Source organism: Macrotis lagotis, chromosome 3 (genome assembly GCF_037893015.1).
Source record: "Macrotis lagotis isolate mMagLag1 chromosome 3, bilby.v1.9.chrom.fasta, whole genome shotgun sequence".
Taxonomy (NCBI): domain Eukaryota; kingdom Metazoa; phylum Chordata; class Mammalia; order Peramelemorphia; family Peramelidae; genus Macrotis; species Macrotis lagotis.
The window spans coordinates 293,977,933-294,048,411 of record NC_133660.1 but is presented as its reverse complement, the minus strand read 5'-3'; the positions used below and the strand labels follow the sequence as shown (position 1 = coordinate 294,048,411).

Sequence of the window (70,479 nt, the reverse complement as noted above, 5' to 3'; positions counted from 1 at the left end):
CCTCCCCCCCCCCCCAATAATCAAGTGAGGTTTGGGCTGGGGCTTATTATTGGCCAATCAGTGAAAACCAGAGTGATTTGGGTTTAAAGGCTTAGTGAAGTAGTTCCATTTGAACCACACTGCTCTTGATCAGTCTGGTTTTCCATAGCTATATTTCAAGAAATCATAGTTAGAAAACTTTATGATAAAAAATTTAATTGTTCCATTTAAAAAAAAATCAATGAAATAAATAAATAGGGAAGAAACAAATATCTCCCTCCCAAATCCCATATCCTTGGGATATATAAATGTTCAAGATTTTTATTCCTTTGGAAAGAGCACCCATGTGTAGGAGTATGAATACACTTATAGACAGGAAGAGCAGAAAGAGGAGAGGAAGAGGGCAAGGTGGAGGAGGATGGTGACTCTGATGACTACTCTGATGACAATATAGTTCAGATTTATGTGATACTTTAAAGATTATAAAATGCTTTACAAATATTTGTTCATCTGAGCTTCATTATAACATTATGATACAGATGCTCTTATTCTTTACAATGGGGCATCACTCATTTTTTAGGGGTATGTGAATTTGTAGATCTGTGTAGTAGTAGAAAAAGAGTTGAATTTAGAGACTCATAATCTGAAATCAAATCCTGATTCTGTCATTTATATGGTGATAAAGTCACATCTTGCTGGGACTCAATTTCCTCATCTATAAAATAAGAGAGTTTAATTGGATGACATTTCAGATCTTTTTCTAGCCTTAAACAGAATTTCCAGTTTATTTTTCAGTCATATCTGATTCTTTGTGACTCCATTTGTGTGTTTTTTTTGAAAAGATACTGGTATATCTCCAGCTCATTCGATAGATGAGGAAACTGAGCTCAGCAAGGTGAAGTGACAATCCCAAGGCGACATAGCTCGTAAATATCTGAGACCAGATTTTAACTCAGGATGGTGACTATTTCTAACTCTAGACACAGCATTCTATCTCTCCACAGTTTCACCAAGAAGGTTTTTAATGAATGTTTGTGAATTTGACTATGAAAATAGTTCAAAGTCCCCATCCTCTGGAGACATCCTCTCCTTTGAAACATCTGGATTTTTAAGGTGCACTAATTACATGACCTTGGCACAATGGAGTTAAGTCCTCAGAGAAGCAGTTACAGAAACTGAAAAGATCCATATGATATTTTTCTCTCAGCATATATTTGTCAAGCAAATTAATAGTATTAATAACAATGAGTCATAGAGTAAATAGTAGATGGAACTCTGGACTTGGTGTCAGGGAGACCTGGGCTTGTATTCTAACTTCAGATGTATAATTCTAGGAAAAATCATTTGGCCTCAGTGCTGCACAAGTTTCTCACCTATGTAATGAAAGGAATGACTTCTGGGTCCCCTTCCAGTTCCATTTCTAAAAACCTTTGACCTATCATGTTGCTATACTTCTGTTTTTCTTCTAAACTCTGGAAGATCCAGCTTATTGTGGACTTGGGAGTTCTAATTTATTTATGGTTTGAGTATTCTTTGGAATTGTTAAAAAATGAAGGAACAAAACATAGTAGTTACCTACATTTCCTTTATGACTGATTATCAGCTGCAGGTAGAGCTTATAGTATTTCTCATAGAACAGAAGAATGCAATATAAGATTTCACCCAAACTAGAGGTAAACTAGGTAAACTACTTCTCTAAATCTTAGAAATCTGGTTCCTGGTAGGAACCTTTGACTTTGACTGGCCCAAGTCAGCCCTTCCTGTTGAAAGGAGAATGAAATTTGTAGCCAGATGGATGCAATATCATCACTAATACATATCCTGGAATCCCTTTCATTTCTATCTTGACCTTTACTTCTTGCAAACACTGTATCACATCACTGCCCCATCAACCCTCAATACATCTCTTCAAAGAGATGTGTGTGTGTGTGTGTGTGTGTGTGTGTGTGTGTGTGTGTGTGTATGTGAGTTTGTGTTGCAGAGTAAAGGGATATTACTCATAATATTTGGAGTTAAAGAGATCTGAGATTGAATGAAGACTTTGTTGTTTACTCTTTCTATGACCTTGGACAAGTCAGTTAATATCTTTGGGTCACTGGTTGCCTTATCAGTAAAATGAAGTGATAGAATGAGATTCAAATTAAATTTAAAAAATTATCATGTGATATTTGCAAGGTGCTCAGTGATGTGAGAGAGTTGATGGAATAGATGATCAGTCAGTAAAAGATGATCAATCAATTAATCAACCAATAAACATTTTTTAAGTACCTACTGTGAACTACATTAATCAATGGGAATTCATCAGTGCTGAGTAGTTGAGATGCACCATAGGTCTTTGACCCATAAATAGCATTCAGGGAACCATTAAGGCATTTTTGTTTGTTACTATGTTGACCTGAATTTCATCTACCTTCTTATTGAGCCAAGAGTCCCGCATCTCTCTCTAAGTTATGCTTATACTTTACTTTTGATGGAATTAAATACTGACTTCTTAGAAATGGATGGGATCTCCTAAACCCTGTGGAGTTCTTGTTTTTCCTTTAGCAGTTTCTGTATTTTCCCATCATTTTCATCAAACCAGTCTTCATGTTTGTGAATGGTCTGACCCAGATGACCAACCACTATGTTGTATTCTAGATTTATGAAAGCTGCCCACTCTTTTTCTACTCCACTATGGCCAATTGTGTCTTGACTCAGTTTTTTCTCTAAGTTAGCAACAAACTGTTCCCACTCAGAGAGACACTCTAATCTCTTGAAATTAATGCTTCTAGAAGTCATTTTGCATTAGGGCCGCTGCTTTGGTTGAATGTTAATATTCAGCTTAGAGAGGATGAGTGTGTAATCAGTCCAGAACTCTCTGAGTTGACCATTTTGACTAGACTGAAGAGAGTTTGAAGGGGACTAAGGTGTGATGAGTTTGAAAAGAGAAGTTAGAAGATGATTATGAAGGAATTTAAAGAGAATAATTTATATTTGATTCTGGAAACTATGGGGTGACAGGGGAGTTTCTTGAACTGGAGAGTGACATAGTCTTATTTGTACTTACATAATATCATTTTGGCAGTTGTGCAGAGAATAGAATGAAAATGGGAGGGACTGAAAGTTGAGAGAATTATTAGGAGACTATTGCAATAGTCCAGGTAAGTGCTGATGAGGTCCTGCCCTAAAAGGGTGACTGTATGAGTAGACATAAGGGGACAGTTTTAAAGAGAACTAATAAAACATGAACACTAATTTGATGTCCGCTTGGGAGGGTTTGGAGGGCAACTGCAGACTCAAGGGTGAAACAGAAATTACAAAACCATGTGTATATATCTATAAACACAATATATATATATATATATATATTTATAAAACTGACTATCATCTATCTATCTATCTATCTATCTATCTATCTATCTATCTATCTATCTATCTATTCAGTCATTTTCAGTTGTGCATGACTAATCAGTTGGAATTTTCTTGACAGAGTCACTAGAATGATTTGTTATTTCCTTCTCCAGTTCATTTTTCAGATGAGGAAACTGGGGCAAGAAGCATTAAGTGGCTTGCCCAGGGTCATACAGTTTTTAAGTGGCTGAGGACAGAATCTAACTCAGGAAGATGTATATTTCTGACTCTCAGAACAGCACTGTGTCATCTGTCTTCCAGGAGTTCACAATGGTGGCTTGGGAAAGGAGATATTAAATTCTGTACTGCATTTGTTGAATTTCAGATGCCTTCAAAGGCCAGCTAGGTGGAGATGTCAAGCAGTTTTTGACATGGGTTTGGATCTTAGATGATCACTTTTATATCCTATGATCTACTGGTTTAATGAAGTGTCTTCTTTTTAGTTTTTGCAGGGCAAATGGGGTTAAATGGCTTGCCCAAGGCCACACAACTAGGTAATTATTATTAAGTGTCTGAGGCTGGATTCAAACCCAGGTACTTCTGACTCCAAGGCTGGTGCTCTGTCCACTGCGCTCCATGAAGTGTCTTTCTAAAGAATTGAAGTAATCTAGCAAAGTGGGAAGTCAAGCAGGGGCTAGTTGTCACAAAACCCCAGGATCAGCTTAGATCATTAATTCCTTGAGAACTGGGAGGGGGGATCTTTTACCTCTTTTTGTGTCTTCAATGCTTAGTTGACTTGTGGTTGTTGACCTGACTTCTTAAGACAGAACTTAGTCTTCACAGAGCAATGAAAAGAGTCTTGGATGCAAACTGAAGACTAATATCAAATTTACCTCTTGGTGGTGCAAACGATAGCATATTGGACCTGGCATTAGGAAGACTTGGGTTCTTATCCAGTCTCACATATTTTCTAGTTCTCTAACCTTGGGAAAATCTCTTAACCTTCTGCTTGCTTTAGTTTCCTCACCTGTAATGGGGAGAAAATAATACTTTTCTTCCAAGGTTTTTTGGGAGGATTAAATAAGATAATGCTTATAAAGTATCATTGAAATTGGTAGTTAATAATTGTTATTATGAAGAATAATTGAACCTATCTGGGTCTAGCTTTCCTCCTTTGTAATATTAAGGAGTTAGGCTGGTTTTACTGAAGGTCAAGAAGTGTTTATTAGGAATTCACTTTGCGAAAATTCTAAATCCATGAGCATACCAAGTTCCCTCATCACTTGAATCTACCTTTACTCCAGCCTATACTACCCCACTCCCCTCCTCTGTTGATTAATCATAGTACACTTTGAACTTGACCTGAATCTTCTCTTTTCCTCAGCAACACTCTCTAACTTATGGCTACTGGAAATAGGACCATTGTGATGCAGTTTATCTTGCTTGGCTTCACCAACCACCCTGAACTAAAGTCTCTTCTGCTGGTCGTGTTTCTGGCTTTCTACCTCATGATACTGCTGGGTAACCTGAGTATGATCACCCTGGTGTGGACTAATTCGAGGCTCCACATACCCATGTATTTCTTGCTCCAACATCTGGCTTTCCTAGATTTCTGCTTCTCTTCATCAGTGATGCCTCAGCTTCTGGTGACCTTAACTGCTGGAAGAGCTGTGCTCTCTTATGAGCAGTGTGCCACCCAGTTTTTCATGTTCACTTTCTTTGGCACTTGTGATTGCTACCTGTTGGCTATAATGGCCTATGACCGTTATGTGGCTGTGTGTCAGCCTCTGCTTTATGTCACCATCATGACTCCCAAAACCAGACTGAAATTTGTGACTGGGGCCTATCTTGGGGGTTTGACTATTGCTACAATAAGGACCTGCTGCATGTTTTCCCTCTCCTTCTGTGGTGACAATCAGATAGATTTTATTTTCTGTGACCTCTCACCCTTGTTGAAGCTGTCCTGTGGGGACACTTTCCCACAAATACTCGTGATTGTCCTGTTTGCTCGCTTTGTGATCCTGTCCAGCCTGGCAATGATCTTGGTATCCTATTTGTTCATCATCAGAGCAATAATACAGATCCACTCTGCTGGAAGGAGGGCCAAGACCTTTTCCACTTGTGCCTCCCACTTGACTGCTGTTGGGCTCTTCTTTGGGACCCTTGCCTTCATGTATGTACGCAGCAAATCTGGAGAATCCCTAGATGAGGGCAAGGTGGTATCTGTGTTCTACACTGTAGTGATACCTATGCTGAACCCTCTCATCTACAGCCTAAGGAACAAGGAGGTGAAGGAGGCCCTGAAAACAACTCTTAGTAGGCTTAACTTGTCTTAAGCTTTCCTTAGTCACAGAATGTACCAATTGAAATTCATATCCTCTTTGGCATCATCATTCTAGGCCATGAATATCACATGTCCCAAAAATCTATGAAGAGTTAGGTTCTGTGCTTTGTAAATATAATTATAGGAGATCTGACCACAAGGTACTTTAAATTAGTCAGTGCCAGGAAAGTACAATGATAAAGTGGCAGGCTGAAAAAGGAATTACCATTTGTTGGAGGAAAGGTTAGGAAAGCCAGTCTGAGGATTAATCACAGGATACTAGGAATGGGAGAGAATTATTTTGTTGACACTTGGAAAATGATGGAGCCATAGAAAGTTGACCTGGGAGAATCAGTGACCAGAAGACAGTAACCAAGGCTCATATTCTGTCAAGATATTGGCATGGAGAGGTGGAAAAGATTAATGTAACTCATTCATTCATTTGTAACACTTTGGAGGGCATTCTGTAAAGGAGGTCTTCCCAGGCCCCATCTACTCCTCTCTGGACAGGGCAGAGGTGAGTTTTTTCTTGTCTCTCCTCATCTCTGTCCATCTTAACCCCTTTTCTCTAGAGATTCAATTAGTTTCATCTTGTTTTTAAGAAATCTTTCTTTCAACCTAGAGGAAATGTAAGGTCCTTAAGTCCAGATTGTGTCTTTCTCTGCTTTTCTCCGCTGTTTATTCCAGATTGAAAATTATTACTACAATAATAATTGCAGACGGTCTAGGAGATGACATAGAACTAGGAAAATTCCTAATATTTGGCTAGAAATTAGGCTCTTTGTCCTAATATCAATTTTGTATATTTCCTGATAATTTTCTCCCTTCCAGATTTCTTGCTAATGAACTAAGCATATAATACATGCCTTCATGACTAACATTGGATTTTATATAAAGAAACACACACACACACACACACACACACACACATATATATACTCAAATATATATACCTATACACATACATATATTTTTACACATTCATTGCTCTCTCTCTCTTCATATATTTATATGTAAATACAAAATTATGGTATGGTAAAGGAAATAATTGGCAAAGTAGAAGAAGAATGTATATCCTTCCCTGTTACTTGAAAGATAGTGTAGTTTTGGAAAGAGTAGATTTATTCTGACCCTTATCTTAGTTCCTGAAATGACACTTATATGCAATAGCTCAGTCTCATGTGTTTGTTCTCTGATGGCTGTGGGACCCTGACAGATCACATAGACCTCATTTTTCTCGCATACTCCAGCTATCCTTTATCTTTAATCTATATCTCTATGTTGCAACTCCTCTTCAGTTTAGCTGAGTGAGTCCTTGTTGGAGTGAGAACACCAAATTCCCCCTTGCTACTGTTTCTAGATCCCTGTAGTCTCCACTCCTTTCTCTTGCAGATTGAGCATCTATTCTAAATCTCTGTGCCTCAGCTCCACCTTCTGGATGGTTTCCTGGAGTTGGAAATAATTTCTCATAGCTGAGAGGCAATACTTACTTATTCCTCTGAACTACAAATCCCAGAAGGTCAGCCAATCTCAAAAACAAGAAGTACTTGCTTTACATAAGACACTGTGTAAGGATAGCTGGAGTACAAGAGTAAAGGGAGAGGTCTATGTGATCTGTCAGGGTCCCATAGCCATCATGGAACAGACATGTGGGACTTTGCCATCAGGAGTTTATAATCCATTTTTGGGACAAATTACCTATACAGAAAGGAAAGACAGAATATCTATCATCTATCTATCTATCTATCTATCTATCTATCTATCTATCTATCTATCTATCATCTATCTATCTTTTATCTATCTATTGTCTATCTCTCTATTCATCTATCAATCTATCATCTCTCTATGTATCTTTTATCTATCTATTGTCTATCTTTCTATTCATCTATCATCTATCTATCTATCTATCTATCTATCTATCTATCTATCTATCTATCTATCTATCATCCATCTCTCTATCATCCATCTAGCTATTATCTATCTATCTATCTATCTATCTATCTATCTATCTATCTATCTATCTATCTATCTATCTATCATCCATTTATCTCTCTATCATCTATCTAGGTATTATCTATCTATCATTTATCTATTTATCTCCTATCTCTCTATCCATCTATCTATCATGTATCAATCTATTATCTATCTATCTATCTTTGGTCTATACACAAAATAATTTTGCAGATGGAGTGTCAGAGAAATCTCCATCCTTGGTGATGATCCTTGATGATAGGGGAATCAAAGAAGACCTTGTGTAGAAGGTGATAACTGGTGGGAGGAGAGCGAATGATCTGTTTTTGGGAAAAAGTAACAAGAAAGTGTCTGGTGGCTTAGAGTGACTGACCCCAATGAATGAGTGACATGTAACTTAAACCAATAATATTTTCTTAAATAATGTGTCACAAAATTAAACTTTTAGCATAACCTGTACTTTGCCTACCTCTTAGATGTGTTCTTGTTTGCTTTTAAGTAATTATGCTATTGAAAATGCAATTATAAAAATACACAAGAATTATCTTGGGAAGTCAATTTTATACTTTTGGTTTACAATGTTTTCCCTAAAAACGACTGAGATTTATAAGTGAATGAGACCTTAAAGTACTTCTAGCCCACCTTCTAGCCCATTTACAAATGAAGGGAGTGAGACCCAGGAAAATTAAATGACATGCCAAAGACAGTGACAGAATCAAGAATTTGTTCAGCTCTTTGTTGTTGTGTGGCTATTTTCAGTCACGTCTCATGTCTTGTGACCCCATTTGGGCTTTTCTTGACCAAGATACAGGAGTGATTTGCCATTTCCTCCTTCAGGTCATTTTACTATGAAGAAATGGAGGCAAACACAGTGAAGTGAGAGGCTCAGATAGCCAAAAAGGATCTGAGGCTAGATTTGAACTCAGGAAGATAAGTCTTCCTGACTCATCAATTGTAGCACTATCCACTGTACCACCCAGCTGCCCTATTCATCTAAGTCCCATCCAAATGTAAGATAGTTTTGGTTTTGGTCCTTATGACCAGAGTATTGTATTCAGTTCAGGGAGTCATATATTTGTCAGGTTGTAAAAGTGAAGCTGGTTCAATAGTTAGCTTGCTAGATGCTGAGAGGATTTTGAATCAAACTTCCTGATTTAATCCAATTTGATAAACATTTTAAAGTGCCGAACATTAGAGATTAAAAATTAAAAAAGAGAAAGAAAATTACTGACCTCAAAGATATAAAGGGGGAAAGAGCATTCAAAAGGAGGAAGAGGAGAGGGGGAGGACACACTAGGAAAACATGGGACAGGGCATCTTGATCCTTGGATTTGAAAACAGGTAGACAACAGAAGCAAAGTGGAGTTACTGAGAGTGCAGTTTCTGCTCTTTCTAAAGGAAGTCATTGGGAGGGGTTTGGTACTTCTCTCTCCAGCCCCCAATAAGAGGGGAAAGGTTAAGAGAGTGCCAGTCAAGGCCCGAGTTAGCAGCAAGAGGTTGGTTTTACAATTGATGAACTTAACCTTGGAGGACCATCTTGTTCTTGGCAATGAAACCAGGCTCCTTAGGATCACTTCAAAGGACCATAAAAACAGAAGAAGGGATTGATGGAGGAAAGCCATGATTTTTATCTATCAGAAATTGAAGGATATTCATGTAGGGCTTAGACTTTTTTAACCTGGATTCACAGGAATATAATAAACTTATTAGCAAATGCTAAAAAACTGCAAAAAAGGTAGAATTCATACTAATGAAAGGAAGATCTGACCAAGACTTCAAGACACCCAAAGTGACTAGTTTTGGAATTCTGAGGTTCCCTAACCATGGAGAAAATGAATGTCCTGTGAGCAGAGTCATTCAGTCATTCCTCTTTAGATATGTGTTATAGTAGATGGTCCTTGGATTATCTTCCAACTTTGATATTATGGGAAGGAAGACTGGCTAGTAAATGGTTCTATAGTAATGGGAAATGCTTGCTCAGCACCCTTAGCCAGTTACATATAGCTGGACAACAGAGATCAGGGAAAAGGAATTAGAATGAACAAATTTCTCTTTGGAGTGGTTGATTTTCTGACTACAAAGTTCATAATCCTTTGTGCACATTAGAAGAGTATTTTAAAGTTGTCAAAATGTTTTAAACACCTTTTTATAGTATAATGGACAAAAGGCTGCATTTGGAGTCAGGAAATAATGGGCAACCAGTTGACACAATAGATTGAGTACTGATCCTGATGTCAGGAATACTCTCTGAGTTCAAATCCTGTCTTAGACTCTTACTGGGAAAATCACTTAAGAGAAACCACAGTAACACTTTTGCCAAGAAAACCCCAAACTGTATCATGACGATTTGGACACAACTGAACAAGGACAGTCTTGGATTAAAAGGTCATTTCTGACATGAACTGTCTTAACATCTCTGAGCTTCAGTTTTCTTTCATCTTTAGGTCTTTGACCCTGTGATTTCAGTTGATCTTTACAGTACCCTTGGGAAGTGGGTGCTGTTATTATCCACATTTTATAGATAAGGAAACTGAGAATCCTAAAATTCACAGATGGGATTTGCCCATGTTCACACAGCTAACAAGTGTCTAAGGAAAAATTTGAACCTAGCTGTTCCTAACACTAGAGATCTGTATGGTAGTTAGGGAGAATTGATGGAGAGTGGTAGATTTATGGGAACATTAGCTGCACAGAATAATGTGATTTTCTCTTTATATTTTTGTTTATATGTATATAACTATTGTAATATATATATTAATTACATAGCATGCTACATGTAATATATAAGATTTATGTTACTCTATGTATTACATAAAATGTAATCTATAAATAAATATGTAAAACCTATAACATAAATGTGTATGTATAAACACACACATAGACAAACACACATTTATTTTCTACAATCCTGATGAGAAAGTTTAGTAAAAGGGAATGGCAAGAAAATTGAATCATTTTGCTTTATTAAGTTATTGCATGCAATTATAGATTTGTCATGCTAGAGAGAGAGGAAACTTCCTAAAAGGGATATAGACAACAAGTTATCTGTAAGTCATCAAGAGAAGAAATCTTGAAGATCTTTTGACACAAATAAAGGTATCAGGTTGAATGATAAAATTATTTTTTATTTAAACTTGGAGGGGGAACCAGGGTTAAATTATGCCAAGTTTGTGAGAAAGGTTTGTAATTGTCTTCTTAAATCTTGTTCTATATTTTATCCTCTTTTCAAATATAATTATTAATGTGTTTCTATTTTTAAAAAAGGATTCCAAACCGAAGAGTAAGACTTTTATTTTCTTGTGTTCTTAGCTATACTATGCCAATTGGAAGGGTATATTTGACACTTGAACTCATGGCGTAGAAATCACTTCCATCCTTCCTTTGTGTCTTATTTCTCACCACTGCTCTCTTTAGATTGGACTCCTTCATGGCCCTAGAGAATCTCATCAACAGGAAATTCATCATCTTGTGAAACTGCATCAACTTTGTTACTCACATCATATCAATACACCAAGTACCACCCCACTTATTGGAAAACTCCTCCAGACTTCCATTTAAAGAAGCCTCCTGGATCAGCCTCTTTCATTTCCCATCAGCTGAATTATTTTAGATTGAGTTCCATTATTACCCTAGTCCTAGGTATCTCTTCTTCTCCCCCTTCTATATTTGGCTACCATTTATATTTTGTCTTTCTCCATCATATTGTAAGCTCCTTTGGGGCATGGACTGTCTTTTTTTGTTTGTTGTTTTTTGTATATGTACCTCCAGTACTTAGTACAGAGAAAGTTAGTGTGGAATAATTTCTTCTTTTTTTTTAAGATTTTATTTATTTTGAGCTTTACAGTTCCCCCCTCCCTAATCTTACTCCCTTCCTCCACCCCCAACAGAGGACAATTTGCCAGTCTTTACATTGTTTCCATGGTATACCTTAATCCAAATAATAATTTCTTCTTGATGAAGCCATGTGAGATCCTTTTGAGCATGTAAGAATACTTATATGACAAAAGAATTTTTAAGTTTGCAGTGACCATTCTTGAAGGACTACATTCTAGAATTTGACCAGAAATAGAAGTCAGGTTTAGTGACTTCTTTCATTTTGGAGAAAACCAGCACATTTGTCCTTCTTCAATCTTCTGTTACCTCTTCCTTTCTCTCCAAACTCTGAAAGATCACTTACAATGGTTAAGAATTTCTATTCTAATAATTTCCATGTCTTTTGATCTGGGAAACTTCCTTCATCTAAGAAGTCATGTGTCTAAAAGCCACGAAGCAGTATGACCAAGTTAAAGAGAGACAATGTAAAGAGAAAGAAGAGGATGATGATGAGCTGTGCTGAACCTCTAGGCTTCTCCTCATTAGGGAACTGGAGGATTGAGCATCAATTGATCGTATAGAAGGCAAATGGAACTAAGACTTCATACTGTGTTAGAACATATTTTAAAGCAGAGAATGATAGAATTCAGTTAGCTAGCATGATGGAACTGGATTGGAGAGCTGATTGGGAAGCAATACCAGTGATAACTGAGACACTAGGAGTATAATCTATCTAGACCTTAGCATGCTCCATTAGAATCTATTCTGGAGAGGTTTCCTTTGTCTGTTCGACCACTTTATTTCTCACGCTTCTCCAACTAGTATAAGTGTGAAGGAAATTCAAAGGTAAAGTAGTGGCCATCGTATCATAGCCATTGAAGTTGTTTTCATTAAATCCTGCTTTATTCAGTTCCCTAGAATCCAAGCGAGGGACTGGTTGTCTTTGGTCTTTTTCTGGGTAGATGTAAAAGAAGTACTTGGAACAAAAAAAAAATCTGTCTTCTTCATCTGCATCCCTAAAGAACTATTGAATTATAACCCCACCCAACTTGAGACCTTATATTGTAGAATGTTAGCTCAGAGTACATCTTAAATACTGGTATAGGTAGTAACTCCAAAGAACTCATAATATTCATTTCCATGATTCACTCACCTTGTTTATCTACATACATGTAATGCAGATAATTGAGGAAGCATTCATTCATTTTTAACTGCCCAAGGATATATTTTCTTTCTTTGGATTGCTCTCATTCTCCAAGATGTAATGTGGGATACTCCTATGAGTCTGTTGGGAATCCCTGAACCTACAGTTCAGATGACCACAGATTTGGGGAAAGCTCAGTTTTCACTCTAGGAGGAATCATTCCAACAGTCCCTCAAGTCTGGATATTAAGACTTGGGTGACTTGGTATTTCCAAATGGCCTTGGTGCTTAGGACAGTGTGCTAAGTTTAATCATTTCCTTGTTACCCTTATTATGGTTGACTCAATGTAGTTTTACTGGTACCCCTTAGTCTTCTCATGAATCCCATGTTTAAAGAGATATATATTTTAAATTCCTTATAGGAATTGGTTTAATGATTCTCCACCACTTGAATTGGGAAGTGGATCCAGTGTCCCCTCTTTCCATCCATGAATGTCTATTTGCTTAGGTAACCATATTTGTTGGGGAAACAGCTGGTCCAAGTTTCTGCTCAAGTTAGACTGGTTGGTTTTTGTTCCTATAGTAATGAATCATTCCACTAAATATGGATCTATCCTGAAAAATGAATTTAATCATTCCTGGTGGAGGCTAGTCATAGAGTATGGGAAGACATGATTAGACAGCATAAATTCAATCTCTATCCAAGTCATTTCTTTTGGAAATTTCATCTTCTTACAGTTCATTCTATGAAAACTAGGCACAAAGTGAAGTCATTTTCATGAGATCATTTTTATATGACATGCCATTTTAGTCACCTAGAATGGTTGAAGGACAGTTCCCATCTGGATATTCTAATTGATTCAACTGACTTTGCAAAAATAATTATTTTGTGAGATTACCAAGCTGATGGAACAGCTCATATGAAAGGAGACCCATCCTGGCTCCCTTGAATCATAGCTCAACATTATTCCAGTGATCCATCTGGTAATTATTTCTTCTTCCTCTAAAAGTCTTTGTGGTTGAAAGCCATCCTGCTCTTTATTTCTATCTCATCATAAGAAGGAACCTTCGGGAGGAAGATATGTTGTAAAACTTGAAATTCATAAGCTGTTAGAAAACATGGCAAGAGACTCCTTTTGCTTGCAACATAATTGTTCCTCTTGGGAAGAATGAAAACCCAAAGGTAAGCACTGTTTGGAATGTGGCACCATTCTGGTATGTCTTTAAAGATGATAATTCTACAGGACTCCAAGCAAGCTGATGGCATAAGGTAAGGGTGCTTCTATGAACAGGCACTAAACTCTCTTAATCCCTGGGTTAAGTCATCATTGTACAAAAGAGAGAATGCTGAATTTTGAGTCAGATTACTTGGGTCCAAATATGAAATCTTTCACTTCTTTGCTGTCCTAGTCATTTGTTCTCTTTGACCATAATTTTTTACTCAAAATAGTAGAGAGTATTAAATGACCTCTGAGTTTCCTTCCAGACATAAGTCTTTTGATCTTGTGGTTTTATACTGGATGAAACATGAAGTCTTCTAACCTTGGAATATATTTATATTTACATCATCTATACAATCTATATCTAATCTAATCTAATCTATATCTATATCTATATCTATATCATCTATATCTATATCCATCTCCATCTCCATCATTTCCATCATCTTCATCTCCATCTCTCTCTCTCTCTCTCTCTCTCTCTCTCTCTCTCTCTCTCTCTATATATATATATATATATATATATATATATATCTCCATAGACAGATATAGATGAGAGGGACGAATTGCATTTCAGGCATGGATTGTTTTTTCTTTTTAAAAACTAGCTTGGTTGATTATGTCAATAGAGTAACTGATTTAGAAATTTATATGTTTTCTTAGGGATCTATTTAATCAAATAAATAAGCTTTTAAAGAAATATTAGATGGTGGGAGAGAATTGCTGGAAGAAGAAGACCTCAATGACAGAAGTAAAATTCTAGGGAAATAAATGACTCGACTCTAGAAATCCTAATTATGTTGTCATGAATGACATGGATGAAGTATAAAAAGCCCTGGCTTGAGATCAAAGTCTCCCTTTGTCACTTACAGCCCATCTTAGGCAAAACACTTTACCTCTTTAGTTTGATCATCTGGAAATCCTGAGATTTGGAGTCAAGGGCTTTTTAAGCTCTACTCTGGCAAGAAATCTATTGCCCTGTGATCTAAAGAGCTCCACTTTTTTTCAAAATCTAAAACCAATATTAAGGAATTTCATTTTCTGGTGAAATTGAATGAGAAAAATCATAGAAGAATGGAGATTCTTAAGATTCACCATTCCAACTTTAAATCTTTCACTGCAGTTGGATTATGAAGAGACCTTCTTTTGCAGGATATATGAATGTGTCAGCACAGTTTCTTCATATGCTGATTCTGAGGCTAAGTTTGAAGATTATAGTTGACTAAGAAACTAATTAAGGCAAAAGAATCAGAGAAGTCTGTCTCGAAAAACTTAAACTTTTTTGAGAGTATTTATAATCTGACACCCTCACTAGGATATTTTAAGAAGAAACATATAGTGAAATACTAACTCTGATATTGAGAAGGAAAGTCCCTTAATGGACTCTTTCTATGGTTGCTTTTTTTTCAGGCCTTACTTAACTGTAGGTAATTCTTTCAACCTTCCTTGGATTGAAGTTCAGTAGTTGTGGGAGATGAAGAATTTTTTACATGCAGAGGAAGAGAATATCATACACTGGTATCTGTCATTTCATTTCTATAGAAAATATTACCACTGGAGAGGTGCACATTTTCTACAAACTGTCATCTTAGAGAGGTATCTGAGGCTCTGAGAGGTTGCCACTTTCTTCAGGTCACTCAGTAAGTATTTGTGAGAGGGAGTTCAAGAACCCAGGTCTACCTGTTACCAAGACAAGCCCTTTATCCACTATACTTTGCTGTCTTCTCTTGATAATAATGACCAGTCTATACTTGGAACTACTGGATGGGGGAAATATTTTTTCATTTTTAGTGACTCAGCCCTGAAATATTCATTAGAAGTCATTTTGGATCAGATTCCTCTTTTCCAGAGGAGGAGGTTAGAGAAATCTTGTAACATAGTGGATAGAGTATTGGACTTGTACTTAGGAGGACTTGAGTTTGAATCATCTCTAGGATACTTATTGGCTGTGCCAGCATAGACAAGTCCCTTAACCTCTCAGTCTTAATTTCCTCATATGCAAAAAAAAGATAATTTCAACGATATTGGTGATCAGGAGTAAAAAGAGGTAAGAAGAATAAAGGTCTTTCTAAACCTTAAAGAATTATTCAAATGCCAACTAGATGGAAGCTGAGGTCCAAGAGATGAAGTAATTAGCTGTAAAATTAGAATTTGAACCTTATTCTTCTGACTCCAAATCTAGAACAGTTTCCACTAGAAAAAGCTTTTGCTTCCATCATCTGTTGACTTGAATAGGTCTGAAAATGCCCCTGGATGAGACTTGAGGCTTCTTGAAGAAGAGATCGAGAGATAAGTCAAAACCCCCAATCACTTTCTATCTGAGGCACTAATATAAGGGAACAATCACTCCCACTTTAGGAAACCTTGAACTTCAGGGACCTTGTGTTTTGGGAGAATTCTAAAATCTTCCTTTCTTAGAGTTCAGCTTTATCTTTGTTTGGCTTCTGTATGGTTTTGTCTTTATAGCTTCAGCAACTAGCATAAAGTTTTGTAAAATAAAGGCTTGTTAATTGAAATAAAAGAATATCTGCTAACGGGATTATGGATTCAAACATGTCAATTCAGTTTGGTTGTAATGTAGACTGTATCAAGGAAATTTATGTAAAATAATTCTGAGAAGGTTAATTGAAACCAGACTGTTCCAAATGGACGTCTGGGGTTATTTTAAAAATAGAGGATTTAAGGAACTTGATTTAGTATTCTTGAATGTTGAGTAATGTAGTCACTGCTAACTCCATGTCAGAACCAGTGATACTAAATTGTGATTTGGGTGGGTTGGGGAGAATAGAACAAGTTTTGGTAAATGTGCCAAGTTTAGGGTAAGCAATTTTCAAATATTATCTTGTTTGAGATAATATTTTTTACTTTAGCTTTAATGATATAATAGCTACTACTTCCTTAGGTGTGTTATGACTATATGCTTAAAACAATTCAATTTTATTTTCATTTCCAAATTTTCCCCTCTTCCCATTCAGAAGGCAAAAAAGAGAACTCATTACATATATATATATATATATATATATATATATATATATATAAATGCTAAACAAATTCCTTCATTATTAAAATTCAAAACAGGCAAAGCAAGAAGAAAAAAATCCAATAATTGCATGTTTGGAATACAGCTAAAAAACATCAGGAAGAGACAAATCTTGGAGAGTAACTTGTCCAATCTTTTCTTGTCACAGAACAAGCAGTCCTTTATAAGAGAAGGGACCCTGTTTTTCATACAACAGATGGGCAATCAGAATCTAGGCCTTCTGTCTACCTATCTTGGGTATTTGCTATTATAATAACTTTGCACCAGTAAGCATACCAAATTCTCATCAAAGCCCTCCTGGTCCATATCAAAGGGAGGTTAAATGAAAAACAGGATGCTTCTCATATTTAGAATTATGAGGGAGCTGAATATTGGTCAGTTCAGCACTCTGGTCAGCTAAGTTCCTATTTGAAGGGACTAAACAATTCAGCAGAATGTTGGTAGAACATGACTGATGAGAATTGTAAGCATAGTTGACAGACAGACTGGTGATGGTCTGGAGGCAGTGACATTTTAAAAATCTTGACTTTTAAAAATTAATGTCTTTTCCATTTTCTGTTTGATTGAAGTAAAAACACTCAGTAGTTAAACTGAGTAGTTATAAGTAACAATTGAGGCAAAAGGTATTTTAGTTTTGCTAAATAAATCTGAGAGAAGAAGACCCTCAGAATTGTTTCTCAGAACAGGAAAATTTGTTATTTATTTATTTGTTTGTTTATTTATTTATTTTAGGTTTTTTGCAAGGCAGATGGGGTTAAGTGGCTTAGTGTCTGAGACCAGATTTGAACCCGGGGCTGGTGCTTTATCCACTGTGCCATCTAGCCACCCTGAAAATTTGTTATTTAAACTGAATCTATGCCACCAAAACCCCCTCAATGATCCACTGAAGTTTGGTCTGGGACTGACTTATTGGCCAATCAGTGAAAACCAGAGTGATTTGGATTTAAAGGCATAGTGAAATAACTCCATTTGAATCACACTGGGCTTTGTCAAAGTCCAGTTTCCCATAGCTATATTTTAAGAAATCATAAATGGAAAACTTTATGATAAAAATGTTAATTATCCCAATTTTTTTTTAAAAATGAAATGAATAAATAGCAAAGAATCATATATCTAGCTCCCAAATCCCAAGATACATTGGGATGTATAAGTGATCAAAATTTATATTACCTTGGATTGGACACCCAAATTGTAAGGACAAGACTGATTGCAGATAGAGGAAGAGCAGAAAGAGGAGAGGAAGAAGGGCCAGGTGGAGGAAGATGGCAAGTCTGATGATTGCTCTGATGACAATATAATGCAGATTTATATGGTACTTTAAAGTTTATAAAGTGCCTTGATAAGATTTGTTCCTCTGATCTCCACTATAACATTATAATACAGATGCTCTTATTATCTACAATGGGGCATCACTCATTTCTTAGGGATATGAGAATTTGTATATCTTGTGTAGTAGAAAAAGAGTTGAATTTAGAGTTTCAAAATCTGAGATTGAATTCTGATTCTCTCATTTACTACCAATGTGCTGCTCGTAAAGTCATATCTTCTTGCTGGGACTCAATTTCCTCATCTATAAAATAAGAGAGTTGAATTAGATGACATTTCAGGTCTTTTCTAGCTTTAATCGAATTTCAGGTATATTTCACAGTCATATCTGATTCTTTATGACCTCAATTTTGGTTTTCTTGGAAAATATACTAGTGTATGTCCAGTTCATTCTATAGATGAGGAAACTGAGCCCAGTAAGGTTATGAGAAAAATCCTAGGGTCACACACCTAATAAACATCTGAGACCAGATTTTCATACAGGATGATGTGTTTTTCTGACCCTAGATTTAGCATTCTATTCATTGTATGACCTTGCTTAATGAATGCTTGTGAATTTGATTATAAAAATAGTTCTAGGTCCCATCCTCTGAAACATCTGGATTTTAATGTGTGCTAATCATATGACCTTGGCACCATGGAGTCAAGGTCTCAGAGAAGCAGACACACAAACTTTAAAGTTCATGGGGAGTTTTGTTGTCAGCATATATTTGATAAGCAGACAATTAGTATCACTAACAATGAGGCATAGGGTAGTAGATAGAATTCTGGATTTGGTATCAGGAAGACCTGGGATTGAATTTGTGTTCAGATGTGTCATTCTAGGAAAGTCATCAAATCTCAGTGCAGCACAATTTTCTTACCTGTGATATGGGGGAATGACCTCTGGGTCCCTTTCCAGCTCCATGTCTATAAATCTTTGACATACCATGTCTAGAGGACTCAAAGGCATAAACTTATTGTGGACTTGGGAATTCTATGGTTTGATTTATGGTTTGAGCATTCTCTGGCATGGTTGAAAGACAAAGGAACAGAACATGATAGTTACCACATCGTCTTTGACCTGTACTTCCCTTAGGACTGATGATCAACTGCAGGTAGAGCTTAACAAAAAGAGTCACATTTCTCACAGCATCAAAGAATGCATGATAAGATTTCAACTAAACTGAAACACTTGAAGATTTTATATATATATATCTTTGTTCATTTATTTTCAATTGTGTATGATTATTCAATTGGAGTTTTCTTGACAGAGACACTAGAAGGATTTGCCATTTTCTTCTCCAGTTCATTTTACAGCTGAGGAAATTGGGGCACAAACCATTAATTGTCTTGGCCAGGCCCATTCTTTTATTAAATGTCTGAGGTCAGAATTGAGCTCAGGAAGATGAATCTTTCTGACTCTTGGATCAACACTGTGTCATTTATCTGTCCAGTTCCCAAGGGTGGGTGATGAAGGAGATATTGAGTTCTGTATTGCGTATATTGAGTTTGAGATGCCTTCAAAGGCCATCTAGTTGGAGATGTCTTACAGTTTTTGATGTTGGTTTGTATGTTAGATGATCGCCTTTAAATCTTATGCTCTATTGTTCAAATGAAGTATCTTTCTAAAGAATTTAGGTAATACAAGAAAGTGAGAAACCAGGCAAGGGCTGGTGGAAGCAAAATCCCAGGATCTGGTTTAGATTATAAACTCCTTGAGACCTGGGGGTATCTTTTACCTTTTTGCATGTCTTCAATACTTAGTTGACTTGTGCCTATTTACTTTTTTTTTAGGTTTTTGCAAGGCAAATGGGGTTAAGTGGCTTGCCCAAGGCCACACAGCTAGGTAATTATTAAGTGTCTGAGACCGGATTTGAACTCAGGTACTCCTGACTCCAGGGCCGGTGCTTTATCCACTGCACCACCTAGCTGCCCTGCCTGTTTACTTCTTAAGACAGCACTCAGTCTTCAATAGAGTAATGACAAGAGTCTTGGATGCAAACTGAAGACCAGAATTCAGATTTACCTCTTGGTGTTGCAAGAGATAGTGTGTTGGAACTGGACTTATGAAGACCTGAACTCATATTCAGTCCCAGATATTTTCTAGTTCTGTGACTTTGGCACAAATCTCTCCACCCTCTGTCTACTTTATTTTCATCACTTGTAAAATGGAGATGATAATAACACTTTTCTTCCTGGGTTGTTGGGAGGGTAAAATAAGATAATACTCATAAAGTACCATGCAATTTTTTGTTTCTAAGATTTGCTATTATTATTATTATTATAATTATGCCTAATTTGACCTTTCTGGGTCCAGTGTTCTCTGCAATATTAGGAAGTTAGATAGGTTTCACTGTAGATCAACAAATATTTATTAGGAGCTTATTTGAAGCAAGGTTTCAAATCCATGACTACATCAAGTTCTTGGATAGTAGGAATCATCACTTGACCTAACCTTTCCTCCATCCAACTCTGCCCTACTCCCCTACTCCACTAATTCATCATAGTGCACTTTGATTTTGACATGAACCTTTTCTTTCCTCAGCACCAGTCCCTAGCTTCATGGCTACTGTAAATAAGACCATTGTAAAGGAGTTTATCCTGCTTGGCTTCACCAACCACCCTGAGCTGAAACCTCTTCTTCTCATAGTGTTTCTGGCCTTCTACCGCATAATACTGTTGGGTAACCTGAGCATGATCACTCTGGTGTGGACTAATCCAAGACTCCATACACCAATGTACTTCTTGCTCCAACATCTGGCTTTCCTAGATTTTTGTTTCTCCTCATCAGTGTTGCCTCAACTTCTGGTGACCTTAACTGCTGGAAGAGCTGTGCTCTCTTATGAGCAGTGTGCCACCCAATTCTTCCTGTTCACTTTCTTTGGCACCTCTGATTGCTACCTGCTGACCATCATGGCCTGTGACCACTATGTGGCTGTGTGTCAGCCTCTACTTTATGTCACTATCATGACTCCCAAGACCAGATTGAAATTTGTGACTGGGGCCTATTTTGGGGTATTGATTAGTGCTACTGTAAGGACTTCCTGCATGTTCTCACTCTCCTTCTGTGGCAACAACCAGATAGATTTTATCTTCTGTGACCTCTCAACCCTGATGAAGCTGTCCTGTGGTGACACTTTCTTACGAGAACTCGTGATTGTCCTCTTTGCTCACTTTGTGATCCTGTCCAGTCTGATCATAATCTTAGCGTCCTATCTGTTTATCATCAGAGCCATCCTAAAGATGCACTCTGCTGGAGGGAGGGCCAAGACCTTTTCTACTTGTGGCTCCCACTTGACTGCTGTTGGACTTTTCTTTGGGACTCTTGTATTCATGTATGTACGAAGCCAATCTGGAGAATGCCTAGATGAGGGCAAGGTGGTTTCTGTGTTCTACACTGTAGTGATTCCTATGTTGAACCCTCTCATCTATAGCCTGAGGAACAAGGAGGTGAAGGAGGTCCTGAAGAGAACTCTTAGTAGGCTTAAGTTGTCTTAAGCTCTCCTTAGTCACTGATTGTGCCAATTGAGATTCATTTCCTCTTTGTTGTCATCATTCTAGGCTGTGAGTATCTCCTCGGTCATCGACAAATTTCCCAAAAATCTATGAAGAGTTAGGTTCTCTGCTTTGTAAATAGAATTATAAGAGATATTCCCATAAGGTACTTTAAATCAGTCTGTGCCAGAAAAGGACAGTGACAGTGGCAGGGGAGAAAGGCATTACCATTTGCTCTAGCAAAGGTTTGGAAAGCCTGACTGAGAATTAATTGCATGATAGCAGGAATAGAAAGAATTATTTTGTTGACACTTGTTAAACGATGAAACTAGAGACAACTGACCCAGGAGAACCAATGACCGGAACACAAAGGCTCATATTCTGTCAATATTGCCATGGAGAGGTGGAAAAATTTAATGTAACTCATTCATGCATTTGTAACACTCTGGAGGGCAGTGTTAGCTCCTCAGTATTCAGTCCCTTCTAACCCCTCTTCCATTCTGGACAGGAACAGACCTGAGTTATTCCTAGGTCCCATCTATTCCCTCTCAGGACAAGTCTTTGCTGATTTAACATTTGAGTCTTTCCTCATCTCTGTCCATCCTAATCCCTCTTCTCTAGAAGTTTAATTAACTTCATCTTGCTTTAAAAATCTTTCCTTTCCTTTAGTCTAGAGGAAATGTAATGGTCCTCAGGTCCATAATTGTGTCTTTCTCTGCTTTTCTGTGTTTATGCCAGATTGAAAATTATTAATACAATAATAATATCATAGAGTCTACATCTAGGAAAATTGCTAACAATTTGCTAGATCTTAGGCTCTTTGTCCTGGTATCAGTTTTGTATATTTCAGATAATTTTCTCCCTTCCAGATTTCTTTTTTTTTTGCTAGGCAGTGGGGTTAAATGACTTGCCCAAAGTCACACAGCTAGGTAATTATTGAATATCTGAGGCTAGATTCGAATTCAGGTTCTCCTGACTCCAGAGCTGGTGCACTATCCATTGTGTCACCTAGCTACCCTGCCTTTCCAGATTTCTTGTGTGTGATCTGAGCATGTAAATCATGCCTTCTTGACTAACGTTGGGTTTTATATATATGCACACAAATGTATATAAATACATACTTATACATATATATGCACATAGTCACCTATACACACAAATATACACTTACCCATTCATCACTATATTCATATATTTATGTATAAATTCACAATTATGGTAAAGGAAATTATTAGCAAAGTGAAAGAAAAAGAATATATAATCTTCCCTGTTACTGGACCAATAGGCAGTAACGTACTTTTGGAAAAAGTAGATTCATTTGGCACTTCTCTTAGACCTTGAAGTGACAATTATATGCAATATGCGAGGCTCACTTGTTTATTCGATGATGTCTGTGGGACCCTGACAGACTACTCATATCTCTTCCCTTCTCTCTGGTAGTTCAGCTATCATTTCTCTTTAATTTATGTCTATATATTTATATCTCACTGAGTTTAGCTCAAGTGAGTCCTTGTTGGGGTGACAGCACCATACCCACCCTTGCTACTGTTTCTGGTGACCTGTCATCCCCACTCCTTTCTGTCACAGAGGGGGGTATCTATTCTAAAATGAATGGCTTCAAGTTCACCTTCTAGAAGGGTTGTTAGAGTTGGAAATAATTTCTCATAGGTGAGAGAGAATACTTATTTCTCTGAACTACAAATCCCAGAATGCCAATCAATCTAAAAACATTGCTATATATATAAGACATTGTATAAGGTAGTGGGAAACATCAAGACTTCTTGCCATTAGGAGTTTGTAATCCATTTTGGGGACTTAACTATACATATACAGACACGCACATATGAATATAACGTCTAAACACAACAAAATTTTGAACATGGAGTGGCAGAGAACTCTACATATTCATGACATGGGAATCAAAGAGCACCTTATGTGGGAGATTAGCTACTTTTGAATTCTAGGAAGCAAAGTTAAAGGTGGCGGGAGAGAGAATGATCTGTGTTTGGAAAAAAAGTAACAAGCAAGTTTCTGGTGGCTTGGAGTGGATGACCCCAATGAACGAGTGACACATAACTTAAACCAATAACATTTTCTTAAATAATGTCTCTCAAAAAGTTTAGACTTTTGGAATAACTTTTTCTTTGTTCACTGCATAGATGAGTTCTTGTTTGCTTTGAATTAATAAGGCCAGTTGGAAATGCAATTATAAAAATATACAAGAAATATATTAAGTACCATATTTCCTCATGTATAAGATGCACCTTAATTTGGGGGTCTGAAATTTGAAAAAAAAGCATATTACATAAAGTTATTGAACTCCAGCTGTATTCAGCAAAAAAATCATACACCTTCTTTACTGTCAAAATTCCTATCCATGAGCTTGTCATCATCTATGTCTGATGATGTCCATTCTGTCTTAGGAGAGGCACTGCCTGCTCTTCTACCTGTACTCTAGTCTGTGGTTGATCACAAGCACTCTCTGGCCCAGTCCAGTGTGTGGACACTTGCTTAGTCCATTCCCTTTCATGAATCTGAAGATTCTATTGTGTTCTCTTTTGAACCAGTCACTTCTTTCTCATAAGTAATTCTTCTGGCCTCATGCTGCACCATCTTTGTGGACACAGTAATTCCAATCGCCCTTTGGTCTTCAATTCACATCTTTAGTTCCCTCTCTAAATCAGGCCATTTTATTGCCTTGCCTCTCATGGTCTTCTGCTGTGACCTTTTGAGTAGGGTTTCTTCTTCCTGTAGCCAGTCTTGGATTGTTTTCTCAGTTGGAGGAGGACCAAACTTGCATTCAGCAACTGGGTCACCTTAAACTTGAATTCAACACTGTAAGAAAATCTTTTTTGAGTGAATTTGGGACAGCATATGGCAAAGCACAACCTAAGAAACCCGTAACAAATGTGAAACCATGAGCAAAAAGAGAAGAATCATGAAAAAATGGGAAATGTAAATAAAAAAAATCTATAATCACTGTGTAAGACACTCCCAGCTTTTAGAGCCCAAATTATTAAAAAAGGTGTGCATCTTATACATGGGAAAAATCAGTAACTCAGTTTTATCTTTTTGGTTGAAAATGTTTTTACCCAAATTGCCTGAGTTTTATAAATGAATGAGTCCTCAAGGATCTTCTAGCCCAACTTTTGGATGATTTACAGATGAATAGAATAAGGCCAAGAAAAATTAAAAGACATGCCAAAAACAGCAGCAGAGCCATGAACTTGTTCAACTCTGTGACTGTTTAGTTATTTTCAGTCACGACTGATGCCTTGTGATCCCATTTGGAGGTTTCTTGAGCTTTAAGTCCATAGATGGTAGAGTGCAAAAATCTCTCTGCTCTCCCTGGGATAGGACTAAGCTGTTTGCCCACACTCAGATCCAGGTTGCTGTTTGGGCTTCCACACTACCATAGCTAAGCAGGGACTATCCTCAGAGCTCCAGGGTAGAGGGGAGGGCCTGAAACCTTTCCTAAGATCTTGGAGGAATTAAGATCTGTGGATTGTCCCCCAAACCTGCCAAAGCCTTGGACATGTGGCAAATTAGTCATAGGCTGAGGAAATGAGCAAGCAATAGAAAAAGAAGAATTGATCCATAGAAAATTACTTTGGTCCCATGGAGGACCAGATTATATACTTAGATGATGAAAAAATTGAAGTTTCTGTTTCCAAAAGCTCTAAGAGAAATAGAAAATGGGCTCAGGCCATGGATGAGTTGTAAAAAAAGACTTTTAAAATCAATTGAGGGAAGGGCAGCTAGGTGGCGCAGTGACTAGTATGCCGGCCTTGGAGTCAGGAGTACCTGGGTTCAAATCCGACCTCAGACACTTAATAATTCCCTAGCAGTGTGGCCTTGGGCAAGCCACTTAACCCCATTGCCTTGAAAAAATCTAAAAAAAAATCAATTAAAGGAAGTAGAGGAAAAATTGGGAGGAGAAATGATAGCAATGCGGATAAATAATGAAAACCAAGTCAGCAACTTGGTGAAAGAAATACAAAAAATACTGAAAAAAATAATATGTTAAAAATATATTAGGGGAGGCTAGGTGGCACAGTGGACAGGGCACCGGCCCTGGAGTCAGGAGTACCTGAATTAAAATCCGGCCTCAGACACTTAATAATTACCTAGCTGTGTGGCCTTGGGCAAGCCACTTAACCCCATTGCCTAGCAAAAACTGAAAAAAATATTAGTTTAGGCCAAATGGAAATAGCAATACAATAGACAAATGAGGAGAAGAATTCCTTCAAAAGTTGAATTGGCCAGCTGGAAAAAGGGATAAAAAGATCTGAAGATAGTAATTCCTTCAAATGCAGAATGGAACTAAAGGAAGAGTATGACTTTGCAAGAACCCAGGAAGGAATAAAACTGTACCAAAAAACCAAACATTAGAAGAAAATGTGAAATATCTCATTGAAAAAAAAATTGACCTTGAAAACAGATCCAGGGAGAGATAATTTGAAAATTACTGGGCTACCTGAAAGTCATGAGCCTAGACTTCATTTTTCAAGAAATAATACAGCAAAATTGCCCTGAGATCTGAGAAGTAGATAGTAAAATAGAAAGTGAGGGAATTCACCAATCACCTCCGGAAAGAGATCCCAGGTTTCCTGAGTCAAAGAGTAATTACTAACAGCTTCCAGAATAAAACAATTCAAATACCATGCTTCTATTGTCAGGATTACACAGGATCTGGCAGCATCTACTTTGCAGGATCCTTGGGCTTTGAGTGTGATATTCCAGAAAGTAAAAGATCATGGTTTACACCTGAATCAACTGCCCAGCAAAACTGAAGATCCTCTTTCAGGGGAAAAGATGAACTTTGAATGAAACAGGGGACTTTCAAACTTTCCCATTCAAACAACCAGAGCTGGACAGAATTTTTGATCTCCAAGTAGAGGAATCAGGTGAGCCATAGAGAGATTGGACAAGAAGGACTAACTGAGGAACTTAATGAAGTTGAACTGCTTGTATTTCTGCATGGGAAGAAGATACTGATAACTCATATGAACATTCTCATTCATAAGAGCTGTTAGAAGGAGCATTTATAGACAGGACATAGGAAGGAGGTGAATATAATGGCACAATATAGTAGAAAGATGGAGTCAATGGGTGATAAAGGAAAGAACTTGGAGGAAGGGAAAGGAGAGGTAGAAGGGGCTAAGATATTTCACATAGGAATGAATAGGAAGCTTTTACAATGGAGTGGGATGGGGGAAGGCAAGGGGCAATAAGTGAGCCTTCATTCTCATCAGAAATGGCTCAGAGTGGAAATACCATACACATTTAATAGGGTATAGGAATCTATCTTACCCTAGAGAAAAATGAGAGGAAAGGGATGGAATAAGGGAAAATGGGAGTAGGGAAGGGGGGAACAGGTGATACAAGAGAGAGAAGATCATGGGAGAGGGTATTCAGATACAACACACTTCTGAACAGGGTCAGGATGAAAGGAGAGAGAATGGAATAAATGAGAGTGGGGAAGAATAGAATGGAGGGAAATGCAGATAGTAATAGCAACTGTGGGAAAATATTGGAGCAACTTCTTTGATAGGCTTATGATAAAAAAAGGCAATTTATCCCAGAGACAGTGCCTTTGGAATCTGAAAACAGACTGAAGTACATTTTTTCTCTCTCACTATTCCTGAGGTTTCTCACACTTTTGGTGGGGGGAGAGGGGTTTATGATTACTCTCACAATAAGATTACTATAATCATATAAATTAAAAAAAATAAAAAAAGGCCAAAAATTAATCCCTAGTCATAGGAATAGAGAAGAAAGCACTGGTGAGATTGATTACCCCATATTTAAAGACTGAGTTACCTGACTGACATCCTTTCTAATGTCAAGAATAGAAACACATCAACTTTATTCAACTCTCTAGAGTCCATGTGAGGTGCTAGGTGTCTGTGATCATCTTCTGGATCATTGTATGAGTAGTAATTGGAATTAAAACATTGTCTCCTTCATCACCATCCCTAAAGAGGTTTTACATTGTAATCCCACCCACTTTGCGGCCTTATATTGTGTAATACAGATAGCTCTAGGTTACCCTACCTACAACAATTACCATAGAGATCATCTCAAATATTGGTGTAGGTAGCAATTCCCAAGGACTCATAATGTTCATTTCCATGTTTCCCTCATCCTATTTATCCACATACATGTAACCCAGACAATGGAGGAAGGGTTCCTTCATTTTAATTACTCAAGGATATCTTTTCTTTCTTTGGATTGCTTTCATCCTCCTAAATGTAATGTGGGATACTCCTATGAGTCTGTTGGGAATCCCTGGTATGACAATAACCTGGATGCTGGTATCCAGTGAAACTTTATGTATTTGGTCACCCTCCTCTTAGTTTCCATCCAGCCTTGCCATGACTCAGGCATATGGCCTCTAGTACCTTCATGAACCTACAGTTTAGATGACCAGATGTTTGTGGGAAGCTCAGTTGTCCCTCTAGGAGGAATCATTCTAACAGTCCTTCAAGGTTGAATCTTAAGACTTGGGTGACTTGGTACTTCCAAATGAGCTTGGTGATTGCAGAAGTATATTAAATTTAATCAGGGTAGTAGTTCCCCTTTTCCCCTATTCTGGTTGACTCACTATAGTTTTACTGATACCCCCTCATGAGTCCTGTGTTTCAAGAGACATATTATAAATTCCTTATAGGAGATGATCTAATGATCTTCCACCAATTGAATGGGGAAGTGGATCCAGTGCCTCCTCTTGCCACCCATCAATGTCTACTTGCTTGGGTAACTACATTTACTTGGAAAGCTGCTGGCCCAAGTTTCTGCTCAAATTAGGTTTTTCAAGGACTGTATATTTTTGGTCCTAAAATAATGAATCAATCCACTGAAATATGGCTCTACCCTGAAGAATGGATTTAATCATTTCTGATGGAGGCTGGTTATAGGGTATGGGGATGTATGACTGGGCAGCATAAGTTCAATTTCTATCCAAGCCCTTTCTTTTAGAAATTTCATTGTCTCACTCTTCCTTGAGACCTATAAGAGAACTAGGTGCAAAGTGAAGTTAATTTCATGAGGTCATATGTATATGACCCAGCATTATAGTCATCTAAAAGGCATGAAGGGCAGTTCCCACATGGGTGTTCTAATTTATTCAACTGAATTTGCAAAAATAAGTGTTAGGTGAGAATGTGAAGCTGATGGAGAACTTCATATGAAAGGAGATCCATCTTGGCTCCCTGGAACCATAACTCAACATTGTTCCAGTGATTCATCTCTTTGTTATTTCTTCTTCCTCTAAAATTCCTTTGTGCCTGAAAGTCCTCCTCCTCTTTACTTCTTTCTCAGTCATAGAAAGATCCCTTGGGAGAAGGAGATCTACTAATATTTGAAATGCATAAGTTGTTAGAAATCATGGCAAGAGATTCCTTTTTTTTTGGCTTGCAATTTAATTGTTCCTCCTGGGAAGAATGAAAACCCAAAGGTAAACAGTTTGGATTGTGGCACCATTCAGGTATATCCTTATAGATGATAATTCCACAGGACTCCAAGCAAGCCGATAGCATAAGGCAAGGATTGCTTCTACAAGCAGATACTGACCTTTTGTAGTCATAGGGTTAAGTCACCATTGTACAGAAGATTAGAATCCTGAATTTTGAGACAGATTACTTGGGTTCAAATACGAAATCTTCCACTTCTTTGATGTGTTAGTCTTTTTCTCCTTTTATCATAGTTCTTTATCTCAAAAATAATAGGGAGTATTAAATGATTTCTGACTTTCCTTCCAGTCATAAGTCTTTTGATCTTGTGATTATTATATTGGATGAAACGTGAAGTCTTCTAACCTTGGAATATCCATCTCCATGGCCAGATGTAGATGGGGGAAGGAATTGCTTTTCAGACATGGATTGTTTTTTCTTTTTAAAAACTAGCTTGGTTGTTTATGTAAATAGAGTAATTGATATAGAATTTCATAAGGGTTTTTATGAATTCATTAAGTCAAATAAATAAGCTTTTAAACAGGTATTAGAATGTGGGAGAGAATTGCTCGAAGAAGCATTCAGTGACAGTAGTAAAATTCTTGGGAAATAAAGGTGAGTGAGCTACTTCAGGAAGTGTCCCCCTCATCTATTTACCAACTCTGCTCTAGAAATGGAATCCTAGTCATTTTGTCATGAATGACACGGATGACATATAAAAAGCCCTTACTTTTACTTTGTTACTTAAACCTATTTTAGGCAAAACACTTTACCTCTTTAGTTTTCTTATCTGAGATTTGGGGACAAGGACTTTTTAAGCTCTATTTTGGCAAGAAATATGTTGTTCTGTGATCTAAAGAGCTACATTTTCCTCCCCAAATCTAAAACCAATATTAAAGGATGTCATTTTCTAATGAAATTCATCAGTCCAACTTTAGGACTGTTATCTTTAAATCTTTCACTGCAGTTGGATTATGAAGAGACCTTTTTTTGCAGGTTATATTAATATGTTTGCCCTTTCTTCACATGCTAGTTTTGACGATGATTTTGAAAGTTCTGGTTGACTAAGAATCTCATTAAGGAAAAAGAGTCATACAAGTCTGTTTCAAAAAAAAAACCTTTAAACTCCATGAAAGTATTTATTATCTGACATCCTCACTAGGATATTTTAAGAAGAAACATATAATGAAATACTTTCTAATTGATTTTGAGAAGTAATGTCCCTTAATGGACTCTTTCTATTGTTGCTTTTTTGAGGCTGATGTAATAGCATAGTAAGCTTGATTTGGAGGCAGAGGTTATGGGTTCAAAACCTGGCTTCATTATTTATTACCTGTGTGACCATGTATAATTCAGTGGCTATTTGCACCTTTGTAAACTGAAGAGGGTTAGAGATCTTTGATCATCTATTATACTCAGAATTTCTTTAGTGTACAATACTGGATAGTTATGAAGGTCTCTTCCAAATCTCAAATTCTACAATTTTGCATTTCTGAGGGCCTATTTCCAAATCTATGACCCTGTCTAAATAATCCGATCCTTCAGACAATATTGTGAGTGCAAAATAGTCCCAGCCTAGTCCCTGGCACTCTCCTTAACTGTAGGTAAATCATTGAAAGTTCCTTGACTTTAGGTTCAGTAGTTGTGGGAAATGAAGAATTTTTTTTACATGCAGAGGAAGAGAATATCATACACTGGTATCTGTCATTTCATTTCTATAGAAAATTTTACCACTGGAGAGGTGCACATTGTCTACAGACTGTCATCTTAGAGAGGTACCTGAGGCTCTGAGAGGTTGCCACTTTCTTCAGGTTACTCAGTAAGTATTTGTCAGAGGGAGTTCAAGAACCCAGGTCTACCTGTTACCAAGACAAGCCCTTTATCCAGTACACTTTGCTGTCTTCTCTTGATAATAATGACCAGTCTATACTTGGAACTACTGGGTGGGGGAAATATTTTTTCAGTTTTAGTGACTCAGCCCTGAAATATTCATTAGAAGCCATTTTGGATAAGAGTCTTCTTTTCCAGATGAGGAGGTTAGAGAAATCTTGTAGAATAGTGGATAGAATCTTGGACTTATATTTAGGAAGACTTGAGTTTGAATCTTCTCTAGGATATTTTCTGGCTGTGCCAGCATAGATGAGTCATTTAACCTCTCAGTCTTAATTTCCTCATATGCAAAATATAAATAATTTCAACCATATTGGTTATCAGGATCAAAAGAGTTAAGAAGTTTAAAGGTGTTTGTAAACTTTAAAGAATTATTCAAAAACTAAGTAGGTGGAAGCTGAAGTCCATAGAGATGAAGTAATCAGTTGTAAAGTTAGAATTTGAACCATGTTTTTTTGACTCCAAATCTAGCACAGTTTCCACTAGAATAAGCTTTTTCATGTTGTTTGCATCATCTGCTGATTGATACAGGTATGTAAATACTCCTGGATGAAACTTGGGACTTGTTGTAGAGGAAGTTGAGACATAAGTCAAAACCACCAATAACTTATCTATATGGGGAATTAATATAAGGGAAGAATCATTTTATGCTTTTTTTAGGTTTTTGCAAGGCAAATGGGGTTAAGTGGCTTGCCCAAGGCCACACAGCTAGGTAATTATTAAGTGTCTGAGACCAGATTTGAACCCAGGTACTCCTGACTCCAAGGCTGGTGCTTTATCCACTACACCACCTAGCTGCCCCTCATTTTATGCTTTTATGAAACCTTGACCTTCAGGGACCTCATGTTTTTGGGGAGTGATAAAAATCTTCTGTTAGAGCTCAGGTTTATTTTTGTTTTTCTTTTGTATTTTTTTTTTTGGTCTTTATAGTTTGAGCACCTAGCATAAATTTTCATATAATAAAGGCTTGTTAATTGAAATAAAAGAATATCTGCTAGCAGGATTATGGATTAGAATATGTCAATCCAGTTTGACTGGGATATAGACTGCATCAAGGGAATCTTTGTGAAATAAATCTGGGGAGGTTAATTAGAATCAAACTGTTCCAAATGGCAGAATGAGGTTATTTTAAAATAGAAGATTTTGGGAAATTGGTTAAGGGCTATTAAATGTTGAGTAATGTAGTCACTGCTAGCTCCATGTCATAACAAGTGATACTGCATTGCAATTTGGGTGGAGGGGGAGAAAAGAATAAGTTTTGGTAAATGTGCCAAACTCATGGTAAGCAATTTACAAATATTATCTTGCTTTAGCTATAATAATATAATAGTTACTATTTCCTCAAGTATATTCTGATTGTTTGCTTAAAACAATTCAGTTTTATTTTCATTTCCAAATTCTCTCCCCTTACCCATTTAGATGGCAAGGAAAGAGAACTCATTACAAGTATAAATATATATATATATATATATATATGCAAAAGAAATTTCTTCATTATTAACATTAAAAAAAGGCAAAGCAAGAAGAAAAAATAATAATTACATGTTTAATACACAGCTAAAGAATATCAGAAAGGGACAGATCTAGGAGAGAACTTAGTTTAACCTTCTCATGTCAGAGAACAAGCAGTCCTTTATAAGAGAAGGGATCCATTGCTTTTTTACAACAGATGGGCAATCAGAATCTAAGCCTTCAGTCTACCTATAGTGCTATTTCTATTATAATAACTTTCCTCCAATATGCATACAGAAGGCTCATCAAAGCCTTCCTGGGTCATTTCAAAAGGAGGTTAAATGAAAAACAGGATTCTTCTCATGTTTAGGACTATGAAGAAGCTGAATCTTGGTCAGTTCAGCACTCTGGTTGGCTACATCCCCTACTTGAAGGGACTAAGCAATTCTCCAAAATGTTGGTTGAACTCGACTGATGAGAATGGTAATCATAGTTAACAGAAAAAGTGGTGATGGTCTGGAGGCAATGGCTTTTTAAAAAGTTTGACTTTTTTAAAATTAAGGTCTTTTCCAAGTTTCTGTTTGTTTGAGGCAAAACACACTGTATTCAAAGGCTAGGTAAGAATTGAGGCAAAAGGTGGTTTAGTTTAAAATTTAGTTTAAAATTCCTGCTGAGAAAAGGAAGAATTGCTATTTAAACTGACCCTAGGACATCAAACTCCCCTCAATGATCCTTTGAAGTTTGGCTTGGGGCATATTGGCCAATCAGTGAAAACCAGAATGATATGAGTGATATAAAGGCATAGTGAAGTAGTTCCTTTTGAATCACACTGGGCTTTATCAAAGTCTGATTTTCCATAGCTACAATTCAAGAAATCATAAATGGAAAACTTTATGATAAAAACTGTTAATTGTCCCAATTTTTTAAAAATGAAATAAATAAATAGCAAAGTATCATATATCTAGCTCCCAAATCCCAAGATACCTTGGGATATATAAGTGATCAAAATTAATATTCCCTTGCACCGAGCTCCCAAATGTAAGAATATTGCTCTCCTTGTACATGGAGGAAGAGCAGAAAGAGGAGAGGAAGAAGGGCCAGGTGGAGGAGGATGGCAAGTCTGATGACTACTTTGATGACAATATAATTCAGATTTATGTGGTGCTTTAAAGTTTATAAGGCATCTTGCAAATATTTGTTCCTCTGATTTTCATTATACCATTATAATATAGATGTGGCATCACATATTATCTACAATGGGGCATCACTCATTTTTTAGGGATATGTGAACTTTAAGATTTGTTTAATAGAGAAAGAGTTGAATTTAGAATCTCAAAATTTGAGATCAAATCCTCATTTTGTCATTTTATATCAATGTGATGATGGTAAAATCAAGTTTTCTTTCTAGGACTCAAATTTCCTTATCTATAAAATAAAAGAGTTGAATTAGATGACATTTCAGGTCTTTTCTAGCCTCAACAGAATTTCCAGTTTATTTTTTACTCATATCTGATTCTTTGAGACCTCATTTATAGGTTTTTTAGGTTTTTGCAAGGCAAACGGGGTTAAGTGGCTTTCCCAAGGCCGCACAGTTAGGTCATTATTAAGTGTCTGAGGCTGGATTTGAAGCCAGGTACTCCTGACTCCAGGGCCGGTGCTTTATCTACTACACCACTATGCCACCCCCACTTATAGTTTTCATGGAAAATATACTAGTGTATGTCCCACTCATTCTATAGATGAAGAAACTAAGCCCAGCAAAGTTATGAAACATACCAGGGTCACACACCTAATAAATATCCAAGACCAGATTTTAACTCAAGATGGTGAGTTTTTCTGACTCTAGGCCCAGCATTCTATTCATTATATCACCTTGTTTAATGAATGCTTGTGAATTTGACTATGAAAATAGTTCTAAGTCCCAATCCTCTGGAGACACCCCCCATCCTCTGAAACATCTAGATTTTAATGTGCACTAATCACATAACCTTGGCACCATGGAGTTAAGTCCTCAGAGAAGCAGAAACACAAACTGAAAAGCTTATGTGGAGTTTTGCTCTCAGCCTTGATTTGATAAGCCAATAAATTAGTATTAATAACAATGAGGCATAGGGTAGTAGATAGAATTCTGGATTTGGTGTCAGGGAGACCTGGGATTGAATTCTTGTTCAGATGTGTCATTCTAGGAAAGTCATTTAACCTTAGTCCTGCACAATTTTCTCACCTGTGATATGGGGGAATGACCTCTGGGTCCCTTTCCAGCTCCACATCTATAAATCTTTGACCTGCCATGTCTGGAGGACTCAAAGACATAAACATATTGTGGACTTGGGAATTATAGATGATTTATAATCCGAGTATTTTCTGGTGTGGTTAAAAGCCACACATAGTGGTTACCACATGATATCTGACCTGCACTTTCCTTAGGGTTGATGATCACCTGCAGGTGGAGCTGTGGAGCTTAACTAAATGAGTCAGAATGCTCGAAGGAAAGAAGAATGCAATATAAGATTTCAACTAAACTTGAACTCTTGAGGGTCGTATATGCATATATTTGTTCAGTCATTTTCCATTGTGTATGAATATTCCATTGGAATGTTCTTGACAGAGACACTAGAATGATTTGCTATTTCCTTTTTCAGTTCATTTTAGAAATGAGGAAACTAGGCCTAATACCACTAATTAGCTTGCCCTGTTATTAAGTGTCTGAGACCTGAATTGTGCTCAGGAAGATGAGTCTTCCTGACTCTCAGACCAACACTGTCATTTATCTGTCCAGGATTTTACAAGGGTGAGTGGTGATGGAGATATTGAATCTGTATTGCATTTACTAAATTTGAGATGCCTTCAAATGCCATCATGGTGATGTCTTGCAGTTTTTTATATGGGTTCTGTTGTTAGATGATCATCTTTATATTCTATCATCTACTAATTCAGTGATGTGTCTTTCTAAAGAATTGAGGTAATCCAGGAAAGTGGAAAACTAGGGGCTGGTAGTAGCAAAACCCCAGGATCTGATCTAGATTATAAACACCCTGAGGCTGGGGTGTTATCTCTTACCTTTTTGCACGTCCTCATTGCTTAGTTGACTTTTGCTTGTTGACTTTATTTCTTAAGACAGCAATCAGTCTTCAATAGAGTAATGACAAGATTCTTAGCTGCAAATTGAAGACGAGAATTCAGATTTACCTCTTGGTGGTGCAAGAGATAGCATGTTGGACCTGGATTATGAAGACCTGAGCTCATATCCAGCCTCAGATAGTTTTGAGTTCTGTGACCTTTGCAAAAATCTCTCCACCCTTTGTTTGCTTTAGTTTCTTTACTTGTAAGATGGTGATGATAGCAACAGTTTTCTACCTGGATTGTTGGGAGGATCAAATAAGATAATGTTTATATCATGTAATTGTTTGCTTAAGAGAATTATTATTATTATTAAGCATAATTTATCCTTTCTGTGTCATGTCCTCTGTAATATTAAGGAGTCAGACAGGTTTTTTTTTTAGGTTTTTTGCAAGGCAACGGGGTTAAGTGGCTTGCCCAAGGCCACACAGCTAGGTAATTATTAAGTGTCTGAGGCTGGATTTGAACTCAGGTACTCCTGACTCTAAGACTGGTGCTCTATCCACTGCACCACCTAGGTGCCCAAATCAGACAGGTTTTACTGCAGATCACCAAGTATTTATTAGGTGTTTATTTTGAGAAAGGTTCTAAATCCATTGACCATATCAATTTTCTGGATAGTAGGACTCATCACTTGTACCAATGTTTACCCCAGCCTACTCTGCCCTACTACCCTACTCCACTAATTCATCATAGAACACTTTGACTTTGATCTGAATCTTCTCTTTTCTCAACATCAGTCTCTAGGTTCATGGCTATTGGAAATAGGACCATTGTAATGGAGTTTATCCTGCTGGGCTTCACCAACCACCCTGAGCTGAAGTCTCTTCTGCTGGTAGTGTTTCTGGTCTTCTACCTCATGATACTGTTGGGTAACCTGAGCATGATCACCCTGGTGTGGACTAATCCCAGACTCCATACACCCATGTATTTCCTGCTCCGACATCTGGCATTCTTGGATTTTGGTTTCTCCTCATCAGTGTTGCCTCAGCTCCTGGTGACCTTAGCTGCTGGAAGAGCTGTGCTCTCTTATGAGCGGTGTGCCACCCAATTCTTCATGTTTGCCTTCTTTGGCACCTGTGATTGCTTCCTGCTGGCCATCATGGCCTATGACCGCTATGTGGCTGTGTGTCAGCCTCTGCTTTATGTCACCATCATGACTCCCAAGACGTGTCTGAAGTTTGTGACTGGGGCTTATCTTGGCGGTTTGACTAATGCCACTGTAAGGACCTGCTGCATGTTCTCACTCTCCTTCTGTGGTGACAACCAGATAGATTTTGTTTACTGTGATCTTCCCCCCTTGTTGAAGCTATCCTGTGGGGATACTTTCCTACAAGAACTTGTGACAGGCATATTTGCTCACATTGTGATCCTGTCTAGCCTGATCATGATTTTGGTGTCCTATCTGTTCATCATCAGAGCCATCCTACAGATCCACTCTGCTGGAGGGAGGGCCAAGACCTTTTCCACTTGTGGCTCCCACTTGACTGCTGTTGGGCTTTTCTTTGGGACTCTTATATTTATGTATGTACAAAGCAAATCTGGAGAATCCCTAGATGAGGGCAAAGTTGCATCTCTGTTCTACACTGTAGTGATCCCAATGTTGAACCCCCTCATCTACAGCTTGAGGAACAAGGAGGTGAATGAGGCCATGATGAGAACTCTTAGTAGGCTTAAGGGATCTTAAACTTTCCTTAGTCATCAATTGTGATAATTGAGATTCATTTCCTCCTTTTCATCATCATTCTAGGCTATTAATATCCTTATGGCCATTGGCAACTGTTCTGAAAATCTATGAAGAGTAAGGTTCTCTCCTTTGTAAACAGAATTCTAAGAGATATTCCTACAAGGTACTTTAAATCAGTCAGTGCGAGAAAAGGGCAATGGTAAAGTGGCAAGTTTGAGAAACGCACTTCTATTTCCTATAGCAAAGGTTTGGAAAGCCAAGCTAAGGATTTATTACAAGATAGTAGGAATGGGAGAGAATTATTTTGGTGACACTTGGAAAATGATGAAACCAGAGACAAATGACCTAGGAACACCAGTGACTAGAAGACAATTACTAAGGCTCATATTCTGCCAAGTCATTGGCATGAAGAGGTGGAAAAGATTAATATAACTCATTAATTCATTTGCAACACTCTGGAGGGCAGTGTTGGTCCCTCAGTTTCAGTCCTTTCCACCCCCTCTTCCATTCTGGAAAGGAGCAGCCCTGAGTCATTCCCGAGTCCCATCTATCCCTTCTGTGGGCCAGGCACGTGTAATTCAGCATTTGAGTGTTTCCTTGTCTCTCCTCATCTCTATCCATCCTAACCCCTTTTCTCTTAAAATTTAATTAGCTTCATTTTGTTTTAAAAATCTTTCCTTTAGTCTGGAAGAAATATAATGGTCCTCAGGTCCAACTTGTATTTTTCTCTGTTTTACTCTGTTTATGACAGATTGAAAATTATTAATTCAATAATAGTATCATAGAGTCTATAGCTAGGAAATTTTTTTTTAGTTTTTTTTTGTAAGGCAAACAGGGTTAAGTGGCTTGCCCAAGGCCACACAGCTAGGTAATTATTAAGTGTCTGAGACCGGATTTGAACCCAGGTACTCCTGACTCCAGGGCCGGTGCTTTATCTACTACCCCACCTAGCCACCCCTTAGGAAATTTCTTAACATTTGGCTTGAGCTTAGGCTCTATGTCCCGATATCAATTTTGTATATTTCAGATTACTTCCCTCCCTTCCAGATTTCTTGCTTGTGATCTAAGCATATAAAACACCTCTTTATGACTAACATTGGGTTTTATATATGCAAACACACACATATATACATACTCACACATACATATCTTCATATATCTATAAATTCATCTCTCTCTATATATTCATATAATTTAAATGTGAATTCAAAATTATGTTAAAGAAAATAAATAGCAAAATGAAAGAAGAAGAATGTATCTTTTCCCTTGTTACTGGACAAATAGGTATTAGGGTAGTTTTGGAAAGAGTAGATTCCTTTTATACTTCTCTTTGACCTTGAAGCAATAATTATATGAAGTATTTCTGTCTCACTTGTTTGTTACATGATATCTGTAGGACCTGATAGATCACTCAGATCTCTCCCTTCTCTCTGGTAGTTCAACCATCCTTTCTCTTTGTTTTTTTGTTTTTTTGTTTTTGGCAAGGCAATGGGGTTAAGTTAATTACCCAAGGTCACATAGCTAGCTATATAATTATTAAGTGTCTGAGGCCAGAGTTGAATTCAGATTGTCCTGACTCAAGAGCCTGTACTGGATCCACTGTGCCACCAGCTGCCCCTTCTGTTCTCTTTAATATATGTCCCTATGTTGCAGATTCTCTTTAGTTTAGTTTAGTTCTTGTTAGGGTAAGGGCACCATATCCACCCTTGCTACTCTTTCTAGAGACTTGTAGTCCCCTTCCTTTCTCTCATGGAATGTGCATCTATTCTATAATTCATAGCTGGGCCTCAGGTTCACCTTCTAGATGGTTTGCTATAGTTTGAAATAATTTCTCATATGTGAGAGAGGATACTTATTCCTCTGAACTACAAATCCCAGAAGGTCAATCAGTCTCAAAAACCTTGCTATATATAAGACACTTTGGAAAGTCCTGGGAAATGTCAAGACTTCTTGCTATCAGGAGTTTATAATCCAGTTTGGGGATTTGTTACCTATATATAGAAAGGTAAGCCAGAATATCTATCTATCTATCTATCTATCTATCTATCTATCTATCTATCTATCTATCTACAAGCTGTAAACACAAAATAATTTTTCAGATGGAGTTGCAGAGAACTCTACATATTGATTATAAGGGAATCAAAGACGACCTTATGTAGGAGATGAGAGCTGCGCTTGAATTCTAAGAGGCAAAGTTTCAATTTGGGGGGGGAGGGAGAGAACGATCTGTGTTTGGAAACAAGTAACAAGCAAGTTTCTGGTGGCTTGGAGTGGATGACTCCAATGAATGAGTGATGTATAACTTAAACCATTAACATTTTATTAAATAATGTGTCACAAGACCTATACTTTGCCCACCTCTTAGATGTGTTCTGGTTTGCTTTGAATTAATAAGGCCAGTTGAAAATGCAATTATAAAAATACACAAGAAATATATGGGTACCATATTTCCCCATAATTCCCCATTAATTTTAGGACTCAAAATTTGGAAAAAAATGTATTACAGAAAGTTATAGAACTCAAGTTGTATTCATTGAAAAAGTTCATACACCTCCTCTTCACTGTCAAAACTCCCATCCATGAGCTTGTCCTCATCTCTGTCTGATGATGGATCCATTTCTTAGGAGAAATGGTGCCTGTTCTTCTGCTTGTGCTCTGGTCTGTGGTTGATCACAAGCACTCTCTGCAAAATCTTATGCACGGACACTTGCTTAGTCCATTCCCTTTCATGAATCTGAAGCTTCTGTTGTGTTCTCTTTTGAAACAGTCACTTCTTTTTCATCAGAAATTCTTCTGGCCTCATGCTGTACCATCTTTGTGGAAACAGTGATTCTAATTGCCCTTTGGTCTTCAATCCACACCTTTTATTCCCTCTCTAAATCAGGCCATTTGTCTGCCTTGTTTCTCTTGATATCTTCTGCTGTGGCCTTTTGAGTAGAGTTTCTTCTTCCTGTAGGCTGTGTTGGATTGTTTTCTCAGTTGGAGAAAGACTAAACTTACATTCAGCAGCATGATTTTCATTCATTTTTGCAAACTGGATCACTTTGAACTTGAATTCAGCATTGTAGGAGAATCTTTTCTGAGCCATTTCTGGACAGAATGTGGCAAAACATAACCTAACATACTGGTATCAAATGTGAAACAATGAGCACAAAGAGAAAAAGCATGAAAAAGTGGGAAATACAAGTTTAAAAACTACAACCACTGTATAAGACGCTCCCAGTTGTTAGAGCTCACTTTTTTTGAAAAAGGGTGCATCTTTTACGTGGGGAAATTTGGTAACTCAGTTTTATCTTTTTGGTTTAAAATGTTTTTCTTCAATATATTTGAGATTTATAAGTGAATGAGTCCTTAAGGATCTTCTAGCCCAACTTCTAGCTGATATACAGATGAATGGAATAAGGCCACAAAAAATTAAATGATGTGCCAAAGACTAGCAGATCCATGAACTTGTTCAACTCTTTTTTTGTTGTTTAATTGTTTTGAGTCACGATTGATTTCTTGTTATTCCATTTGGGGTTTTCTTGAGCAAGATACTGGAGTGATTTGCCCTTTCCTTCTTCAGGTCATTTTTATAATGAGGAAATTTACAGTGAGAGGGTCAGATGGCCTAAAAGGATCTGAGGTTAGCTTTGCACTCCGAAAGACTGATCTTTCTGGTTCATCAAAGCTAGCACTCTCTACTGCACCACTCAGAGGCCCTATTCAGCTAAGTCCCATCCAAATGTAAGATATTTTTAGTTTTGATCCTTATAACCATAGTATTACATTCAGTTCAGGGAGTCACATGTTTTCCAGGTTGTAAAAGTGAAACTGGTTCAATTGACAGCTTGGTAGATGCTGAGAGGATTTTGAATCAAACTGCCCAATTTAATAAACAGTTTTAAGTGCAAAGAATTGGCAATTATAAATTTTAAAAGAGCAGGCAAACCTCTGCCTTTAGGAGCTTACATTCTAAAAGGGGAGACAGCACACAAAATGGAGGAGAAGAGAGGGGGAGGACACACTAGGAAAACATGGGACAGGGAATCTTGTTCCTTGGATGTAAAATGATAGAGCAACAGAAGTAAAGTGGAGTTACTGAGAGTACAGTTTCTGCCCTCTAAAAGGCAAGTCATTTGGAGGAGTTTGGGATGCCTATCTCCAGCCTTGAAACAGAGGTGAAAGGTTGAGAGAGATGGTATTAGTTAGGGGTTGCATTAGCAGCAGGAGGTTGGCTTTACAGGTGATGAACTTAACCTGAGGACCCTCTTTTTCCTTGACAATAAAACAAGACTTCTTTGGATCACTTGAAGGAACTGGGAATATTGCATCATGTGAACAGAAGATGGAATTGACAGAGAAACGTCATGATTGTTTACTATCATTAATTGAAGTGCATTCATGCAGGGTTTTGCCTTTTTTCTGCTTGGATTCATGGGGATTATAATATAATTATCAGCAGATGTTAAAAGTTGCAAAAAAGGTAGAATTCATTATAATGTAAGGAAGACCTGACCAAGTGTTCAAGCCACCCAAAGTCATTAATGTCAGAATTCTGAGATTCCCTGACCACAGAGAAAATGAATGTCCTACTTTGAGCAGAGTCATTTAGTCATTCTTCTTTAGACATGTGTTATAATAGATGACACCTGAATTATTTTCCAACTGTGATATTGGGAGAAGTAAGACAGGCTATTAAATTCTCCTACACAATAATGGGAGATGCTTGATCATCACACTTAGCTACTTTCATAGAACTGGATAATGGAGATCAGGGAAGACACAGGAATTGGAAGGTGTAAATTTCTCTTGATTTTCAAAGTTAATCATTACAATAATAGTGCACACAATATTTGTTCTTTAAAGTTAGCAAAATTGTGGGCAGAATGTTGCATTTGGAGTCAGAAAATCTTGGGCAATTAGTTGGCACAATGCCTTGAGTATTGACCCTGATGTCAGCAATGCTCTTTTTTAACAACACCTTTGCCAAGAAAACCCCAAATTGTATCATGAAGAGCTGAACACAACTGAACAAGGTCAGTCTTGGGTTAGAATCCAATTTCTTGTATGAACAGCCTTAACATCTATGAGCCTCAGTTTCCTTCCATCTCCAGATCTCTAACTTTCTGATTTCAGTTGATCCTTACAACAACCTTGGGAATTAGGTGTTGTTATTATTCACATATTATAGATAAGGAAACTGAGGTGGGATTTGCCCAGATTCACACAAAGTATTTCAGGAAATATTTAGACCTTATGTTTTCCTAATTCTAGAGATCTTTATGGTAGTTAGATTAAGGGAGAATTGATGGAGAGTAGTAGATTTATGGGGACCAGGGCTTTACAGTAAAATGTGATTTTCTGTTTAAATTTTTATTTATTCATATTTCTATAATTATTTTAATATATGGTAGTAACCTACATAACATACCACATATAATATATAACATGAATATGTGAATCTATATAAAGCACAAATGAAATATATAAATAAATATATAATATCTATAACATATGTGTCTGTGTATTAACACAATCATAGACACATTCATTTATTTACTATAATTCTGATGAGAAAGTTTAGTTAAATGGAATGGCAAGAAAATTAAGAATTTTGCTTTATTGTTACAGAATGCAATTATATGTTTGTTGTGATAGAGAGAGGAAGTTTCCTAACAGAGATATAGAAATCAAGTTATTTTTATATCATTAAGCTAAGAAATCTGAAAGATCTTTTGACACAAATAAGGGTATAAGGTTGGATGACAAGATTTTTTTACTTATACTTGGAAGAGAACCAGGGTTAAATTAAGCCCCAGTCAAGAATAGTTCATAGTTTTTTGAGAAAGGTATTTAATTGTCTCTAAGTGTTTGTACTTCTTAAATCTTGTTCTATTTTTATCCTCTTTCCAAATATAATTATTACTGTTTCTGTTTTTATAAAGGATTCCAATTTGCAGAAAAGAATATGCTTTTCTGTATTCTCAGCTATACTATTCCAATTGGAAGTAAGAATATATTTGGACCTTGAGCTCATGGCTTAGAAATCACTTTCTTTTTGTCTTACTTCCCCCCACTTGCACTTTTCAGATTGGACTCCATTAAGGCCGCAGAAAATCTCATAACCAGGAAATCCATCATCTCGTGAAACTGTATCAGCTTTGGCACTCACATCATATCTGTACTCTCAGTCCTGCCCCACTTATTGGAGGACAAAGGACAAAATGAAGAACTCCTCTCAATCCGCCATTTTAAGAAGCCTCCTAGATTAGCCATCTCTTCAATTCCTATCAGCTACACAACTTTAGATTAAATTCCATCATGATCCTAGTCCTTGGTGCCTCCCCTTCTCCTCCTTCTATATTTAGCTTCTTTTTAAGTGTTGTCTTCTCCCATTAGATTGTAAGCTACTTGAGGGCATGGATTGTCCTTTCTTGTTTGTTTCTTGTACATGGACCTCCAGTACTTAGTACAGAGAAGTTTAGTTTGGAACAATTTCATCTTGCTAAAGCCATATGGACTCTTTTGAACATGTAAGAATATTTATTTGAGAAAAGAATTCTCAAGTTTGCAGTGACCATTCTTGAAAAACTACATCCTAGAATGTGACAGGGAATTGAAGTCAAGTTTAGCAACTTCTTCATGTTGAAGAAAACCAGCACATTTGTCTTTCTTCAATCTTCTGCTATCTTTTCCTTTTTCTCCAACTTGAGAAACATGACTGACAATGACTGAGAATTTGCGTTCTAAGCATTTCCATGTCTTTTGCTCTGGAAAATTTCCTTCATCTAAGAAGTCTAGCTGTTGTGAAGGGGTTTGGATTGGAGATTTGAGTGGGAATCAACATGTGTGCTAGCTATGATAACTATATAAACCTGCTCCCTAAGAATAAATTCTGGGGAAGCTCCCTTTGTTTGTCCAATTACTTTATTTCTCATTCCTTTACAACCAGTATAAGTGGAAAGGAAATCAAAAAATTAGATTTTTATCATAGACATGTAAGTTTTTTTCTTCAAATTATTTGTTTTTCCAAGTTGCTCAAAACTATTATTAAAGAATATGGCCTTTGGAAATGATTTGAGTCCAATAGCCTAAATACAATGCAGGAGCATGAGGTAAGGGAATCAAACCTGAAAGTTATTGATTTTTAACAGTACATTCTGAGGTCGGGATGAGCTAATAACAGAAAGGATTTCTGAAACATTAGATATCTCATATATTCATGCCTCAGATTGATTTTGAATCTAGGAAGAGATTTAATTAAAAAATGAATACCTAGAAGGTTCCAGCCAAGATGGTGACATGAAGGTAGGAATTCCCAGAAACTTGTTCTCCTTAAAACTCTAAGTTACATCAAATTATGACTCTATCCAAAATCTTGAGGGGGCAGAACCCACAGAATACTGAGTGATGCAATTTCCCAGTCCAAGATAACTTAGGAAATCTCTGGTACAGGTTTGTTTCACTAGGACCAGGCACTGGATTAAGCTGCAGTGCAGCACAAGTGGACTGGACACCTGGGTCTGTGGCAGAGGGAGTGGTTTAATCTTCAGTAACAGCTAGAAGGGGTGGTGAGAGAATTCTGCTGTACCAGGGTGAGTGCAGAGCAGAGTTCTGGTCTCAGAGCAACCCTGAGGTAAGAACTGCAAGGGAAGTCAGCAGGGCCACCCAGCACATCTAGGGATCTCAGCTCATAGATGGTAGACTGTAGAAATCTCTCTGTTCTCCCTGGGGTAGGACTCAGCTGTTTGTCCACACTCAGATCCAGGTTGCTGTTTAGGCTTCCACACTACCATAGCTAAGCAGGTAACATCCTCATATAGCTAAGCAGGTACCATCCTCACAGCTCTAGGGCAGAGGCTTGCTGAATCCTCCCATAAGACCTTGGAGGAATTAAGATTCCTGTGGATTGATCCCTAAACTCCCCAAAGCCTTTGAAGTATGATGAATCAGTCATAGGCTGAGGAAATGAGCAAACAACAGAAAAAAGAAGAATTGGACCATAGAAAATTATTTTGGTCCCATAGAGGACCAAATTATATACTCAGATAATGACAAAATTGAAGTTTCTGTATCCAAATACTCCAAGAGAAATAGAAAATGGGCTCAGGCTGTGGATGAGCTCAAAAAAGACTTTTAAAAGCAATTAAGGGAGGTAGAGGAAAAATTGGGAGGAGAAATGAGAGCAATGCAGATAAATCATGAAAACCAAGTCAGAAAATTGGTGAATGAAATAAAAAAATACTGAAAAAATAATAATTTAAAAACTAGTTTAGGCCAAATGGAAAAAAGCAACATAATAGGCAAATGAAGACAATAATGCCTTAAAAAGCAGAACTGGCCATCTGGGAAAGGAGATAAAAAAATTCTCTGAAGAAAATAACTCCTTTAAATGCAGAATGGAACTAAAGGAAGTGGATGACTTTGCAAGAATATAGGAAGAAATAAAACTGTACTTAAAAAACCCCAAATTAGAATAAAATGTGGACTATTTCATTGGAAAAAGAAGTGACCTTGAATACAGATCCAGAAGAGATAATTTAAAAAGTTATTGGCCTTCCTGAAAATCATGACCAGGAAAAGCACCTAGATTTCATTTTTCAATAAATATTTCAAAATTGTCCTGAGATCCTAAAAGCAGAGAGTAAAATAGAAATTGAAGGAATTCATCAATTGCCTCCTAAAAGAGGTCCCTAAAGGAAAAAAAAAACTTCCAGGAATATTATAGACAAATTCCAGAATTCCAAAGTCAAAGAGAAAATACTAAAAACTGCCAGAAACAAGTAATTCCTCTACTATGGCTCTATAGTCAGGATTTCACAGGATCTGGCAGCATCTACATTGAGGGCTCATAGGACTTGGAATATGATATTCTGGAAGGGAAAAGGTCTTGCTTTACAACTGAGAATCAACTACCCAGCAAAACTGAAGATACTTTTTTTTAGGGGAAAAGATGGACTTTCAATGAAAAAGGGGACTCTCAAACTTTCCTATTGAAACAACTAGAGCTGAACAGAAAGCTTGATCTCCAAGTACAGGACTCAATATAGTATAAGGAGGGAGTCAATGGGTGATAAAGGAAAGGACTGGGAGGAAGGGAAAGGAGAGGTAGAAGGGGCTAGGACATTTCACATAGGAGTCAAGAGAAAGCTTTTACAATGGAGTGGAATGGACGAAGGCAAGGGACAATGAGTGAGTCTTCATTCTCATTAGAAATAGGTCAGAGAGGAAATACCATACATACTTAATAGGGTGTAGAAATCTATCTTATCCTAGAACAAAATGAGAGGAAAGGCATGGGATAAGGGGGAATGGGAGGAGGGAAAGTTTGAATAGGTGATAGAAGGGAGGGAAGGTTGTGGGATAGGCTACTCAGATACAACACACTTCTGAACAGGGACAGAATGAGAGGAGAGAGAATGTAATAAATGAGAGTGGGGAGGAAAAGAGTAGAGGAAAATTCCATTAGTGATAGTGGGGAAAATATTGAAGCAACTTCTTTGGTGGACTTAGGATAAAGAAGGCAAATCATCCAAGAGACAGAGCCCTTGGAATCTGAACACAGACTGAAGTACATTTTTTCTCTCTCACTATTCCTGAGGTTTCTCATCCTTTTTATTTTTTTGGGGGGAGGGAGGACAGTTTATGATTTCTCTCAAAGCAATATTACTGTAATAATACAAATTAAAAATATTAAAAAAAGAAAATGAATCCCTAGTCATAGGAACAGATAAGAAAGGATTGGTGAGATGGATTACCCCATATATCTCATTTCAAGGCTGAGTTACCTCACTGACATCCTTTCTAATATCAAGAATAGAAGCATAACAAATTTATTCAACTACCTAGAATCCATGCAAGGTGCCAGGTATCTGTGGTCTTCTTTTGGGTTGTTGTAAGAGTAATAATAGGTGCTAAAATCCCTAAAAAGCTTTTGAATTGTAACCCCACCCACCCTGAGATCTTATATTGTGTAGTGTTGGCTATATGTGGTATTACAGATAGCTTTAGTGGGTGATAGCTCTTTCTATATGTTGTAATACAGATAGCCCGAGTCTAGGAGACCCTACCCACAACAATCACCCCAGAGGTCATCTTAAATACTGGTATAGGTAGCAATTTCCAAGAACTCTTTTTTCTTTTAAGATTTTTTTCAAGGGTTAAGTGGCTTGCCCAAGGCCACACGGCTAGGTAATTATTAAGTGTCTGAGGTCAGATTTGAACCCAGGTACTCCTGACTCCAAGGCCAAGAACTCTCAATGTTCATTTCCATGTTTCCCTCATCATGTTTATCCACATACATATAACCCATATAATGGAGGAAGGGTTCATTCACATAAACTTGTGCACAAGGATATCTTTCCTTTCTTTGGATTGCTTTCATCCTCCAAAATGTAATGTGGGATACTCCTATGAGTCTGTTGGGAATCCCTGGTATGACAATAACCCAGATGCTAGTATCCAGTGAACCTTTATCTATTTGGTCACACTCCTCTTAGTTTCCATCCAGCCTTGCCATGACTCAGGCATATGGCCTCTAGAACCTTCATGATTCTACAGTTTAGATGACCAGATGTTTGGGGGAGGCTCAGTTGTCACTTTAGGAGGAATCATTTCAACAGTTCTTCAAGGTTGGATCTCAAGACTTGGGTGACTTGGTACTTCCAAATGAACTTGGTGGTTGCAGAAGTGTATTAAATTTAATCAGGGTAGTAGTTCCCCTTTTCCCCTATTCTGGTTGACTCACTATAGTTTTACTGGTACCCCCTCATGAGTCCTGTGTTTCAAGAGACATATTATAAATTTCTTATAGGAGATGATTTAATGATCTTCCACCAATTGAATGGGGAAGTGGATCCAGTGCCTCCTCTTGCCACCCATCAATGTCTACTTGCTTGGGTAACCACATTTACTGGGAAAGCTGCTGGCCCAAGTTTCTGCTCAAATTAGGTTTTTCAAGGACTGTACGTTTTTGGTCCTAAAATAATGAATCAATCCACTGAAATATGGATCTACCCTGAAGAATGGATTCAATCATTTCTGATGGAGGCTGGTTATAGGGTATGGGGATGTATGACTGGGCAGCATAAGTTCAATTTCGATCCAAGCCCTTTCTTTTAGAAATTTCATTGTCTCACTCTTCCTTGAGACCCATAAGAGAACTAGGTGCAAAGTGAAGTTAATTTCATGAGGTCATATGTATATGACCCAGCATTATAGTCATCTAAAAGGCATGAAGGGCAGTTCCCACATGGGTCTTCTAACTTATTCAACTGAATTTGCAAAAATAAGTATTAGGTGAGAATGTGAAGCTGATGGAGCACTTCACATGAAAGGAGATCCATCTTGGCTCCCTTGAACCATAACTCAACATTGTTCCAGTGATTCATCTGGTTATTATTTCTTCTTCCTCAAAAATTCCCTTGTGGCTGAAAGTCCTCCTGCTCTTTACTTCTTCCTCAGCCATAGGAGGATCCCTTGGGAGTAGGAGATCTACTAATATTTGAAATTCATAAGTTAGAAAACATGGCAAAAGGTTCCTTTTTCTGCTTGCAATTTAATTGTTTCTCCTGGGAAGAATGAAAACCCAAATGCAAATACTGTTCGCAATATGGCACCGTTCTGATATATCTTTATAGATGATAATTCCACAGGACTCCAAGCAAGCTGATAACATAAGGCAAAGATTGCTTCTACAAGCAGGTATCGGATTCTCTTAGTCATGGGGTTAAATCATCATTGAACAGAAGATTACAATCCTGAATTTTGAGGCAGATTACTTCAAATCAAATACTAAATCTTTCACTTCTTTGCTGTTAGTAATTTGTTCCCTTCATCTCAAAATAGTAGGGAGTTATTAAATGACTTCTGACTTTCCTTCCAGCCATAAGTCTTTTGATCTTGTGATTATTTTATTGGATGAAAAGTGAAGTTTTCTAACCTTGGAATATCCATCTCCACGGCCAGATACAGATGGAGGGAGGAAATGAATTTCAGGCATGGATTGTTTTTTTATTTTTAAAAACTAGTTTGGTGGATTATGTAAATAGAGTAATTGATAGATAATTTCATAAGGGTTTTAAAGAATCCATTAAATCAAATAAATAAAGTTTTTGAAAAGGTATTAGAAATTGAGTGAGAATTGCTAGAGGAAGAAGAATTCAATGACAGAAGTAAAATTCTAGGGAAATAAAGGTGAGCGAGCTACTTCAGGAAGTGTGCCCTCACCTATTTTCCAGCTCTGCTCTAGAAATGGAATTCTAATTATTTTGTCATGAATGACATGGGTGAAGTATATAAAGCCCTGGCTGGAGATCAAATTCCCCCTTTCTCACTTACAACCTATCTTAGGCAAAACTCTTTACCTCTTTAGTTTTCTCATTTGGAAATCTTGAGTTTTGGGGTCAAGGGCTTTTTAAGCTCTATTCTGGCAAGAAATCTTTTGTCCTGTGATCTAAAGAGCAGCATTTTTTACAAAATCTAAAACCAACATTAAGGAATTTTATTTTTTGGTGAAATTGAATGAATCATGGAAGAATGGGGATTCTTAAAATGCACCATTCCAATTTAGGACTTTTATCTTTAAATCTTTTCACTGCAGTTGGATTAGGAAGAGAACTTCTTTTGCAGGATATATGATTGTGTCTGCATAGTTTCATCATATTCTGCTTTTGAGGCTGCTTTTGAAGATTCTGGTTGACTAAGAAGCTCATTAAGGCAAAAGAATCAGGCAAGTCTGTTTCTAAAAAAACTTAAAACTCCATGAGAGTATTTATTATCTGACATCCTCACTAGGATATTTTAAGAAGAAGCAAATAGTGAAATGCTTTCTATCTGATTTTGAGAAGAAATGTCCCTTAATGGACTCTTTCTATGGTTGCTTTTTTAAGGCCAATGTGATAGCATGGTAAGCTTGATTTGGAAGCAGAGGTTATGGGTTCAAAACTTGGCTTACCTATTTATTACCTGTGTGACTACATAGAATTCACCAGCTATTTGCACCTCTGTAAACGGAGGAGGGTTAGAGGTAGATGATGATTTATTATAATAGAAATTCCTTTAGTTTATATGACATGATGGCTATTGAGGTCTCCATCAAATCTTGGATTCTACAATTTTGCATTTCCGAGGACGTATTTATTTCTAAATCTAAGATTTTATCTTGATATAGTCCAATCCCCAAGACAATATTGAAATTGAAAAAGATTCCCAGCCCAGTCACTTGCACTCTACTTAACTGTGGGTAAATCTTTCAACCTTCCTTGGCTTTAGGTTCTGTAGCTGTGAAATGAAGTATTTTTGCATAGAGGAAGAGAATAGCATATACTGGTACTTATATTGTACATATACTGTCATTTTATTCATGTAGAGAATTTTAACACTGATGATGTGCAGTTTTTCTACAAACTGTCATCTTAGAGAGGTACCTGAGGCTCTGAGAGGTTGTGACTTTCTTCAGGTCACTCTGTAAGTATGTGTCAGAGGGAGTTCATGAACCCAGATCTTCCTTATACCAAGAAAAGCACTTTATCCACAAGACCTTGCTGCCCCCTGTTAATAATAATGACCTGAGTATATTTGGAACTAATGGGTGTGGGTGATATTTTTTGATTTTTAGTGACTCAGACCCGAAAGATGCATTAGAAGTCATTTTGGACCAGATTCCTCTTTGTCAGAGGAGGAGGGTAGAGAAATTTAGTACCATGGTGTATAAAGTATTGGAATTATTCTGAGGAAGAAGAATTTGGATCATCTCTAGAATACTTACTGACTGTGCCAGCACAGTCAAGTCTCTTAACCTATCAGTCATAATTTCAGTCATTTGTTCTTTGTTAAGCTTAAAGAATTATTCAAATGCTAACTAGATGGAAGCTGAGGTCCACAGAGAAAATCAACTGTAAATTTAGAATTTGAACTCTGTTCTTCTGACTCCAAATCTAGCAATTTCCACTAGAATAAACTTTTTTCATGTTGTTTACATCATCTGCTGATTTATACAGATCTGCAAATATTCTTTGATGAAATTTGAGGCTTGTTATAGATGAAGCTGAGAAATAAATAAAAACCACCAATCACTTATCTTTCTGGGGCACTGATATAAAGGAAGACTCACTTCATGCTTTATGAAGCCTTGATCTTCAGGGAAATTTTGCTTTGGGGGAGTGTTAAAATCTTCCTGTCTTAGTGCTCAGCTTTATCCTTATTTGGCTTTCACATGTTTTTTTTTTGGGGGGGGGGGATTATAGCTTCAGCACCTAGCTTAAATTTTCATATTATAAAGGCTTGTTAATTGAAATAAAAGAATATCCACTGTCAGGATTCTGGATTCAAATGTGTCAATTCAGTGTGACTGGAATGTAGACCTGTATCAAGGGAATCAATGTGAAATAAATCTAGGAAGGTTAGTTGGAACCAGAATATTCCAAATGGCAGATGGAGGTTATTTTAAAATATAGGATTTAGGGAAATTGGTTTAGGGACATTTAATGTTGAGGAATGGAGTCACTGCTAGCTCTATGTTAGAGGAAGTGATACTGAATTGCAATATGGGTGGGGGGAGAATAGAACAAGTGTTGGTAAATGTGCCAAAGTCATAGTAAGCAATTGACAAATATTATTATGCTTGAGATAACATTTCTTACTTTAGCTATAATACTATAATGATTACTACTTCCTTAAGTATATTCTGATTATATGATTAAAACAATTCAATATTATTTTCATTTCCAAAGAAGGCAAGGAAAAAGAACTCATTAAATATATATATATGTATGCATATTTAAATGCAAATGAAAGTTCTTCATTATTAATATTCAAAAAAGGAAAAGGAAGAAGAAAAAACAATAATTACATGTTTAGTACACAGCTAAAGAACATCAGGAAGGGAAAGATCTAGGATAGAACTTAGTCTAACCTTGTTATGTCCCAAAGGTAACAGTTCTTTCCAAGAGTAGGGACCCAAGTACCTACTGCTTTCATGCCACAGATATCTAAGCAGAATCTAAGCCTTCTGTCTACCTATCTGACTATTTGATAGTATCATAACTTTCCTCCAATATACATACAAAAGGCTCATCAAAGCCATCCTGGGTCATTTCAAAGGGAGGTTAAATGAAAAACAGGATTCTTCTCAGATCAATTATGACTATGAGGGAACTGAATCTTGGTCAGTTCAGCACTCTGGTCAGCTAAGTTCCCTATTTGAAGAGACTAAACAATTCACCAAAATGTTGGTTGAATTTGACTGAGGAGAATTGTAATCATAGCTTGCAAACAAAGTTGTGAAGGTCTGGGGGCAGTGACTTTCTAAAAAGTTTGGCTTTTAAGAATTAAGGTCTTTCCCAAGTTTCTGTTTGTTTAAGGCAAAAACACAATCTGTAGTTAAAGGTTAGGTAAGACTTGAGGCAAAAGGTGATTTAGTTTTTCTTTTTTAGGTTTTTGCAAGGCAAATGGGGTTAAGTGGCTTGCCCAAGGCCATACAGCTAGGTAATTATTAAGTGTCTGGGACCGGATTTGAACCCAGGTACTCCTGACTCCAAGGCCAGTGCTTTATCCACTAGCCACCTAGCTGCCCCAAGGTGATTTAGTTTTACTGAATGAGTCTGGGAAAGGAAGATCCTCAGAATTCCTGCTGAGAAAAGGAACAATTGTTATTTAAAATGATCCTGTGCCATCAATGCCCCCTCAATGATCCTTTGAAGTTTGGGCTGGGACATATTGGCCAATCAGTAAATATCAGAGTGATATGAATTTAAAGGCATAGTAAAGTTCATTTGAGTCACAGTGCGCTATATTAAAATCTGGTTTTCGATAGTTATATTTCAAGAAATCATAAATGAAAACTTTATTATAAAAATATTAATTGTCCCAATTTTTAAATAAAATGAAACAAATAAAAAGAAATGAATTATATATCTAGCTCCCAAATCTCAAGATACCTAGGGATGTATAAATGATCAAAATTAATATTCCCTTGGACCATGCACCTAAATGGAAGGATATGACTCTCCTTGTAGATAGAGGAAGAGCAGAAAAAGGAGAGGAAGAAGGGCCAGGTGGAGGAGGATGGTAACTTGGATGACAACTCCGATGACAATGTAATTCAGAGTTATGTGGTATTTTAAAGTTTATAAAGTGCCTTGCAAATATTTGTTCCTCGGATCTTCATTTTAACATTATCATGCTCTTATTATCTTCAAGGGGCATCACTCATTTTTTAGGGACATGTGAATATTTAGATTTGTTTAGTAGAGAAAGAGTTGAATTTACAATCTCAAAATCTGAGATCAAATCCTGATTATGACAATTTACTACCAATGTGATGGTGGCAAAAATCAAATCTTGCTGGGACTCAATTTCCTCATCTATAAAATAAGAGAGTTGAATTAGATGACATTTCAGGTCTTTTTTAGCTTTAGCAGAATTTCCAGTTTATTTTTCAGTCATATCTGATTCTTTGTGACCCCATTTGTAGTTTTCTTGAAAAATATACTAATGCATCTCTAGCTCATTCTATAGATGAGGAAAATGAGCCCAGCATGGTTATGAGAAAATGCTAGAGTCATACACCTAATAAATATCTGAGACCAGATTTTAACTCAAGATGATGAGTTTTTCTGACTTTAGACTGAGCATTCTATTCATTGCATCACCTTGCTTAATGAATGTTTGTGAATTTGACTATGAAAATCGTCCTAAGTCCCAATCCTCTTATAGACATCTCCCATCCACTGAAACATCTGGATTTTATTGTGCACTAGTTACATGACCTTAGCACAATGGAGTTAAGACCTCAGAGTAGACACAAATATTGAAAAGCTCATGTGGAGTTTTGCTGTCAGCATAGATTTTGATAAGCAAATAATTAGTATTAATAACAATGAGGCATAGAGTAGTAGATAGAATTCTGAATTTGTTTTCAGAATACGTCATTCTAGGAAAATAATTTAACCCTAGTGCTTCACAACTTTCTCACCTGTGATATGGGGAAATGACCTCTGGGTCTCCTTCCAGCTCCATGTCTATAAATCTTTGACCTACCATATCTGGATGACTCAAAGACATAAACTTATTGTGAACTTTTGATTTGTAGATGACTTGCAGTTTGCGGATTCTCTGGTGTGGTTAAAAGAAAAAGGAAAAGTGCATAGTAGTTACTACTTGACATTTGACCTGCACTTTCCTTAGGTTTGATCATCAGCTGCAGGTAGAACTTAACTAAAGGGTCATATTTCTCAAAGGAAAGAAGACTGCAATATAAGATTTCAAGTAATCTTTTTTTTTTTAGGTTTTTGCAAGGTGAATGGGGTTAAGTGGATTGCCCAAAGCCACACAGCTAGGTAATTATTAAGTGTCTGAGACCCGACTCCTGACTCCAAGGCCGGTGCTTTATCCACTACGCCACCTAGCCACCCTGATTTCAACTAATCTTGAACTCTTTTTTTGCTTTTTGATTTTTGCAAGGCAAAAATCTCTCTACCCTCTGTCCACTTTAGTTTCTTTATTTGTAAAATGGAGATGATAGTAATAGTTTTCTTCTTGGATTATTGGGAGAATAAAATAAGATAATGCTTATAAAGTATCATGTAACTGTTTAAGAGAATTATTATTATTAAGCATAATTTATCCTTTCTGTGTCCAGTGTACTCTGTAATATTAATCAGTTAGACAGGTTTTACTGCAGATGAACTGCAGCAATTTATTAAGAGTTTATTTTGAGAAAAGTTCTAAATAGTTGCAGCTAGGTGGCATAGTGGGTAGAGCACTGGATTCAGGAGAACCTGAGTTCAAATCTGACCTCAGACATTTAATGATTACCTAGCTGTGTGGCCTTGGGAAAGCCACTTAACTCCATTGCCTCACACAAAAAAGTTCTAAATCCATGACCATATCAATTTCCTGGATAGTAGGTCTCATCACTTGGACTGACCTGTATTCCATCCTACTCTGCCCTACTACCCTGCTCCACTAATTCATCATAGAACACTTTGACTTTGATCTGAATCTTCTCTTTTCTCAACATCAGTCTCTAGGTTCATGGCTATTGGAAATAGGACCATTGTAATGGAGTTTATCCTGCTGGGCTTCACCAACCACCCTGAGCTGAAGTCTCTTCTGCTGGTAGTGTTTCTAGTCTTCTACCTCATGATACTGTTGGGTAACCTGAGCATGATCACCCTGGTGTGGACTAATCCCAGACTCCATACACCCATGTACTTCCTTCTCCGACATCTGGCATTCCTGGATTTCGGTTTCTCTTCAACTGTGTTGCCTCAGCTCCTGGTGACCTTAGCTGTGGGAAGAGCTGTGCTCTCTTATGAGCAGTGTGCCATCCAATTCTTCATGTTCGGCTTCTTTGGCACCTCTGATTGTTGCCTGCTAGCCATCATGGCCTACGACCGCTATGTGGCTGTGTGCCAGCCTCTGCTTTATGTCACCATCATGACTCCCAAGACCTGTCTGAAGTTTGTTACATGGATATATCTTGGAAGTTTGGCTAATGCTATTGTAAGGACCTGCTGCATGTTCTCACTCTCCTTCTGTGGTGACAACCAGATCGATTTTGTTTACTGTGATCTTCCCCCCTTGTTGAAGCTGTCCTGTGGGGACACTTTCCTACAAGAACTTGTGACTGGCCTATTTGCTCGCATTGTGATCTTGTCTAGCCTGATCATGATCTTGGTGTCCTATCTGTTCATCATCAGAGCCATCCTAAAGATGCACTCTGCTGGAGGGAGGGCCAAGACCTTTTCCACTTGTGGCTCCCACTTGATTGCTGTTGGGCTTTTCTTTGGCACTCTTATATTCATGTATGTACAAAGCACATCTGGAGAATCCCTAGATGAGGGTAAAGTTGCGTCTCTCTTCTACACTGTAGTGATCCCTATGTTGAACCCTCTCATCTACAGCTTGAGGAACAAAGAGGTAAATGAGGCCCTGAAGAGAACTCTTAGTAAGCTCAAAGGGTGTTAAGCTTTCTTTAGTTACTGATTGTGTCATTTGAGATTCATTTCCTCTTTTTTATCATCATTCTATAGCCATTGGCAACTGTTCTGAAATTCTATGAAGGAGTAAGGTTTTCTCTTTTGTAAACAGAATTCTAAGAGATATTCCCACAAGGTACTTTAAATCAGTCAGTGTGAGAATAAGTCAATGATAAAGTGGCAAGTTTGAGAAACACACTTCTATTTGCTGTAGTAAAAGTTTGGAAAGCCAGCCTGAGGATTAAATGCAGGATAGTAGGAATAGTAGAGTACTATTTTGTTGACACTTGTAAAATGATTAAACCAGAGTCAAATGACTTGGTCAAATGACTAGAAGACAATTACCAAGGCTCATATGCTGTCAAATCATTGGCATGGAGAGTTAGAAAAGATTAATGTAACTCATTAATTCATTTGCAACACTCTGGAGGGCAGTGTTGGTCCCTCAGTATTCAGTCCCTTCTACCTGTCTTCCATTCTGGAAACAAGCAGACTTCAGTCATTCCCAGGTCCCATCTATCCCTTCTCCGGCCTGGACATGTGTACTTTAGCATTTGAGTTTTTCCTTGTCTCTCCTCATTCCTATCCATGCTATTCCCTTCTCTCTGGAAATTTAATTAGCTTCATCTTGTTTTAAAAAAATGTAATTGGGGCAGCTAGGTGGTGCATTGGATAAAGCACCAGCCCTGGAGTCAGGAGTACCTGGGTTCAAATCCGGTCTCTGACACTTAATAATTACCTAGCTGTACAGCCTTGGGCAAAGTCACTTAACCCCATTTGCCTTGAAAAAACTAAAAAAAATGTAATTGTCCTCAGGTCCACATTGCATTTTCCCCTTCTTTTCTCTAAGTCAGGTTGAAAATTATTAATACAATAATAGTGTTATAGAGTCTGCAGCTAGGAAAATTCTTAACATTTGGCTCGAGCTTAGGCTCTATGTCCTAATATCAATTTTGTATATTTCAGATTACTTTTGCCCTCCAAGATTTCTTGCTAGTGATCTAAGCATATAAAACACACCTTTATGATTAACATTGGGTTTATATATGCCAACACACATGCATACATACATATTCATATATATATGTATGCATATATATGTATGCATATATATATATATATATATACATAGTCACCTGTACACACAAATATCTATAAACACATTCATTGCTTTCTCTCTATCTATATCCATATAATTAATGTGTGAATTCAAAATATTAGCAATGGAAAGTATTAGGAAAGTGAAAGAAGAAGAATATATATTCTCCCTTGTTATTGGACCGATAGGCAGTAACATTTTTTGCAAGGCACTGGGGTTAAGTGATTTACCCAAGGTCACATAGTTAGGTAATTATTAAGGATCTGAGGCCAGATTTGAACTCATGTTGACCTGAATCCAGGGCTGGTGCTGTCTCCACTGTGCCTCCTAGCTGCCCCCATCTTTCCTCTTTAATCTATGTCCCTATGTTACAGCTTCTCTTTAGTTTAAAATCAGTGAGTCCTTATTGGGGGTGAGGGCACCATATTCACTCTTGCTACTGTTTCTAGAGACCTGTAGCCCCCTTCCTTTCTCTCACAGATTGTGCATCTATTCTAAACTCATAGCTGGGCCTCAGTTTCACTTCCTGGATGGTTTGCTATAGTTTGAAATAATTTCTCATAAGTGAGAGAGAATACTTATTCTTCTGAACTACAAATCCTAGAATGCCAGTCAATCTCAAAAACATTGCTGTATATAAGACACTGTGGAATGTACTGGTAAATGTCAAGACTTCTTGCCATCAGGAGTTTATAATTCATTTTGGGGATTTTTTACCTATATAGAAAGGTAAGCCAGATTATCTATCTATCTATCTATCTATCTATCTATCTATCTATCTATCTATCTATCTGTCTGTCTGTCTGTCTGTCTGTCTGTCTGTCTGTCTCTCTCTCTCTCTCTCTCTCTCTCTATCTTAGTATAAACACAAATTAATTTTGCAGATGGAGTGGCAGAGAATTCTACATTTTCATGACATGTGAATCAAAGAGGACCTTATGTTGGAGATGACAGCGTGAATTCCAAGAGGCAAAGTTATGATGGTGGGGGCGGGGGAGAGAATGATCTGTGTTTGGAAAAAAGTAAAAAGCATGTTACTGGTGGCTTGGAGTGGTTGACTCCAGTGAATGAGTGACATATAACTTAAAACATTAACATTTTCTTAAATAACGTGTCACAGAAAGTTTAGACTTTTGGAATAAGATGTACGTTGCCCACCTCTTAGATGTGTTCTGGCTTGCTTTGAATTCATAAGACCAGTTTAAAATACAATTATAAAAAGATACAAGAAACACATTGGGTACTGTATTTTCCCATGTATATAATGCACCTTAACTTTGGGGCCCCAAACTTGAAAAATATGTATTATTTAAAGTTATTGAACTCAAGTTTTATTCTTTGAAAAATTTACACACCTCCTCTTCACTGTCAACATTCCCATCTATGAGCTTGTCATGAGCTGTGAGTGATGGTGAGTGACTGCCTGCTCTCCTGTCTGTGCTCTGCTCTGTGGTTGACCACAAGCTCTCTCTGGGCAAGTCTGTTATATGGAGCCTAGTTCATTCCCTTTCATGAATCTGAAGCTTCTATTGTGTTCTCTTTTGAAACAGTCACTTCTTGCTCATCGTAAATTCTTCTGGCCTCATGCTGTACCATCTTTGTGGACACGGTGTTTCTAATTGCCCTTTGGTCTTCAACCCACATCTTCAATTCCCTCTCTAAATCAGGCCATTTGGCTTCCTTGCCTCTCATGATCTTCTGCTGTTACCTTCTGAATAGGGTTTCTTCTTCCTGTAGCCAGTCTTAGATTGTTTTCTCAGCTGGAGGAGGATTAAACTTATATCCAGCAGCTTGATTTCCATTCATTTTTGCAAACTGGATCACTTTAAACTTGAATTCAGCATTATAGGAAAATCTTTTCTGAGCCATTTCTGGACAGAATGTGGCAAAGCATAACCTAACATAGTGGTATCAAATATGAAATAATAACCACAAAGAGAACAAGTATGAAAAAAGTGGGAAATTCAGGTAAAAAAATGTACAACCACTGTATAAGATGCTCCCAGGTGTTAGAGCTCATTTTTTTTGAAAAAGGGTACATCCTTTAAGTGGGGAAATTTGGTAATTCAATTTTATCTTTTGGTTTAAAATGTTTTTCCTCAAAATACCTGAGATTTATAAGTGAATGATTCCTTAAGCATCTTCTAGCCCAACTTCTGGCCCATTTACAGATCAATTGAGTAAGGCCAAGAAAAGCTACATGACATGTCAAAAACAGTGGCAGAATCATGATCTTTATCAAGTTGCTTAGTAATTTTCAGTAATGCCTGATGAATTTTGACTCCATTTGGGATTTTTCTTGACCAAGATACTGGAGTGATTTTCCCTTCCTTCTTCAGGTCATTTTACAATGAGGAAATTTATAGTGAGAGGGTCAGATAGCCTAAAAGGATCTGAGGTTAGATTTGCAATCAGAAAGACTGATCATTCTGATTCATCAGTGCTAGTACTCTCTACTGCACCACTCAGAGGCCCTATTCAGCTAAGTCCCATCCAAATGTAAGATATTTTTAGTTTTGATCCTTATAACCACAGTACTATATTCAGTTTAGGGAGTCACATATTTTCCAGGTTGTAAAAGTGAAACTGCTTCAATTGATAGCTGGGTAGATGCTGAGAGCATTTTGAATCAAACTGCCCAATTTAATCCTATTTAAAAAAACATTTTTAAGTGTGGAGAACTGGCAATTATAAATTTAAAAAGAGCAAGAAAATGCCTGCCTTCAGTAGCTTACAATCTTAAAGGGGAGACAGTACACAAAGGGAGGAAGAGGAGAGGGGGAGGACTTATGGGAAAACATGGGATAGGAAATCTTTTTCCTTGGATTTGTAAAATGATAGAGCAACAGAAACAAAGTGGAATTATTGAGAGTCCAGTTTCTGCCCTCTATAAAGGAAAGCATGGGGAGGAGTTTGGTACTCTTCTCTCTAGACCCCAATCAGAGGGAAAAGGTTGAGAGAAGTCAAGGCTTGAGTTAGCAGCAGGATGTTAGCTTTACAAGTGATGAACTTCACCTAGGAGGACCATCTCGTTCTTGGCAATGAAACCAGCCTTCTTAGGATCACTTGAAAAAACTGGGAATATTGAACCATATGAACAGAAGACAGAATTGACTGAGAAAAGTCATGACTGTTTACTATCATTCATTGAAATGCATTCATTTAGAGTTTTGCCTTTTTTCTGCTTGGATTCATGGGGAATATAATATAATTATAAGCAGATGTTAAAAGTTGCAAAAAAGGTAGAATTCATTCTAATGTAAGCAAGATCTGACCAAGACTTCAAACCACCCAAAGTCACTAATGTCAGAATTCTGAGGTTCCCTGACCATGGAGAAAATGAATGTCCTACTGTGAGCAGAGTCAATTAGTTATTCCCCCTTTAGATATGTGTTATAATAGATGACCCCTGAATTATCTTCCAACTGTGATACTGGGAGAAGTAAGACAGGCTATTAAATTTTCCTACACAATAATGGGAGATGCTTGATCAGCACACTTAGCCAGTTTCATAGAACTGGATAATGGAGATCAGGGAAGACATAGGAATTGGAAGGTGTAAATTTCCCTTTGACATTGTTGATTTTCAAATTTAATCATTATAATAATAGTGCACACTAGAAGTGTTTAAAATTAGCAAAATCGTGGACAGACTGCTGCATTTGGAGTCAGGAAATCTTGGGCAATTAATTGGCCCAGTGGACTGATTTTTGACCCTGATGTCAGCAATACTCTTCTTTCTGAGTTCAAATCCTGTCTCAGACTCTTACTGGGAAAGTCACTTAAGAGAAACCATAACACCTTTGCCAAGAAAACCCAAAATTGTATCCTGAAGAGCTGGACACAACCAAACAAGGACAGCTTGGGTTAAAAGCCCATTTCCTTTTTTTTCAACCAAGCCAGATTTTGTTAGAAAGATTTTATTTATTTTGATTTTTAAAATTTACCCCCCCATTCTTGCTCCCCCCCCCCCGAAGGCATTCTGCTAGTCTTTACATTCTTTCCATGGTATACATTGATCTTAGTAGAATGTGATGAGAGAGAGAAATCATATCCTTAAGGAAGAAAAATAAAATATAAGAGATAGCAAAATGACATAAGTTAATGTTTTTTTCCTAAATTGAAGGTCTTTGGTCTTTGATCAAACTCCATAATTCTTTCTCTAGATACAGACAGTATTCTCCATTGCAGAGAGCCTGAAATTGTCCCTGGTTGTTGCACTGATGGAATGAGCAAGTCCATCAAGTTTGATCATCAATCCCCATGTTGCTTTTAGGTTTACAGTGTTTTTCTAGTTCTGCTCATCTCGCTCAGCTTCAGTTCATGCAAATCCTTCCAGGCTTCCCTGAATTCCCATCCCTCCTGGTTTGTAATAGAACAATAGTGTTCCATCACACACACACACACACACACACACACACACACACACACACACACACACACACACACACATATCGCAGTTTGTTAAGCCATTCCCCAAATGAAGGACATTAACTTAATTTCCAATTTTTTTGCCACCACAAACAGGACTGCTATTAATATTTTTGTATGAGTCATGTTTTTACCCTTTAAGGGTATAGACTCAGTAGTGGTATTGCTGGATCAAAGGGTATGCACATTTTTGCTGCCCTTTGGGCATAATTCCAAATTTCTTTCCAGAAAGGTTGGATGAGTCCATAGCTCTACCAACAATGTATTAGTGTCCCAGATTTCCCTCATCCCTTCCAACATTGATCATTGCACTTTCTGGTCATGTTGACCAGTCTGATAGGTGTGAGGTGGTATCTCAGAGTTGCTTTAATTTGCATTTCTCTAATAAGTAATGATTTGGAGCAATTCTTCATATGACTATGAATTGCTTTCATTTCTTCAGCTGTAAATTGCCCTTGGAATATCCTTTGACCATTTATCAATTGGGGAATGGCTTGGCTCAGTTCTCCATATATTTAAGAAATGAGTCCTTTGTCAGAAATTGTTTGCAAAAATTGTTCCCCAGTTTTACTACAATTCTTTTGATCTTGGTTACAGTAGTTTTGTCTGTGCAAAAACTTTTTAATTTAATATAATCAAAATTATCCAGTTTGTTTTTAATGTTCTCCATCTCTTCCTTGATCATAAACTGCTTCTCTTTCCATAGGTATTACAAGTAAACTACTTCTTGATCCTGTAGTTTGCTTATAATATTGGTTTTTATGTCTAAATCCTGTATCCATTTGGATCTTATCTTGGTATAGGGTGTGAGATGTTGGTCTAATCTAAGTTTCTTCCATACTAACTTCCAATTTTCCCAACAAGCTTTATTGAAGAAAATTTTTATCCCAATAGCTGTATTCTTTGGGTTTGTCAAACAGCAGATTACTATAATCATTTCCTGCAATTGCACCTAGTCTATTCACTGGTCCACCACTCTATTTCTTAGCCAATACCAGACAGTTTTGATGACTGATGCTTTATAATATAATTTTAGATCTGATAAGGTTAAGCCACCTTCTTCTGCACTTTTTTCATTGAATCCTTGGAAATTCTTGACTTTTCATTTCTCCATATAAATTTACTTACAACTTTTTCTAACTCATTAAAGTAATTGTTTTGGAATTTTGGTTGGTAGGGCACTAAACAAGTAGTTTAATTTTGGTAGAATTGTCATTTTTATTATATTAGCTCTACCTAGCCATAAACAGTTGATATTTGCCCAGTTATTTAAATCTGATTTTATTTGTGTGAAAAGTGTTTTGTAATTATTTTCAGAAAGTTTCTGAGTCTGCCTTGTCAGGTAGACTCCCAGGTATTTTATATTGACTGAGGTTACTTTGAATGGGATTTCTTTTTCTAGCTCTTTCTGCTACATTTTGCTAATCATATATAGAAATGTTGAGGCTTTATGAGGGTTTATTTTATATCCTGCTATTTTGTTTAAGTTGCTAATTATTTCTGGTAGTTTTTAGATAATTTTGAGGGATTCTCTAGGTATACCATCATGTCATCTGCAAAGAGCGAGAGTTTTATCTCTTCCTTCACAATTCTAATTCCTTCAATTTCTTTTTCTTCTCTTATTGCTGAAGCTAACATTTCTAATACAATATTGAATTTTAGTGGTGATAATGGGCATCCTTGTTTCACCCCTGATCTTATTGGGAATGCCTCTAGCCTCTCCCCATTGCATATGATGCTTGTTGATGGTTTCACATAGATACTGCTTATTATTTTGAGGGATAATTCATTTATTTCTATACTCTCTAGTGTTTTTTATTAGAAATGGGTGCTATATTTTGTTAAAGGCTTTTTCACCATCTATTGATATGATCATATAATTTATGATAGGCATGTTATTGATATAATTAATTATACTAACAGTTTTCCTAATATTGAACCAATCATCTATTCCTGGGATAAATACCACTTGATCATAATGTATTATTCTAGTGGTAACTTGTAATCATTTTGCTAAGATTTTATTTAAGATTTTTACATTTATATTCATCAGGGAGATAGGTCTATAATTTTCTTTCCCTGTTTCAGCTCTTCCTGGTTTAGGTATCAGCACCATATTGGTGTCATAGAAAGAGTTAGCCAGAGTTCCATGTTCACCTATTTTTCCAAAGAGTTTATATAGAATTAGAATTGTTCCTTAAATGCTTCATAAAATTCACTTCTGAATCCCTCTGGCCCTGGAGATGTTTTTCTCTTTCTTGATGTCAGGAATACTCTCTGAGTTCAAATCCTGTCTCAGACTCTTACTGGGAAAGTCACTTAAGAGAAACCACAACAGCACCTTTGCGAAGAAAACCCCAAATTGTATCTTGAAGAGTTGGACACAACTTAACAAGGACAGTCTTGGGTTAAAAGCCCATTTCTTGCATGAGCAGTCTTAACATCTCTGAGCCTCAGTTTCCTTCCATCTCTAGATCTCTAACCCTCTGATTTCAGTTGATCCTTACAACATTCTTGAGAAGTAGGTGCTGTTATTATCCACATATTATAGATAAAGAAACTGAGGATCCCAAAGCTCAAAGATGGGATTTGCCCAGATTCACATAAAATGTCTCAGGAAAGTTTCAGACCTCATGTTTACCTAACTCTAGAGATCTTTATGGTGGTTAGGTTAAGGGAGAATTGATGGAGAGTGGTAAAATTTTGGGGACAAGGGCTTCACAGTACAATGTAATTTTCTTTTTAAATTTTTTATTCATATTTTTATAATTATTGTAATATATATAAGTTAACTACTTAACATACCACATACTATATATAACATTTATATGTAAGTCTATATAAAGCATGAAATGAAACATATAAATAAATATATAATATCTATGACATATTTGTGTGTGTATAAACAATCATAGACACACTCATTTATTTACTATAATTCTGATGAGAAAGTTTAGTTAAATGGAATGGCAAGGAAATTAAGAATTTTGCTTTATTGTTACAGCATGCAATTATATGTTTGTTGTGATAGAGAGAAGTTTCCTAACAGAGATATAGAAATAAAGTTATCTGTATATTATCAAGCTAAGAAATTTCAAAGATCTTTTGACACAAATAAGGGTATAAGGTTGGATGACAAGATTATTTTTTACTTATACTTGGAAGGAGAGCCAGAGTTAAATGAAGCCCTGATCAAGAATAATTAAAAGTTTTTGAGAAAGGTATTTAGTTGTCTTTAAGTGTTTGTACTTCTTAAATCTTGTTCTATATTTTATCCCCTTTTCAAATATAATTATTACTGTGTTTATATTTTTAAAAAGGATTCCAATTTACAGAGCAAAATATGCTTTTCTGTATTCTCAGCATTACTATTTCATTTAGAAGTTAGAATACATTTGGACCTTGAGCTCATGGTCTAGAAATCACTTCCTTCCTTCCTTTTTGTCTTACTTCTCCCCACTTGCACTCTTCAGATTGGACTCCATCAAAACCTCAGAAAATCTCATAACCAGGAAATCCATCATCTCGTGAAACTGTATCAACTTTGGCACTCACATCATATCTGTACTCTCAGTCCTGCCCCACTTATTGGAGGACAAAGGACAAAATGAAGAACTCCTCTCAATCCGCCATTTTAAGAAGCCTCCTAGATTAGCCATCTCTTCAATTCCTATCAGCTACATAACTTTAGATTAAATTCCATCATGATCCTAGTCCTTGGTGCCTCCCCTTCTCCTCCTTCTATATTTAGCTTCTTTTTAAGTGTTGTCTTCTCCCATTAGATTGTAAGCTACTTGAGGGCATGGATTGTCCTTTCTTGTTTGTTTCTTGTACATGGACCTCCAATACTTAGTACAGAGAAGTTTAGTTTGGAATAATTTCATCTAGCTAAAGCCATATGGACTCTTTTGAACATGTAAGAATATTTATTTGAGAAAAAGAATTCTCAAGTTTGCAGTGACCATTCTTGAAAAACTACATCCTAGAATGTGACAGGGAATTGAAGTCAAGTTTAGTGACTTCTTCATGTTGAAGAAAACCAGCACATTTGTCTTTCTTCAATCTTCTGCTATCTTTTCCTTTTTCTCCAACTTGAGAAACATGACTGACAATGACTGAGAATTTGCGTTCTAAGCATTTCCATGTCTTTTGCTCTGGAAAATTTCCTTCATCTAAGAAGTCTAGCTGGTGTGAAGGGGTTTGGATTGGAGATTTGAGTGGGAATCAACATGTGTGCTAGCTATGATAACTATATAAACCTGCTCCCTAAGAATAAATTCTGGAGAAGCTCGCTTTGTTTGTCCAACTACTTTATTTCTCATTCATTTACAACCAGTATAAGTGGAAAGGAAAAAGTTTGATTTTAGCTATTCTACCATAGATATGGAAGTTGTTTTCTTTAAATTCTTTGTTTTTCCAAGTTACTCAAAACTGTTATTAAGGAATATGGACTTTGGAGATGATTTCAGTCCAATAGCCTAAATACATTGAAGGAGCATGAGGTAAGGGAATCAAACCTGAAAGTTATTGATTTTTAACAGTACAGTCTGAGGTCGGGATGAGCTAATAACAGAAAGGATTTCTGAAACATTAGATATCTCATAGATTCATGCCTCAGATTGAATTTGAATCTAGGTTGAGATTTAATTAGAAAATGAATCCCTAGAAAGGTGGAGTAAAGATGGCAGTGTGAAGGCACGAATTCCTAGAAATTCATTCCATCCAAAACTCCAAAAGCCATCAAACTATGACTCTACCCCAAATCCAGAGGTGCAGAATTCACAGAAATAATGATACAATTCCCTGTCCAAGACAATTTAGAATATCTCTAGGACAGGTCTGTACCACCAGGACCTGGGGTTGGAAAATGCTGAAGTGCAGCACAGCCAGGCTGGATGCCTGAGTCTGTTGCAGATGGGGTGATTTAATCTTCAGAAATAGTTGGAAGGGGTGGTGAGAGAACTCTGCTGCACCAGAGTGAGTGCAGAGCAGGGCTCTGGCCTCAGAGCAGCCCTGGGGTGAGAAACTGCAGCGGGAGTTAGAAGGGCCACCCAGTACATTCAGAGCTCTCTGGCCATAGATGGTAGACTGCAGAAATCTCTCTTCTGTCCCTGGGGGAGGACTCAGCTGTTTGTCCACATTCAGATCCAGGTTGCTGTTTGGGCTTCCACACTACCATAGGTAAGCAGGGACCATCCTCACAACTCCAGGGCAGAGGGGAGGGCCTGAAGCCTCTCATAAGACCTTGGAGGAATTGAGATCCCTGTGGATTGTCCCTCAGACCCCCCAAAGCCTTGAAAGTGCAGTAAATCAGTCATAGACTGAGGAAATGAGCAAAGAATAGAAAAAGACAAATTGAACCATAGAAAATTACTTTGGTCTCATGGAGGACCAAATTACATACTTAGATGATGATAAAATTGAAGCTTCTGTATCCCAAACCTCCAAAAAATAGAAAATGGGCACTGGCTATGGATGAGCTCAAAAATAGTTTTATAAGCAATTAAGGGAGGTAGAGGAAAAATTGAAAGGAGAAATGAGAGCAATGCAGATAAGTCTTGAAAACAAAGTCAACAACTTGGTGAATGAAATACAAAAAATACTGAAGAAAATAAGTTAAAAACAGATTAGGCCAAATGGAAAAAGCAACACAATAGGCAAATGAGGAGAAGAATGCCTTAAAAAGCAGAACCAGCCAGCTGAGAAAGGAGATAAAAAAGTTCTGTAAAGAAAATAACTCCTTCAAATGCAGAATGGAACTAAAGGAAGCAGATGACTTTGTGAGAACCCAGTAAGAAATAAAACTGTACTAAAAAAATGGAAGAAAATGTGGAATATCTTGTTGGAAAAACAACCGGCCTTGAAAACTGATCTAGAAGTGATATTTTAAAAATTATTGGGTTATCTGAAAATAATGACCAGGAAAAGAGACTAGACTTCATTTTCCAAGAAATATTACAGCAAAATTGCTCCGAGATCCTAGAAGCAGAGAGTAAAATAGAAATTGAGGGATTTCACCAATCACCTCCTGAAAGAAATCCCAAAGAAAAACTTCCAGGAATATTATAGCAAAACTCTAGAACTCCCAAATCAAAGAGAAAATACTAAAAGCTGCCAGAAACAAGAAATTCAACTATCATGGATCTATAGTCAAAATTACACAGGATCTGGCAGCATTGAAGGTTTGTAGGACTTGGAATTTGATATTCTGGAAGGCAAAAGACCTTGGTTTACAACTGAAAATTAACTACCTAGCAAAACTGAACATCCTCTTTCAGGCAAATATGGGCATTCAATGAAGCAGGGGACTTTCAAACTTTTCTACTGACACAACCAGAGCTAAATGGAAAGTTGGATCTCCAAGTACAGGACTCAGGTGAACCATAGAGGGAGTGAATGAGAAAGACTAACTATGAGGAACTTGATTATATTGAACTGTTTGTATTTCTGCATGGGAAGAAGATACTGATAACTCATATGAACTTTCTCATTTATAAGAGCTGTTAGGAGGAGCATATATATGTAGAGAAGGCACAGCAAGGAGCTGAACATAATGGTATAATATAGTAAAAAGATGGAGTCAATGGGTGGTAAAGGAAAGTACTGGGAGGAAGGGAAAGTAGAGGAAGAAGGGACTAAGATATTTCACATAGGATTCAAGAGGAATGCTTTTACAATGGAGTGGCATGGGGGGGGAGGCAAGGGGCAATGAGTCAGAGAGGAAATACCATATATACTTAATAGGGTATAGAAATCTATCTTACCCTAGAGAAAAATGAGAGCAAAGGGATGTGATAAGAGAGGATGGGAGTTGAGAAGGGGGGTAGCGGTGATAGCAGAGAAGGAAGATTGTGGGAGAGGGTGCTCAGATACAATAGACTTCTGACAGCGTCAGGATGAAAGGAGAGAGAGAATGGAATAAATGAGAGTCAGGAGGAATAGAGTGGAGGGAAATACAGCTCGAAATAGCAACTGTGGGAAAATATTGAAGAAACTTCTTTGGTGGACTTATGATAAAGAAGGCAAATCATCCCAGAGATAGAGCCATTGGAATCTGAACACCGGCTGAAGTAATTTTTTTTCTCTCTTACTATTCCTGAGGTTTCTCATCCTTTTTGGGGGGCAGGGGGGTTTATTATTATTCTCACAACAATATTACTCTAATAATAATGATACAAATTAAAAAAATTAAAAAAATGAATCCCTAGTTGGAATAGATAAGAAAGGATTGGTGACATTGATTGCCCCTTATATCTCATTTAAAGACTGAGTTACCTGATTTACATCCTTTCTAATGTCAAGAATAGAAGCACAACAACTTTATTCAATTCCCTAGAATCCGTACAAGGGCCTAGGTGTCTGTGGTCTTTTTCTGGGTTTTTGTAAGAGTAGTAATTGGAACTAAAACCTAGTCTTCTTCATTTCCTTCCCTAAAGAGGATTTGCATTGTAACCCCACCCACCTTAAGACCTTATATTGTGGAATGTTAGCTATATCTGGTAATGCAGATAGCTCTAGTGGGTGATAGTGCTAACTATATGTGGTAATACAGACAGCTCTAGTCTAGGTGACCTTACCCCAAACAATGATCCCAGAGGTCATCTTAAATACTGGTATAGGTAGCAACTCCCAAGAACTCATAATGTTCATTTCCATGTTTCACTCACCCTGTTTATCAACATACATGTATCCCAGATAATGGAGGAAGGGTGCATTCATTTTAACTACACAAGGATATCTTTTCTTTGTTTTGATTGCTCTTATCCTATGAATCTGTTGAAAATCCCTGAACCTACAGTTTAGATGATCAGAGGTTTGGGGAAAGCTCAGTTTTCACTCTAGGGGGAATCATTCCAACAGTCCCTCAAGGCTGGATATTAAGACTTTGGTGACTTAATACTTCCATTCTGGAAAGGAGCAGACCTGAGTCATTTCCGGGTCCCATCTATCCCTTCTCTGGGCTGGGCATGTGTGATTTAGCATTTGAGTCTTTCCTTGTCTCTCCTCATCTCTATCCATCCTAACCCCCTCTTCTCTAGACATTTAATTAGCTTAATCCTGTTTTTAAAAATCTTTCTTTAGTCTAGAAGAAATATAATGGTCCTCAAGTCCACAATTGTGTCTTTCTCTGTTTTTCTCTTTTTATGTCAAATGGAAAATTATTAATACAATAATAGTATTGTAGAGTCTACAGCTAGGAAAATTCTTAACATTTGGCTCGAGCTTAGGCTCTATGTCCTAATATCAATTTTGTATATTTCAGATTACTTTACTCCCTTCCAGATTTCTTGCTAGTGATCTAAGCATATAAAACACACCTTTATGATTAACATTGGATTCTATATATGCAAGCGTACATACATACATACTCATACATGTACATAGTCACCTGTTCACACAAATATCTACAAACACATTCAACACTTTCTATATTCATTTAAATTATGTGTGAATTCAAAATTAATTGTAAAGAAAATAAATAACAAAATGAATGAAGAAGAATATATATCTTCCCCTGTTACTGGACAAATAGTTATTAGGGTAGTTTTGGAAAGAGTAGATTCATTTGATACTTCTCTTAGACCCTGAAGTGACAATCATAAGCATTAGCTCTGTCTCACTTGTTATTTCCATGATGTCTCTGGGACCTGATTGACCACTCCCATTTTTCCCTTCTCTCTGGTAGTTCAGCCATCCTTTCTCTTTTTTTTTGTTTGTTTTTTGTTTGTTTTTTGCAATGCAATGGGGTTAAGTGACTT

The 70,479-nt window shown here is 37.1% G+C and overlaps 4 protein-coding genes across 4 annotated transcripts; all 4 read left to right on the top strand.

The window, feature by feature from the left end:
* Positions 1 to 4,709: 4,709 nt before the first annotated feature.
* Positions 4,710 to 5,645, top strand: LOC141516740 (olfactory receptor 9Q1-like). The gene has a single exon (XM_074227730.1). The coding sequence runs from the start codon at positions 4,710 to 4,712 to the stop codon at positions 5,643 to 5,645; it is 936 nt and encodes a 311-aa protein (XP_074083831.1).
* Positions 5,646 to 20,689: 15,044 nt separating this feature from the next.
* Positions 20,690 to 21,625, top strand: LOC141516738 (olfactory receptor 9Q1-like). The gene has a single exon (XM_074227729.1). It carries the CDS (start codon positions 20,690 to 20,692, stop codon positions 21,623 to 21,625), a length of 936 nt encoding a protein of 311 aa, XP_074083830.1.
* Positions 21,626 to 36,289: 14,664 nt separating this feature from the next.
* On the top strand, positions 36,290 to 37,225 carry LOC141516737 (olfactory receptor 9Q1-like). The gene has a single exon (XM_074227728.1). It carries the CDS (start codon positions 36,290 to 36,292, stop codon positions 37,223 to 37,225), a length of 936 nt encoding a protein of 311 aa, XP_074083829.1.
* Positions 37,226 to 55,243: 18,018 nt separating this feature from the next.
* LOC141519520 (olfactory receptor 9Q1-like) lies at positions 55,244 to 56,179 on the top strand. Its single transcript, XM_074231741.1, has one exon. It carries the CDS (start codon positions 55,244 to 55,246, stop codon positions 56,177 to 56,179), a length of 936 nt encoding a protein of 311 aa, XP_074087842.1.
* The last annotated feature ends 14,300 nt before the right edge of the window (positions 56,180 to 70,479 follow it).

Excerpts from the sequence above, each read along its gene's own strand:
- LOC141516740 (XM_074227730.1), top strand. The coding sequence starts at position 4,710 with ATGGCTACTGGAAATAGGACCATTGTGATGCAGTTTATCTTGCTTGGC.
- LOC141516738 (XM_074227729.1), top strand. The coding sequence starts at position 20,690 with ATGGCTACTGTAAATAAGACCATTGTAAAGGAGTTTATCCTGCTTGGC.
- LOC141516737 (XM_074227728.1), top strand. The coding sequence starts at position 36,290 with ATGGCTATTGGAAATAGGACCATTGTAATGGAGTTTATCCTGCTGGGC.
- LOC141519520 (XM_074231741.1), top strand. The coding sequence starts at position 55,244 with ATGGCTATTGGAAATAGGACCATTGTAATGGAGTTTATCCTGCTGGGC.